At 38.4% G+C, this 72089-nt stretch overlaps 4 protein-coding genes across 6 annotated transcripts; 3 read left to right on the top strand and 1 right to left on the bottom strand.

Moving 5' to 3' along the window:
* Positions 1–26338: 26338 nt before the first annotated feature.
* Positions 26339–28900, top strand: LOC131953063 (uncharacterized). The gene is made up of 4 exons (XM_059316077.1): positions 26339–26489; positions 26875–27028; positions 27807–27952; positions 28150–28900. The coding sequence occupies exons 1-4, from the start codon at positions 26432–26434 to the stop codon at positions 28224–28226; spliced, it is 435 nt and encodes a 144-aa protein (XP_059172060.1). The 5' UTR covers positions 26339–26431; the 3' UTR covers positions 28227–28900.
* A 1797-nt stretch (positions 28901–30697) lies between these two features.
* On the top strand, positions 30698–34376 carry LOC131953091 (peritrophin-48). Of its 2 annotated transcripts, none has more exons than XM_059316126.1 (4): positions 30698–31239; positions 32424–32583; positions 33474–33619; positions 34134–34376. In XM_059316126.1, the coding sequence occupies exons 1-4, from the start codon at positions 31179–31181 to the stop codon at positions 34208–34210; spliced, it is 444 nt and encodes a 147-aa protein (XP_059172109.1). In that variant the 5' UTR covers positions 30698–31178; the 3' UTR covers positions 34211–34376. The 2 variants fall into 2 exon arrangements, with proteins under 2 accessions (XP_059172109.1, XP_059172110.1); XM_059316127.1 differs by lacking the exon at positions 30698–31239 and adding an exon at positions 31261–31312.
* Positions 34377–40452: 6076 nt separating this feature from the next.
* LOC131953062 (uncharacterized) lies at positions 40453–43498 on the top strand. The gene is made up of 4 exons (XM_059316076.1): positions 40453–40610; positions 42147–42300; positions 42813–42952; positions 43295–43498. Exons 1-4 carry the CDS (start codon positions 40553–40555, stop codon positions 43375–43377), a joined length of 435 nt encoding a protein of 144 aa, XP_059172059.1. The 5' UTR covers positions 40453–40552; the 3' UTR covers positions 43378–43498.
* Positions 43499–43814: 316 nt separating this feature from the next.
* Positions 43815–66425, bottom strand: LOC131953088 (histone-lysine N-methyltransferase SETDB1-B). Of its 2 annotated transcripts, none has more exons than XM_059316120.1 (32): positions 66284–66425; positions 65279–65315; positions 64782–65081; positions 64047–64245; positions 63714–63813; positions 63082–63192; positions 62009–62183; positions 61201–61283; positions 59944–60046; positions 59455–59566; positions 58799–58880; positions 58608–58681; positions 58185–58258; positions 58015–58073; positions 56425–56545; positions 55593–55737; positions 54873–55085; positions 54469–54633; positions 52229–52331; positions 51777–51960; positions 51398–51583; positions 50853–50968; positions 50284–50388; positions 49841–49934; positions 48222–48364; positions 47970–48014; positions 47772–47834; positions 47302–47438; positions 47068–47169; positions 46548–46663; positions 44632–44720; positions 43815–44216 (listed from the first exon to the last, which is right to left on the bottom strand). In XM_059316120.1, exons 3-32 carry the CDS (start codon positions 65037–65039, stop codon positions 44099–44101), a joined length of 3675 nt encoding a protein of 1224 aa, XP_059172103.1. In that variant the 5' UTR covers positions 65040–65081; positions 65279–65315; positions 66284–66425; the 3' UTR covers positions 43815–44098. The 2 variants fall into 2 exon arrangements, with proteins under 2 accessions (XP_059172103.1, XP_059172104.1); XM_059316121.1 differs by having other exon boundaries at positions 43816–44216; positions 54469–54630; positions 66284–66424.
* Positions 66426–72089: the final 5664 nt, after the last annotated feature.

The raw sequence follows: 72089 nt of genomic DNA, 5'->3' as shown, positions 1-72089 counted from the left end.
TCCAGCAAAACGTCTGTATGCAACTTTTCAAAATTTCATAATTCGCAAAAATGTTTGAAACAAAAAAAAATTCTTTATTCCAAAACCCCACAACCACAGACGGATCTAAGATGTAATACAAAGTGTCTTAAATAAAACAAGCTATGTAATATCAAACCTAAGCTGTAGACTAACTTTAGAGCTGGTAGACGATGGTCAAGATAATTAAATGTCAAACTTTGCATTCACGTTTATTCATAGCCAAATGACAGATTCTTCCTGTGATTGGTAGGTATGGCAACAACCGTAATTTGAAACACCCATAAGTGATAGTACTTCTGAATACAAAGAAAATTTTGACGACACTATTATGTAATCACGAGATACGCCATAACGACACTGGTATGTAATCACGAGACACGCCTTGACGACACAGTGATGTAAGCACGAAACACGTCTTGACAACACTGGTATGTAAGCACTAGACACGGCTTGAAGACACTGTGATGTAAGCACGAGACACGTCTTGACGACACAGTGATGTAATCACTAGACACGTCTTGACAACACTGGTATGTAAGCACTAGACACGGCTTGAAGACACTGTGATGTAAGCACGAGACACGTCTTGACGACACAGTGATGTAAGCACGAAACACGTCTTGACAACACTGGTATGTAAGCACTAGACACGGCTTGAAGACACTGTGATGTAAGCACGAGACACGTCTTGACGACACAGTGATGTAAGCACGAGACACGTCTTGACGACACAGTGATGTAAGCACGAAACACGTCTTGGCAACACTGGTATGTAAGCACTAGACACGGCTTGAAGACACTGTGATGTAATCACGAGACACATCTTGACGACACAGTGATGTAATCACGAGACACATCTTGACGACACAGTGATGTAATCACGAGACACATCTTGACGACACAGTGATATAATCACGAGACACGTCTTGACGACACAGTGATGTAAGCACGAAACACGTCTTGACAACACTGGTATGTAAGCACTAGACACGGCTTGACGTCACAGTGATGTAATCACGAGACACTCCTTAACGACACAGTGATGTAATCACGAGACACGCCTTAACGACACAGTGATGTAATCACGAGACACGCCTTAACGACACAGTGATGTAATCACGAGACACGCCTTAACGACACAGTGATGTAATCACGAGACACATCTTGACGACACAGTGATGTAATCACTAGACCCGTCATGACGACACAGTGATGTAATCACGAGACACATCTTGACGACACAGTGATGTAATCACGAGACACGCCATAATGACACAGTGATGTAATCACGAGACACGTCTTGACGACACAGTGATGTAATCACGAGACACGTGTTGACGACACTGGTATGTAAGCACTAGACACGGCTTGACGACACTGTGATGTAATCACGAGTCACGCCTTAACGACACAGTGATGTAAGCACGAGATACGCCATAACGACACAGTGATGTAATCACGAGACACGTCTTGACGACACAGTGATGTAATCACGAGACACGTGTTGACGACACTGGTATGTAAGCACTAGACACGGCTTGACGACACTGTGATGTAATCACGAGACACGCCTTAACGACACAGTGATGTAAGCACGAGATACGCCATAACGACACAGTGATATAATCACGAGACACGTCTTGACGACACAGTGATGTTATCACGAGACACGTGTTGACGACACTGGTATGTAAGCACTAGACACGGCTTGACGACACTGTGATGTAAGCACGAGACACGTCTTGACGACACTGTGATGTAATCACGAGACACGCCGAGTGTTGGGGTAAAATTAGAGGGAAAACTCACAGAGTTGGCATAGAAAAAAAGTCACCGAAAAAAGTCAGATGGTGATATAGAAATAGAAAATATTTATATCATGATTTACTTAAATAAACACTTAAATATATATATATATATATATATATATATATATATATATATATATATATATATATATGTATGGTTAAATTTATACTTTAAAATCATAGATACGTTTAATGAAAGTGCAAGAAAAACTTGTCATAATTAGATTATAGTTTAAAATTAGTTTTGATGTTATTTTAATTTTAAAAAATGTTATCAACAAAAGAAATTTAAAATATTGGCTTAAGGTAACGTTGGTGAGTGTGGCTATAGAAATGGTTAAAACTTCATGGAAACATTTGAGACAGAAACAGTGTATGCTTTATACCGTCTGTCTGCTCTATGTACGATCATCATTTTAGTACATCGGCCTTTTGTATATCGGTCTTTTGTATAGCGGTCTTTTGTACATCGGTCTTTTGTATATCGGTCTTTTGCATATCGGTCTTTTGATATCGGTCTTTTGGATATCGGTCCTTTGTATATCGGTCTTTTGTACATCGGTCTTTTGTACATCGGTCTTCTGTATATCGGTCTTATGCCTGCTCTCTTAATTCCATGATCTGTGAAGTAATACAAACTGTGACAAATTCTTATGTTTGACAATTTCCCAAGGAAAGTAAAACAAAATGCCGTTTCAAAAGACACCACCATAAGCCCAGCAAGACGCCAAAATGTAATGGCTGTTGCAAACAATTAATCGTAGCGACCAGCGGTTTAAAATACGCAACCAAGGGCGGCGCATTCAACAAATGTAAGTCACTCGACTATGGAGATTTTATGGAGATGTCAGCCATTAAAGCTGCCATTTCTGGCGAGAAATACTTCTCTAGTCACCAAAGGGGACCCCAGGGGACTCTTCGCTATTGGCAGAGAATTAGGAACTTATGATTATATTTTGTTTGCGGCAAATTAGTCTGACTATGTATATATATATATATATATATATATATATATATATATATATATATATATATATATATATATGTATATATAATATATATATATATATATATATATATATATATATATATATATATATATATATATATGTATATGTATATGTGTATATATATATATATATATATATATATATATATATATATATATATATATATATATATAAATATAAATATATAAATATATATATATACATATACATATATATATATATATATATATATATATATATATATATATATATATATAATATTCAATATATAATATTGAATCCCGTCCTATACATTACATGAATATTCACAAAAGCATTGTTATCGTTTCGAGTATAAAATATTCCACCACTTAGCCCATCCTTACCTATCTAAATTTTTCTCTTTTATCACATAAGTGAATCGTCAATTTAGATAAAGCATCACAATTACACAGTTTTGGAAAGCGCTTCGCCGATTAGGCGCCAATTTATGGAATAATCTTACTAATCCAATCAAATAATCCATATCAGAAACCACATCCCACACCGAACTAGATCTTTACAAAATGTATTGTTTTAGCAGCAAGTGAACAAAAATCATAGCAGTCAACATTGCATTCTGCTATTTCTCTAAGTAGATCTACTAATTGTGTAAATAATCTAACTAATATATAAAGTTCAATTCTGTATGTATGTATGTTTGTAAAATGTTTGTCGTGGATTACAAAGGAATATAAGAAAAAACGAAAAAAAACGATACTTCCATGGATTCAAGTGTTAGATTATCAAAGTGCTCATGTTCTAAATTTATGAGTTACAAAATTAATATTGAAAGAATTTTAAAACAATTTTCATTTTAAATACTTAGAATAATAATTTTCAATTATGAACATTACATAAAATTATTTTAAAAAGTGTATCAACGTTTATAAAATTTCTAAAATAGTGTCTGAAATGTATTTGCATTTTGTCCTTTAGTTCTCATAACGTCCCTTGATTTGGAAAACTCAGTTACTTCCCTTTAAAAAAACACAGCAGGGTACGATTTGGCGTCCTGGGCTAACCTGTGAGCGCTATGGTGCATAATTTCGCTTTAAACAGTGCGATAGACTATGGATAAGAAAGGCTATTATAGTCTTTAAGTGAATCAAATCCGTGCGTCCTCTGGCGCCCAGACAGGGTGCTATTTGGGGTCCCGGGCCTCCCGTGTTCGGTTTGGCGCCTATGTTCAAGTGAGTGCAAAAGACAGAATAAGTTTGGGTACTATAGTCGTTTATTAAGCTGAAACAGGCGATTCCACCGGCGCCCCAGCTAGGGTGCGATTTGGCGCCCCGGGCTAGACTGTGAGCACTTTGCGTTTATGTTCGCGTTAGTGTTTTCTTTGTGTTTAGGTTGGGTTTGCGTTAGTGGTTGCGTTTGCGTTTTGATTAGGTTCGTTTTGGTTCTTTCTTTGTCCCTTTTCGTTTGTAGAACTAAGCTCCTGATTTGACTACATTGTTACTGACCAAAAAAAGATACTTGAAAGTTTTATTGTCAGTTTCCGGTCATTACGTGGTAGCGAAACGGATGACCTCTTGTATTAGAGGGTCGCAGGACTGAATGGGAACCAGCGTCAGCATGATGGTTCCTGCTGTCCATCAGTTCTTCCATAGCTCGAGATTTTATTTTCACTTGATGACTTTGTCTACTCCATCAGTTCTTCCATAGCTCGAGATTTTATTTTCACTTGATGACTTTGTCTACTCCATCAGTTCTTCCATAGCTCGAGATTCTATTTTCACTTGATGACTTTGTCTACTCCAGTAGAATATTTAAGTTTTAGACTATTCCCTTACCTACCTCATCAGCCAGAATCTTAAAAAATCTGATCAGGAAATCACCAGAAATGCTTTAATTTTAAATGACTTTGTCAAAGTTAAACAAAAATTATGTAACATAATACTTTGTTTATAAAAAAGTTGAATTGAAATATTTTCATACTGTCTGGTGCATTTTTGTATGTTCTTGCACAGTAGTTATTATACACGAAATGTTACGATCCATATATTATTCATAATTCTAATTAAAATGTATCATAGTACATAAATAGTTTAAAATGTGAATCTAGTTAACTTCACAATGAAATATTTCAGACAATGGCAAGTAACTGATAAATAGAAGGGTATATCCAGAGTATACTTGACTTGATAGTACTTGACCATATACTTGACCATTGACTGATAGTACTGGACCATAAGCCAAAGAATACTTGATTTGATGGTACTTGACCATAAGCCAAAGTATACTTGACCATTGACTTTATAGTACTGGACTATTACCCAGAGTATACTTGACTTGATAGTACTTGACCGTTGACTTTATAGTACTGGACTATTACCAAGAGTATACTTGACTTGATAGTACTTGACCATTAGCCAGAGTATACTTGACCATTGACTTGATAGTACTGGACCATAAGCCAGAGTATACTTGACCATTGACTGATAGTATTGGACCATAAGCCAGAGTATACTTGACCACTGTGCACAAAATAGCTTACCAACGTGTAAGTGACCACCAAAGTTTAACCAAAGTTTAACCAAAGTGTAAGTGACCACCGAGTTTAACCAAAGTGTAAGTGACCACCGAGTTTAACCAAAGTGTAAGTGACCACAAAGTTTAACCAAAGTGTAAGTTGCCACCAAAGTTTAACCAAAGTGTAAGTGACCACAAAGTTTAACCAAAGTGTAAATTGACCACAAAGTTTAACCAAAGTATAAAGTGACCACAAAGTTTAAACAAGTTAAACCAAAGTGTAACTGACCACAAAGTTTAACCAAAGTTTAACCAAAGATTAAGTGACTACCAAGTTTAACCAAAGTGTAAGTGACCACCAAAGTTTAACCAAAGTATAAAGTGACCACAAAGTTTAAACCAAAGTTAAACCAAAATGTAATTGACCACCAAGTTTAACCAAAGTGTAAGTGACCACCAAATTTAACCAAAGTGTAAGTGACCGCCAAGTTTAACCAAAGTGTAAGTGACCGCCAAGTTTAACCAAAGTTAAACCAAAATGTAAGTGATCACCAAGTGTAACCAAAATGTAACTACCAAATCAAGCGGCATAACCCATCCACCGCCTACGCCCCACTCGTGTTATATTTACCCCCCTTTGTAGCAGCGCCCCTAGTGATTGCACTAACCCAATTACCTCCCTGTGCGCTAGATCAACCACGAGTCCTCTTGTTATTCCAACATTTCTCGCACGGACCGTCCACTTTTTTCATCACACATTGATGTTGCCAACTTGTACAGAAACAAAGACTAGTCTAGACGGCATTGTAGATTCAAATATCCAGCCTTTGAATAGCACGACGAAAAGGCCAGTTTTTTGTGAATTGTAGGCCAGATTTATTTGTGCCTGGCCAAAGATTGGTTTGCCAGCTTGTATAGAGCATTTAATTGTGAGTAAAAGCTAATATCGTAATCAACAGACCATGTGACATTTTTCTTTTACGTAGGAAGCGCGAGTAATCAAGTGCTATTTTTAGAAACTGTTGATGGTCAAGCTGACTGCTGGCTGGACTTGTATCCCAATAGCTACAGGTTCAAAACGTTTTGTAAATGACTTTTTTAAAAGTTGTTGTGATGTTTAATTTTGCCAACATGATAAGTCTAATCACGGAAAAAGTATGTTTAAAATAAAAACACAATACCCTTAATTAAAGTTAAAATATTTTATCTGGTATAATCATTGCATCGGATGGAGTGGTCTGGCCGAAGAGTGCTTGACTGCTATCCCGTATGTCTCGAGATCGAATGCTCAAGTCAGTAGACCATCCCTGAGTCCACCCAACTCTGATGGGTACCTAACTCACGTTAGGGAAAGTAAAGGCGGCTGGGCATAGTGCTGACCACACTATCTCTTCATATGTCGAGGTCACAGAAACAAGTGAACTCTACTTCACATTCCACATAGGCCGTCAGGTTTGAAAGGGAAACTTTTTACCCTGCAAACAATGCATTTAAAACAACAAAAATATAATTACACGAATCCAAATAATTAAATCGTATAGTGTCAAGATTTTAAAAATTCATCTAACTTAAGACTAAAACTGAACTATACATTATTTCTTTCTGAAATGTGCAGTAGATTTGGTTTTATAGATCTCTTAGAAATGTGCAGACAGCTATGCAATAAAATAATATGTCTTTATGTGCAGACAAAAATTGTGCAGCTATACACACTTTTAAACTCCCTTTAAAAAAAAAAAAAAAAAAAAAAAAGCTTTACTTATTTTTTTTTCTTGAAATAATTGAACGCGATAAACCCGGTAATTTCCGAAAGAGGTTTCACACCATGGGGCGCACTGATGATGTTGGGCACGCGAGCGCGTCTTCAGTTTGGCTGTGTGGGCCCATCTCTCGTGGGCCGAGCAGGGCTGTTTAACAAAGCTGTGACGCTCCTCTATGTGCGTGTCTTCTCTAATGAATCCCCTCTATGTATCTGTGACGTGGTGTTCGAAGGTGGAGACAAAATTCGTAACTTGGTGCAACACCAGCGTCGCATTAGCAAGTGTTAGCGCTCTAATTTACATATGGTCCAGATTTGCAACATGTTTGTTCTACACAGTCTTAGGAAAATTTAAAAATTCTAGACTTTAAAAAAACAACGAAGTATTGGTTTACATTCTTAGGACCCGTGCATTTTACCTCTAAAATGTTATCAAAAGTGCTCTTCAGCAAACTGACACGAACTCCTACACCAGAAGCATTTTATCAACCATTATAAACGCTTTTTTCTGAAGCTTTATTTAATACAACCATCATAATCACTTTTTATTAACACGTTTTTCTTAACTCAGCTTCGCGTTTGTTTGTTTGGATGTTTGTTGTTAAAATTGACATCGAAAATTAGCCCACTTCTGATTGCTCAACAGATCTGAAATTTGGCATGCAGGCTACTTTCGCCTAACAATTTCAGATGCAATCATAAAAACTAGCAATTAGAGACCGTAATTAGCTTAATTTAATTACGCCCCAAGGACCATAAAATTGAGGACATGATTTCTAAAGATACCGACAAGACTGGAGGCCTATTGACACAGTTACTTCGGCCGCAATCGATGTGAGCGCGCTGGCCGTGATCGTATAGTGGTTAGTACTTCGCGTTGTGGCCGCGACAACCCAGGTTCGAATCCTGATCGCTCAAGATTTTTAGTCCGTGTATTTATAAACACTTAGTCAAGTCTTACTTAATTAAGTCATTAGATAAAGTAGAAAATAAACTATATAAAACACTTTTTTAAAAACCACGTTTTTCATGTGTAGCAACGGACTAAAAAGGAGAAAATAAAATACTTAAAAAAAACTTTTTAAAAAACCACGTTTTTCTTGTGGACTAAAAAGTAGAAAATAAATTTTTCTTTTGTGCTTCCTCGAGCTGTGCAGATTCTTGTGATGACTGACAAAAAACGTGGGTCGGGCAGATGGGTCGGGAAATTTGATGGTGAACGTACCCACGTTTTTTGTCAGTCATCACAAGAATCTGCACAGCTCGAGGAAGCACAAAAGAAAAATTTATTTTCTACTTTTTAGTCCACAAGAAAAACGTGGTTTTTTAAAAAGTTTTTTTAAGTATTTTATTGTACCTTTCTTTAATACCTTCATAATGCTATTTTAAACTGAATATATATATATATATATATATATATATATATATATATATATATATATATATATATATATATATACAAGTAGATGTTAGATGTCTATTTATTTAAACTCTTTGAAACAAATGATTAGGTACTAGAAAATGTCAAGTCCTTTGTGATTGCATCAGTTGTATGTATATCGGATACAACCCCTATCAGATACAATCCCATCAAACACCATCAAATACAACACCAACTGATACAACCAACACCAACTGATACAACCCCATCAGATACAAGACCATCAGATACAACAACATCAGATACAACAACATCAGATACAACACCATCAGATACAACACCATCAGATACAACCCCATCAGATACAACCCCATCAGATACAAGACCATCAGATACAACCAACCCCATCAGATACAACCAACCCCATCAGATACAACCCCATCAGATACAACCCCATCAGATACAAGACCATCAGATACAACCAACCCCATCAGATACAACCAACCCCATCAGATACAACCCCATCAGATACAACCAAACCCAACAGATACAACAACATCAGATACAACCCCATCAGATACAACCCCATCAGATACAACCAACCCCATCAGATACAACCAACCCCATCAGATACAACCCCATCAGATACAACCCCATCAGATACAACAACATCAGATACAACCCCATCAGATACAACCCCATCAGATACAACCAACCCCATCAGATACAACCAACCCCATCAGATACAACCCCATCAGATACAACCCCATCAGATACAACAACATCAGATACAACCAACCCCATCAGATACAACCCCATCAGATACAACCCCATCAGATACAACCCCAACAGATACAACCCCATCAGATACAACCCCATCAGATACAACCAACCCCATCAGATACAACAACATCAGATACAACCCCATCAGATACAACCCCATCAGATACAACCAACCCCATCAGATACAACCCCATCAGATACAACCAACCCCATCAGATACAACCCCATCAGATACAACAACATCAGATACAACACCATCAGATACAACCAACCCCATCAGATACAACCCCATCAGATACAACCCCATCAGATACAACAACATCAGATACAACACCATCAGATACAACCAACCCCATCAGATACAACAACATCAGATACAACACCATCAGATACAACCCCATCAGATACAACCCCATCAGATACAACACCATCAGATACAACACCATCAGATACAAGACCATCAGATACAACAACATCAGATACAACACCATCAGATACAACCAACCCCATCAGATACAACACCATCAGATACAACACCATCAGATACAACACCATCAGATACAACCAACCCCATCAGATACAACCCCATCAGATACAACCAACCCCATCAGATACAACCCCATCAGATACAACCAACCCCATCAGATACAACCAACCCCATCAGATACAACCCCATCAGATACAACACCATCAGATACAACCCTATCAGATACAACCCCATCAGATACAACACCATCAGATACAACCCCATCAGATACAACCCCATCAGATACAACCCCATCAGATACAACCCCATCAGATACAACACCATCAGATACAACACCATCAGATACAACCCCATCAGATACAACCCCATCAGATACAACACAATCAGATACAACCCCATCAGATACAACACCATCAGATACAACACCATCAGATACAACCAACCCCATCAGATACAACCAACCCCATCAGATACAACACCATCAGATACAACACCATCAGATACAACCAACCCCATCAGATACAACCAACCCCATCAGATACAACACCATCAGATACAACTCCAACAGATACAACACCATCAGATACAACCAACCCTATCAGATACAACACCATCAGATACAACCAACCCTATCAGATACAACCCCATCAGATACAACACCATCAGATACAACCCCATCAGATACAACACCATCAGATATAACCCCAACAGATACAACACCATAGGATACAAACCCATTTTAAACATCCAACATTAACACCGCTGAATATACAACCAACTATAAATCACAATTTTAGCTCGTTGGAATTTTTTTTTTTCGCAAACCTAAAAATTAGACCCTTTTGTGGAAATTTGCCCTGGCAACCAGATCTCCTTAAACTGAGGTCAGCCCCCACATCATCCGGCATTTAGAACCGCTAAGCACATAAGCCACTTTTATATGGGAAGACATTTCCCACAAATCTACAAATATAAATTCTATACAAATTCTGCCCTAGGGTATTTTGTTTTCTTTCTCTTTGACTTATTTTTTAAATGAAATATTTTTTAGCTCTATATCATGACGCGGTCAAAACTCTTTTTCTTTTCTGTTGGATATTTTATGTCTCGACAAAAGTAGACTGTCGGTGTCTTATCTCATCAAAAAACATAAACAGTAACAGCAACAACATCAATAATAATAGCGTCAACAATATCAACAGCACTAGAAAAATCTGCATCAATACCAACATTATCAACATCGTTATCATCAATAATATCAGCAGCTTTAACAACATTAACACTAACATGAACAACAGCATCAACAACATCAACAACAACATCATCATCATTACCAAAATCATCAGCAACATCATCAACATTAACACCATCAAAAACATCAACAACAACATCAACAACATCGACATCATTAGCAGCATTAACAGCATCACCAATATCATCATCAACAACTTCAACAATATTGAAAAAAAATCGACAACATCAGCAGATTCAGCAACATCAACTATTCATCAACATTAGCAGCATCAACAACATCAATGACAACATCACCAAAGGCTTATTGGCATAAAGCAAACAACCCACTAGTGGAAATAAAGTTTAACTTTTTATTGTAGCAGTTACGTCATTGAATGACATCATAAAAATTAAAAAGCTTGACTTCATCAGGTTAGCTACACAATAGCTTGTATTAACTTTGATCACAGTAAATGTTTCATTCTCTAGAGCTCAATTTGTGTAGTTTTATAATAAAACAGGAATAAAATTAAAAATGAAATAAAGTTAATTAAACATGGAACCTTATAAAATTCTATATTATCTAACGCGTTTTTTTTTCAAAGAAAAATCTGTGAAATAATTTCTAGTTTTATGAACTCCATTCCACCGGAAGTACTAAGCTCGAGCTAACAAGACTCTGAGTATTCCGACAATTTGATTGGCTTTTAGCTTATTTTATCACCGCCATTTGGTACCCTCTTGTGTTTCATCACTGAAGAGCACCAAACACAACAATGGATTTTTGGGATAGTTTGTTAGCGCTGGTGACGTAGTATATTACATGGGAAAGTAGCTTAAGTACCGCTCACAATGACAACATTGAACGACTTGAAGCTGAAATGATCAGCGGCTAAAGTGATACGGCGTCCATCTCTCCTCGACGCTTGATGTTAATGTTTGACTTGCTATTTGCACGGACGTGAAGAAATGTTTTTTCTACGAAAAGCCAAACACGACAACCCCCTTCCCTCACAAACCCCCACCCTCTCACCCACCCACACATACAATCGTCTAGAACTCGAAGGGAAAAACAAAACGACAACGCAATAAAAATTTTCGGCTAATATCGTCTGAATAAAAAAAAAATGTGTCAATCTTAATTTAGGAAAACGTCACTGACGAGGAAGAGGGGGGAGGGGGGGGGGGGGAGTGAAGTGTTGAGATGTTGAGGGGTGGGGTGGGGGTGAAATGTTGAAATGTTGAACTTGTGATGAGATGTTTAGAAAACTAAATTTTCCCACGAACAGGATGAGGGGATGGTTTTAAATGTTTAGCTTTATTTCAGTTTCCTGATCGGCCCGCGCCTAAGCTATTTTTAACCGTTAATTGAGTGCTATTTTTAGATTAACGCGCAATCAGATTAGCCCAAAGAGGAGACATTTCGTCATATTAATTACCCCATCTTTTGATCAGCAAATCCACATAATAGTTTCATAGTTATTATTTACATTATTTACTTTATTTTTATTTGGGTCGTCTTACATTGAGTTGAATTTATGTTTTTTACCGTCTGCTGTTTTTATTTCTTCTTTTGTCTGGTGAAGATCTTACTTCGAAACTTTTTAAAATTCTATATTTGTAAATATGTGTTAAAACCTTCTAATTTCAGATGTGTTTTATACGCTTGTTTTCATTTATCAGAATAGTAAAATCATCAACGTATTTCACTGTGAGGATGCGTTGGCGTGATGGCAACAATTATGAGAATGTGTTCGGGTGTAGGCAAAAATTTTGAGAATGTGTTCGGGTGATGGCAAAAATTATGAGAATGTTGTCGGGTGATGGCAAAAATTTTGAGAATGTGTTCGGGTGATGGCAACAATTATGAGAATGTTGTCGGGTGATGGCAAAAATTTTGAGAATGTGTTCGGGTGTAGGCAAAAATTTTGAGAATGTGTTCGGGTGATGGCAACAATTATGAGAATGTTGTCGGGTGATGGCAAAAATTTTGAGAATGTGTTCGGGTGATGGCAAAAATTATGAGAATGTTGTCGGGTGATGGCAACAATTATGTTAATGTGTTCGGGTGATGGCAACAATTATGTTAATGTGTTCGGGTGATGGCAACAATTATGTTAATGTGTTCGGGTGATGGCAACAATTATGTTAATGTGTTCGGGTGATGGCAACAATTATGTTAATGTGTTCGGGTGATGGCAACAATTATGTTAATGTGTTCGGGTGATGGCAACAATTATGAGAATATGTTCGGGTGATGGCAACAATTATGTTAATGTGTTCGGGTGATGGCAACAATTATGTTAATGTGTTCGGGTGATGGCAACAATTATGTTAATGTGTTCGGGTGTAGGCAAAAATTTTGAGAATGTGTTCGGGTGAATGCAACAAACATGAAAAAAAGGCAGCAATTAATCGCGATAGTTTAATAAATTCTCCATCGTACCGTATCTTGTTAAAGCCTTCAGTATCTCAACACACATGTCAACATTCTGCTTTATATCGTACACCCCACACATCTACGCATACTTCTAGCCGACCCCAAAGTATACAGCCCGCATTACGCCATCCCTTTCTATCTTGCTGACTCGGTAATACATCACATACACACAGGCGTCACACAGTCTCACAATACACTAGTCACAGCACACGCAACATCACACACGTACAGGCGACACACAATCTCACAATACATATGTCACAGCACACGCAACATCACACATACAGGCGTCACACAGTCTCACAATACCCTAGTCACAGCACACGCAACATCACACATACAGGCGTCACACAGTCTCACAATACCCTAGTCACCGCACACGCAACATCACACACGTAGACGCCACACAGTCGAACAACACACTACAGCACACACTTGTGGCAAAGGGTAGTGTCACATACACACGATCCACATCATCACACACGCCTCCAACACTCCACCAATCTACTCTAACCCGCTAACCAATATGTGATTAGACCCACACATAACCCACCCACCATCTACCCACACACCTAACCTCACCATCCCCCACCATCTACCCACACACCTAACCTCACCAGCCCCCACCATCTACCCACACACCTAACCTCACCAGCCCCCACCATCTACCCACACACCTAACCTCACCAACCCCCACATCTACCCACACACCTAACCTCACCAGCCCCCACCATCTACCCACACACCTAACCTCACCAACCCCCACCATCTACCCACACACCTAACCTCACCAGCCCCCACCATCTACCCACACACCTAACCTCACCAGCCCCCACCATCTACCCACACACCTAACCTCACCAACCCCCACCATCTACCCACACACCTAACCTCACCAGCCCCCACCATCTACCCACACACCTAACCTCACCAGCCCCCACCATCTACCCACACACCTAACCTCACCAACCCCCACATCTACCCACACACCTAACCTCACCAGCCCCCACATCTACCCACACACCTAACCTCACCAGCCCCCACCATCTACCCACACACCTAACCTCACCATCCCCCACCATCTACCCACACACCTAACCTCACCAGCCCCCACATCTACCCACACACCTAACCTCACCAGCCCCCACCATCTACCCACACACCTAACCTCACCATCCCCCACATCTACCCACACACCTAACCTCACCAGCCCCCACCATCTACCCACACACCTAACCTCACCATCCCCCACCATCTACCCACACACCTAACCTCACCAGCCCCCACCATCTACCCACACACCTAACCTCACCAGCCCCCACATCTACCCACACACCTAACCTCACCAGCCCCCACCATCTACCCACACACCTAACCTCACCAGCCCCCACATCTACCCACACACCTAACCTCACCAGCCCCCACCATCTACCCACACACCTAACCTCACCATCCCCCACATCTACCCACACACCTAACCTCACCAGCCCCCACATCTACCCACACACCTAACCTCACCAGCCCCCACAACCTACCCACACACCTAACCTCACCAGCCCCCACAACCTACCCACACACCTAACCTCACCAGCCCCCACAACCTACCCACACACCTAACCTCACCAGCCCCCACAACCTACCCACACACCTAACCTCACCAGCCCCCACAACCTACCCACACACCTAACCTCACCAGCCCCCACCATCTACCCACACACCTAACCTCACCAGCCCCCACCATCTACCCACACAATCAATTAACATGTCCACACAACCACTACTTCACGTCTGGCAACCATTTATCAACCCACTCATACACGCACACACCTACACACACACTTATACACACCTACAAACACCTACACACACCTACACATATCTACACCAACATACAATACACCACTCATACATACACACATCTACACACACCCACACACACAGACACCCCTTCCCACCCACAAGCAACACAACCAATGCTAAAACCACACCTCTTCAAATATATTTTTTATTCCAATGCCGGCTGGGTGTGGCGCCGTGCCGGTCACTCTGCCGGCTTCACCGCAAAGTGACCAAAAGAGGCCGAACAAATTCCGGTTAAAACTGCCTCTCATCCTTTGCTTACCGGTGGCTTTACCATAGCGTGAGACCGGCTGTTCTGGCTCTAATCCCAGAGGCATTTCCGGTTTTCTACCAGCCAATCAGCGCGTCGAGAAGCGCCCTCTTCGTTGCGCAGTTTGTAATGAAAGTCAAATGGCCTGGGAGGGACTCAAGGGGGGGGGGGGGGTCAAGAGAGGGACCCGGGACAAGTCGCGACACCAAAGCGGAGTGACGTAGGGGGGGGGGAGAAAAAAAAGAAAATTAAAAAAATGTCTAAGGACTGCCAGTTCTCTAATCACGCGAGCCATCTGCATGCACGTCACTTCCGCTTTAGTCAAAGCTCGGTTTTCAGCCTCTCCCTTGTCTGGCTCGGTTAGTGATCTGCGCCATCTTGCCGGCTGGAGAATGGCAGGAAGTGATACCCCGGCGCATGCGCGGCTCGGCTGATGTAAGGGAGATAACGCACGCTGATCTGCGGGAAGGAATCAGATTTGTCTCCTCTTGCTCGGCCCGTGAGACGACCCAGCCCCTGACTTTAAGATCAACTTCGTCCCGCGCTGAGCGAAAATAAACATTTCCATTCTTCAAGTCAGAAGTCACACGCGCCATCACAATATGAAGTCAATATTTTGACTTCCGTAATTGCTGTTTTAAGGTACTATTCTTTTAACATAAAAAAAAAATCATATCCGAGTTTAAATTTTCTTTGAACCAACACATCCTCAACCATACCCAACCATCAAAACATCGATTAAACAAACATCCCATCACCATCATAAAATCGCCACACCTCACACAAACACGCCCCTCACACACACACACACTCACACACACACTCATACACTCACACACACACACACACACACACACACAAACACACACATGAGAGCGTACAACGAAGCTCTACGCTTTAGCTTGAAAACCCTCATTCTACTCCAGCCTTTAACAAAAACAACCATATCGACCATTTTCCTAAGCCCTATCTTCCTATCGACATTTTCCTTCACTATCGACCATCTTCCTAACCCTATCGACCATTTTTCTTACCCTATAGACTATAGACCATCCTCCTAACCCTATCGACCATCCTCCTAACCCTATCGACCATCCTCCTTACCCTATCGACCATCCTCCTAACCCTATCGACCATCCTCCTAACCCTATCGACCATCTTCCTAACCCTATCGACCATCCTCCTAACACTATCGACCATCTGCCTAACCCTATCGACCATCTTCCTATCGACCATCCTCCTAACTTTATCGACCATCCTCCTAACCCTATCGACCATCCTCCTAACCCTATCGACCATCCTCCTAACCCTATCGACCATCCTCCTAACCCTATCGACCATCTTCCTAACCCTATCGACCATTTTCCTAACCCTATCGACCATCTTCCTAACCCTATCGACCATCTTCCTAACACTATCGACCATCTTCCTAACCCTATCGACCATCTTCCTAACACTATCGACCATCTTCCTAACCCTATCGACCATCTTCCTAACACTATCGACCATCTTCCTAACACTATCGACCATCTTCCTAACACTATCGACCATCTTCCTAACCCTATCGACCATCTTCCTAACACTATCGACCATCTTCCTAACACTATCGACCATCTTTCTATCGACCATCTTCCTAACACTATTGACCATCTTCCTAACCCTATCGACCATCTTCCTAACACTATCGACCATCTTCCTAACCCTATCGACCATCTTCCTAACCCTATCGACCATCTTCCTAACACTATCGACCATCTTCCTAACCCTATCGACCATCTTCCTAACACTATCGACCATCTTTCTATCGACCATCTTCCTAACCCTATCGACCATCTTCCTAAGCCTATCGACCATCTTCCTAACCCTATCGACCATCTTCCTAATCCTATCGACCATCTTCCTAACACTATCGACCATCTTCCTAAGCCCTGCGACCATCTTTCTATCGACCATCTTCCTAACACTATCGACCATCTTCCTAACACTATCGACCATCTTCCTACCCCTATCGACCATCTTCCTACCCCTATCGACCATCTTCCTAACCATATCGACCATCTTCCTAACACTTTCGACCATCTTTCTATCGACCATCTTCCTAACACTATCGACCATCTTCCTAAGCCCTATCGACCATCTTTCTATCGACCATCTTCCTAAGCCCTATCGACCATCTTTCTATCGATCATCTTCCTAACACTATCGACCATCTTCCTAACACTATCGACCATCTTCCTAACCCTATCGACCATCTTCCTACCCCTATCGACCATCTTCCTATCGACCATCTTCCTATCGACCATCTTCCTACCCCTATCGACCATCTTCCTAAGCCCTATCGACCATCTTTCTATCGACCATCTTTCTAACCCTATCGACCATCTTCCTAAGCCCTATCGACCATCTTTCTATCGACCATCTTCCTAAGCCCTGCGACCATCTTTCTATCGACCATCTTTCTAACCCTATCGACCATCTTCCTAACCCTATCAACCATCTTTCTATCGACCATCTTTCTATCGACCATCTTTCTATCGACCATCTTTCTATCGACCATCTTCCTAACCCTATCGACCATCTTTCTATCGACCATCTTCCTAACCCTATCGACCATCTTCCTAACCCTATCGACCATCTTTCTAACACTATTGACCATCTTCCTAACCCTATCGACCATCTTCCTAACACTATCGACCATCTTTCTATCGACCATCTCCCTATCGACCATTTTCCTTACCCTATCGACCATCCTCCTAACCCTATCGACCATCTTCCTAACCCTATCGACCATCTTTCTATCGACCATCTGCCTAACCCTATCGACCATCTTCCTAACCCTATCGACCATCTTCCTATCGACCATCTTCCTAACACTATCGACCATCTTCCTAACCCTATTGACCATCTTCCTAACCCTATCGACCATCCTCCTAACTCTATCGACCATCCTCCTAACCCTATCGACCATTTTCCTAGTTGTATGAACCGCCACCCACTATAATAAATCCCTACCCAGAAAAAAAATATAAAAAGTTAGTGACTGTTATGAGCGTTACTGCGTGTAAATAATGTAACCGCTAGTTTAATTTTAATTTAAATCATACCCATATTATATGATTTATTTAATTTCACCTAACACTCACAGACACATAATAAATATTTGCAAATAAGACATTTCAAAATTTAAAAAACCAAAAATTTCGACGGAGTTGGTTTTTTTTTATTCTTGCTACCAGTACTCTAGTTACAAAGGGAAACTACTTTGTTAAAACATAAAATATACATGAGTTGTTTCCCTTACCTTTAAACAAATAGGTACTAATATTTTTGTAGCAATGTAAACAGAAAGTGATATTTCAACGCCATGGGTAGACAACGGTACAGAATATAGGAGTCTGTACCTTAGTCTACCCTTGGCGTTGAAATTTTACTTTCTGTTTATATTGCTATTTCAGTAACAACGCCTGCTTCCATCCCCTCTACAATTTTAATATTTTTGTAAGCGACATCTATACCTTTATTAAACATTGATGATGCGTTCAGACTTAACTTTTTTTTTAACTTTTTATTTATTTTCAATGCTTAATTCAAATGTTACGGAAGATTTTTTTTTTTTAATTTTATTCACACTAAAAAAACGGAATGTACATTAATGAAGGAAAGAAACCATGTGATAATGTATGTTAGAAAACAGACACTATAATTAGGAAGTAGCAGCTATCTACAGGGGCGGAACTACAGTGCCGCCAGACCCCGCAATGCGGGGGGACCCACGCCATTTAGGGCCCCACGACCGACCCTAATAATTTTTATTATAGTTAAAAAATCTAATTTTCTTGCAATTTTTTACTTAATGATTGTTTTGTAAAACAATTACCATAGCTGCGGTTTGATTATCTTTATTCTATACACACTCTTGTATATTCTTTTTCCCTTTGTTTTTAAACCACTATGAAAGCCCGCTCTCTCTCCTACAATTAAACTTAACGAACATAAGCAAAACGTTCAAACCACTTCCATGACTTATTTCCCTTTTTTAAATAGTTAAATTGGGGTGCTCATAAGCTTCTTTTAATAGATTTGTACGAAACAAATAAAAAAGCAATTACATCTCTTACTAAATATTTGTTCATAAAGTAGTTACTAAAGAATGACATTGTATAACAAGGAAATGTATTTAAAATTAATAATATAAATAAAAAATAAATAAAAATAATCATAACACGAGACACCATTACTTCTACAAAGATTTCATGTTTTATATTCTTTTGGCAAGATAAACTTTTAGAGAACCCGTAGTAGATAACAAAAAACCGATTTTCTCAAAACAAACTAATGCACTTACACACATGACAGTATGTAGTAATTTGTTTTCATTGAAAAAAGAAACCATTTAGTTTCAAAACCCCAACAGGCCAGCAATGAGTATCCTATAATCTGTCCGTATTTTGTGTTTGAATATATATATATATATATATATATATATATATATATATATATATATATATATATATATATATATATGGGGGGGGGCTAAAAAAAAATTTTGCGGGGTGGCCCTTTTTTTCTAGTTCCGCCACTGGCTATCTATATATATATAATTCTCTTCTGGGATCAGTTAGAAAATAAAATACTTAAAAAAAACTTTTTAAAAAACCACGTTTTTCTTGTGGACTAAAAAGTAGAAAATAACTATTTACATACATTTGATGACAAAAAACGTGGGTACGTTCACCATCAAATTTCTCGACCCATCTGCCCGACCCACGTTTTTTGTCATCAAATGTATGTAAATAGTTATTTTCTACTTTTTAGTCCACAAGAAAAACGTGGTTTTTAAAAAAGTTTTTTATATAGTTTATTTTCTACTTTATCTAATGACTTGATTAAGTATGACTTGACTAAGTGTTTATAAATACACGGACTAAAAATCTTGAGCGGCCACAACGCGAAGTACTAACCACTATACGATCACGGCCAGCGCGCTCACATCGATTGGGGTCGAAGTAACTGTGTCAATAGGCCTCCAGTCTTGTCGGTATCTTTAGAAATCATGTCCTCAATTTTATGGTCCTTAGGGCGTAATTAAATTAAGCTAATTACGGTCTCTAATTGCTAGTTTTTATGATTGCATCTGAAATTGTTAGGCGAAAGTAGCCTGCATGCCAAATTTCAGATCTATAGAGCAATCAGAAGTGGGCTAATTTTCGATGTCAATTTTAACAACAAACAAACACACGCGAAGCTGAGTTAATAATAAAATACTTAAAAAACTTTTTAAAAAACCACGTTTTTCTTGTGGACTAAAAAGTAGAAAATAACTATTTACATACATTTGATGACAAAAAAACGTGGGTACGTTCACCATCAAATTTCCCGACCCATCTGCCCGACCCACGTTTTTTGTCATCAAATGTATGAAAATTTATTTTCTACTTTTTAGTCCACAAGAAAAACGTGGTTTTTTAAAAAGTTTTTTTTAAGTATTTTATTTTCTACTTCTTAGTCTACAAGAAAAACGTGTTTTTTTTTAAAAGTCTTTTTTAAGTATTTTATTTTCTCCTTTTTAGTCCGTTGCTACACATGAAAAACGTGTTTTTTAAAAAAGTTTTTTATATAGTTTATTTTCTACTTTATCTAATGACTTGATTAAGTATGAATTGACTAAGTGTTTATAAATACACGGACTAAAAAAATCTTGAGCGACCAGGATTCGAACCTGGGTTGTCGCGGCCACAACGCGAAGTACTAACCACTATACGATCACGGCCAGCGCGCTCACATCGATTGGGGCCGAAGTAACTGTGTCAACAAGCCTCCAGTCTTGTCGGTATCTTTAGAAATCATGTCCTCAATTTTATGGTCCTTTGGGCGTAATTAAATTAAGCTAATTACGGTCTCTAATTGCTAGTTTTTATGATTGCATCTGAAATTGTTAGGCGAAAGTAACCTGCATGCCAAATTTCAGATCTATAGAGCAATCAGAAGTGGGCTAATTTTCGATGTCAATTTTAACAACAAACACATCCACGCGAAGCTGAGTTAATAAAAACGTGTTAAAAACGTGTTAAAAACGTGTTAACAAGCTGCAAGCGCGCCTTTGCAGACCCCTCTCTTCCTCTCTATCAATATCACTACCACCCCCACCCCACCCCCACATGATCTGGTGAGCGGTGTTCACTCTGTTTACATTTTACAATCACAGAGACGGGTTTGGTGACGGCTATTAGGGGCAGATAATTTAGTTTGAAACGATTTTAAACTTAGAGGAGGTAACTAAGAGGAGGCTGCTTTCACGTGGGGGGGGGGGGGGAAGGGGGGTTTAGTGTTTTTAAGCAAATATTTTCAGTGGCAGCATTGGTACTGTCGAATTCACAAATTATAAATTACTGAAAAGTAGAAAAAAAAAAAACTAAATAGCGGCGTATGATACGCAGCGGGTCGGCTCGTGGGATTTAATTCTATGGATGTTAATGAAACAAGCATAAGTGCACAGAACACAGTGCCTCGGTTAATAAACACTCCAGGTACACATCCTGAGAACGAAAAAATTAATCATTTCTATTAAATTTCGTTGAAAGAAATTGAAATTAAGTTGACTAAAGTGTTAAGTTAATTTCTCATGTTTATGTCAGTATTTGCACCTCTTTTTTTCATATTGGGACTGTCTACTTGAACCCGGATTCGAACTCAAGACTTACGGGTTAGAAGTCCAGCTCTCTACCGCTAGACCCCTCCGTCTTTTAAAGCTTGTTAACATTTAAAACAGCCTTCCTCGGTGTACAAACTTAACAATCGACGAACTGTAAAAAAACAATATCAACAGTTAAATGTGGTGCTATGACCCTTGTGTTTAAAAAATCACAATGACAAAATTTGACAAAAGGACAATGTCAAAATGACATTAAATGTCACCGTGACCGACTGAGTTTGTGAAAAACTTGACCGGATTAAAGTCTTGTATTTAGCAGATAGAACATAATCTCCTGGCTAAAACCGCTGGGAGATTAAGTGTTTGGTTAAAGGCTCTCATGTACTCAGTTAATTTTTTTTGTCAGGTAATTCGCGGTGATATGATATCAGAGGCTTAGGGGCTTAGGGGCTTATGTAGATAATAAAGGGCTTGTGTCACAGAGGGAGAACAAAGGGGCTTTTGTGACAACGAAGGGGCTTGTGTGACAATGAAGGTGCTTGTGTGATAATGAAGGGGCTTATGTGACAATGAAGGGGCTTATGTGACGATGAAAGGGCTTGTGTGATAATGAAGGGGCTTATGTGACAATGAAGGGGCTTATGTGACGATGAAAGGGCTTGTGTGACAACATGAGTGTGTGAGAGTGTGAGTGTGTATGATCAGTGGCGTCGCTAAGTCGGGTGTCACCCGGTGCGGCACTTCGTGGTGTCACCCCCCCCCCCAAGAAACAAAGTATATATATATATATATATATATATATATATATATATATATATATATATATATATATATATATATATATATATATACTTTGTTTCTTGGGGGGGGGTATATATGTATGTGTGTGTGTGTTTGTATGTCGGCCTACACGCTTAACAGAAACGATTTTTATCTAAAGTATGTTAATACTACAGTTGTATGTAGCATTGCTTTCTTTATATTTAGTACATGTACGTCATGGTGTCGCCTCAACCTTGTTGTAATAATTGTCGATTTGGACTTAAAAGACTATTTAGCTTTAAATAATCATTAATGGGAATGACAAAAAGGCATTTTTCTTCTGTACATTTTGCAATTTTTTGCCTTGGTGTCACCCCCCAAAAAGGTGTCACCCGGTGCGGTCCGCACCCCCCGCCCCGCCCTCGCTACGCGTTCTGTGTATGATACTGGTATAACTGTATGGTTGTAGGACATTTGTTAGGCCTTGTAAGTTCAGGCCAGGTACTCTTAAAATTGGGATATCTCGCAAATAAGATTCCCTCAACCACTTGAATTAAAGACTAAGACTGCTAGATTTAAGGGGATTAACACAGTACCCTTGTGCCGAGGTAAGATTTGAATTTGAGTTGACTTAGATTAAGCCAATATAACAAAGCAATATTTTGCCGATAGGTTTTTTTTTCTTTGCTATATGAATAATTCAAACTTAGAATTTCTGAAAAAATGCAGGTAGATTCATTGGCATAGGGGGTGGGATAAGGGTTGTCTTTATACTCACTGTATGAAATTATAGAAATGGCTGCCAGACCTGCTCGAACTGCCACTTTCTATTTGTCTCATATTACAAAAACAACTGCGCCCACTACAATAGTGCATCGTGTGTTGGTAGGTGGGCCACGAACATCAACAATGTATCCTGGACATTGTGATATGTCACGAACAACCATATATACCCCTAGCAACCCGATACCTCACGAACAACCATATATGTCCCTAGCAACCCGATATGACACAAACAACCAGATATCTCACAAACAACCCGATATGTCCCAAGCAACCCGATACCTCACGAACAACCCGATGTGACGCAAACAACCCTATTAACCACTGACGTGTCCACTAGAATCCGGATTTTGTCCGACAAACCGGACAGTACAGATGCACGATAACCGGTCCTGTGCCGGAAATCCGGTTAGCTAACCCAGGTGACCTACATCAGGCTAGGATGTTAAACAAGCCCCATATTTTCCAGGTAAGTATATCAGAGGTCACACCTGCACTTTACGTTTTTTTTTTTTATTTAACTTATTTTAACATTCCCCCTCCCCCCTGCCATCGACACTGTCACAAAAATAAAGACCCCACCCCACGTCAGGGCGTGGACTTATAGTTCTAAACCCCCACCCCCTTTCTGTCAACTGTTGTCACCCCCCACCCCCTTTCTCCTTAAGAAATAGGTAATGAAACAAACGCAAATATAATTTTTGACCTATATAATGCATTTCTATCCCTTATACACCCCCCCCCTCTCCACATTAGTAAATCTTCTGACCCCCCCCCCCCCCGCGCGCCCCACCCATATCTCCTGTCCTCAAACGTACAAGGTGATTTATTCATGCACAACAAGCCTAATGTGTGCCTGGACTTAGAGCTGTTCGCGAACAGGAAATAATTATTAAACACCTTCAAACTTTGGCCGCTCCATGCTCACCCTTTATATCAAAGTACACGTACGAAGTCTCCGTCCCTACCCCCTTAGGTCATAGGCCCTAGGCTCACACGGTTAAACCACACCCTAAAGTCTCCGTCCCTACCCCCCTAGGTCATAGGCCCTAGGCTCACACGGCTAAACCACACCCTAAAGTCTCCGTCCCTACCCCCCTAGGTCATAGGCCCTAGGCTCACACGGTTAAACCACACCCTAAAGTCTCCGTCCCTACCCCCCTAGCGCATAGGTCCTAGTCTCACACAGTTAAACCACACCCTAAAGTCTCCGTCCCTACCCCCCTAGGTCATAGGTCCTAGTCTCACACGGTTAAACCACACCCTAAAGTCTCCGTCCCTACCCCCCTAGGTCATAGGTCCTAGTCTCACACAGTTAAACCACACCCTAAAGTCTCCGTCCCTACCCCCCTAGGTCATAGGTCCTAGTCTCACACAGTTAAACCACACCCTAAAGTCTCCGTCCCTACCCCCCTAGCGCATAGGTCCTAGTCTCACACGGTTAAACCACACCCTAAAGTCTCCGTCCCTACCCCCCTAGCGCATAGGTCCTAGTCTCACACAGTTAAACCACACCCTAAAGTCTCCGTACCTACCCCCTAGGTCATAGGTTTAATCACACCACAGTCTCCGATGTTTCCTGAGCTACAACATCAGTAGATGGGATCCATACGTTAGCTTGGCGTCTCTGTGGTCAGACCCCCCCCCCACACACACACACCATCCATCGCAGCGAGCGACAACATCAGCAAATGGAGCTCAATGAGCTGCCGTTCCCACATGTGTGGTGGCGACTGGTCAAGAGTTGGTCCGTATGCTAGTGCAAGGTTCGGATCTCTGCAGAAATGAGAATGCTACTCACTGTCTCCCCACCGCCACCCCCACCCTCCCCTACCCACCACTTTTCCCGAAGACGTTTTAATTGTGACGTTAGGTGACTCCCTGTCTAGTTAAGCTAATAATTTACACTCCCCCCCCCCCCCCAAGCCCCCACCCCTACACACACACAAATTCATAACATATCAAAGTTGGGTATTTTGTTTAGTTTATTTTATCAGACGGATGCATGATATTTGATACATTTTTGTGAGACGATTATTTCTTATATGAAAACTTTACTTTTGTCAAGCAAGAAATTGACACGATGAAACTTTATTGTTTGTCAAGCAAACATTTAATACAATGAAACTTTACTTTTGTCAGTCTAAGATTTAATACTTAGAAACTTTACTTTTGTCAATCTAACATCTTAGAAACTTTACTTTTGTCTAACATCTTAAAAACTTTACTTTTGTCAATCTAACATCTTAGAAACTTTACTTTTGTCTAACATCTTAAAAACTTTACTTTTGTCAATCTAACATTTAATACTTAGAAACTTTACTTTTGTCAGTCTAACATTTAATACAATGAAACTTTACTTTTGTGAAGCAAACATTTACTTTTATTGGCCAAATATTTGATACGAAACCCACTTACACAGACAAGCCTATTGTAGAGAAAACTTTGGCTTTACCTGGAAAACAAAATTTTTTGGAGCAATTAGAATTTTAAATAAAAGGATATTAGCTCCAACATGTTCTGTTACCTGACTAGTTACCTACGTACACCTGAAATTTGAAACCATCAATCATTGTTTTATATGCTACCTCTAAGATCCGTGTTAGACCTGGTAATTCTTGGTTATATAAGTCGTGAAATTACAATCACTCGGAGTTCTCTACCAAGTTTTCAACCTCGTTTTCACTCTTTAGTTGCCGCAGAAAGAAAATGTTGAGCTCTAACCTCTATATGAGTTTATTTGTTGTCGTCATATTTGCCGCTACAGGTACGCAATTTATTAATTTAAGTTTTGATACATTTTTATTGAATGTTGCAAAATTTATTTAAAAATGGAATAATACCTTTATATATATATATATATATATATATATATATATATATATATATATATATATATATATATATATATATATATATATATATATATATATATATATATATATATATATATATATATATATACATACATATTTAATTAAACCAAATAAGCTTCTAAATTCTTGGCACAGGGTCTGTCGATAGTTAAGTGCAAATGTTTGTTGTTTATAAAAGATATCTCACAAAAGACATTTAAACTTGAAATAATGAGACTATGGGTTGATTCCGACTGATTGTTATCTCAAAGTTGTCTTGTCACGTGATTGTTTCAGCCCACTGTGACTGGAACCCGTGCCAGGGCCGTCGGGACGGGGACATTGTCCAGATCGGCTGCAGGTCCTACAGCGTGTGTGTCAGGGGCACGCCCACCGTCTACAACTGCACGGGGGAGTTTGTCTACGACAGGGACCTCAAGCGTTGTGTCAGGTGCGTTGTTGTTATTTTTTTGTTTGGGGGGTGGTGTTTGGATTTTGATTTTTAGCGAGCTTTTGGTGGTCATTTGGTGGGCTTTTTTGTCATTTGGTGGGATTTTTGGAGATTTTGGTGGGCATTTGGTGATTATATGGTGGGCTTTTGTTGTTTTTTTGTGGTCATTTGGTGGGCTTTTGGATTTATCCCGAGCTTGTGGTGGTCGTTCGGTGGACTTTTGGTGGGCTTGCTTTTGGGGGAATAATATATTTTTTTCAAATTTAGATTTCTGTGGGGATTGTTGTGCATTTTCTGCGTGCCTTCTGTGGTGGAGTTCTGCTGGCGTTCGTGGGCTTTTTGAGGGGCTTTTAGTTGGGCTTTTTGTGGGGCTTTTAGTTGGGCTTTTTGTGGGGCTTTTAGTTGGGCTTTTTGTGGGGCTTTTAGTTGGGCTTTTTTGTGGGGCTTTTAGTTGGTCTTTTTGTGGGGCTTTTAGTTGGTCTTTTTGTGGGGCTTTTAGTTGGGCTTTTTTGTGAGCTTACTCACCCCATCCCGTACCAACATTTATCTCCTAACTAGAGACCGGTAACTGGCATAGTCATTGATTATTTTTAAACCAGTAACAGAACGATTAACTTTCTGTTGTCTTATACACTACATACTACGATAGAACCTACTCCATTGGTGATGTAAATCTTCAGTGTAAGAAAGCGCAGTTCGTAGTTTTTTGAACAGGTCTGTTTTTCCTGTGATGTCTGTCACATGACTGACTGATCACGTGATTGCTTCTCGCCTGCAGAATCTCAGAGAACAGGAACGCCTGCGGACAGCCTGCTGACTGTTCCGGCAAGCTGGACGGCTACTATCCTGACGTGCTGTACGGCTGTTCTACCTTCTACGGCTGTACGTCACAGCAGTTTGTTGGTCGACTCTACTGCGACGCTAGTGAGTACCCCGCTGTGTGCGATATGTTGAATGCATTTTATTTGTACTCGGCTTTTTTCAAGTTATGTTTCGTCTTTTCAAATGTTGAATTTATGTCCAACGTGTCTATGTGTTTAGTGTTTTGAACATTGTAGTCCGATAGTTTAAATGTTTGTTGTTTCATTTTCTAGTCCAAAATTTGCTAATGTTTCTTGCAGATTTGGTGTACAACCAACAGGCTAACGCCTGCGGCTATGCGTACCAAGTACCCCCACCCTGTGGCACCAAGATCTAATCCAACTGGCACCCAGATCTAATCCTGATAGCCACTTGTTGAAGCTTTATGTTCAATTTATTTCATTGATTAGTCTAGTTATTGTCAATGTAATGTAGACTAGCTTTTGTCAAAGTAATGTAGTCTATCTGTTGTCAATGTAATGTAGACAAGCTGTTATCAATGTAATGTAGACAAGCTGTTATCAATGTAGTCTAGTTATTGTCAATGTAACATAGACTAGATGTTATCAATGTAATGTAGACTAGCTGTTATCAATGTAATGTAGACAAGCTGTTATCAATGTAATGTAGACAAGCTGTTATCAATGTAGTCTAGTTATTGTCAATGTAGGATAGACTAGATGTTATCAATGTAATGTAGACTAGCTGTTGTCAAAGTAATGTAGTCTAGCTGTTGTCAATGTAGTCTAGTTATTGTCAATGTAACATAGACTAGATGTTATCAATGTAACAAAGACTAGATGTTATCAATGTAACATAGACTTTCTGTTATCAATGTAATATAATTTGTTCACTCAGTGGTTTATTTTAATTAATGAAAATCCAATTCTATTTAAAACTATTTCGGTAATGTTGAGTCTATTTTTAGATATTTGTTTTGCAAGTTTACAGGAAACTGTTAAAATATATTATTATTTGTGGGATTTTAATCCAAATAAATATTTGACAGACATTTAAAATTTTGTTGTTTTTTTTTTAAGTTCAGTAACATTATAGGCCTACCATTTTGTTGTCGACTTAAGTGTTATAAGTTTTTAAAGCTAGAGAACTTTTGTAAATACGGGCCAACAACTGTGTGGGATCAACATAACAATAGAGCTCTCACATACCCTACATACAACAATTATTACAACCAACAACTATCGCATCAAAAAACTATCACACCCAACAAGTATCACATCAAACAACTATCACCCCAACAACTATCACATCCAACAACTATCACCCCAACAACTATCACACCCAACAACTATCACACCCAATAACCGTCACACCCAACAATTATCACCCCAACAACTATCACACCCAACAACTATCACACCCAACAACTATCACCCCAACAACTATCACCCCAACAACTATCACCCCAACAACTATCACATCCAACAACTATCACCCCAACAACTATCACATCCAACAACTATCACCCCAACAACTATCACCCCAACAACTATCACCCCAATAACTATCACCCCAACAACTATCATCCCAACAACTATCACCCCAACAACTATCACAACCAACAACTATCACATCCAACAACTATCACCCCAACAACTATCACATCCAACAACTATCACCCCAACAACTATCATCCCAACAACTATCACCCCAACAACTATCACAACCAACAACTATCACATCCAACAACTATCACCCCAACAACTATCACCCCAACAACTATCACCCCAATAACTATCACCCCAACAACTATCATCCCAACAACTATCACCCCAACAACTATCACAACCAACAACTATCACATCCAACAACTATCACCCCAACAACTATCACAACCAACAACTATCACCCCAATAACTATCACCCCAACAACTATCACATCCAACAACTATCACCCCAACAACTATCACATCCAACAACTATCACCCCAACAACTATCACATCAAACAATTATCACCCCAACAACTATCACCCCAATAACTATCACCCCAATAACTATCACCCCAACAACTATCACATCCAACAACTATCACCCCAACAACTATCACATCCAACAACTATCACCCCAACAACTATCACATCCAACAACTATCACCCCAACAACTATCACATCAAACAACTATCACCCCAACAACTATCACCCCAATAACTATCACCCCAACAACTATCACCCCAACAACTATCACCCCAACAACCATCACCCCAACAACTATCACATCCAACAACTATCACCCCAACAACTATCACAACCAACAACTATCACCCCAACAACTATCACAACCAACAACTATCGCATCAAACAACTATCACCCCAACAACTATCACACCCATCAACTATCACACCCAACAATTATAAGACACCCAACAACTATCACAACCAACAACTATCACCCCAACAACAATCACCCCAACAACAATCACACCCAACAACTATCACACCCAATAACCGTCACACCCAACAACTATCACCCCAACAACTATCACCCCAACAACTATCACCCCAACAACCACACAATAACCGTCCACACCCAACAACTACCACACCCAACAACTATCACCCCAACAACTATTAACCCAACAACTATCACAACCAACAAATATCACCCCAACAACCATCACACCCAATAACCGTCCACACCCAAATATTATCAGACACCCAACCATACGAAGGAGTTATCAGACAGCCATTGGCTGATCTTGAGGGTCAAGATTCTACCAACTTCCTGAATGCGAGAGATATTTATTTAGTCCATGGTTTAAATCACTTCTGTATTTATTTAGTCCATGGTATACATCACTTCTGCTGACCGTATTTAAGACCCGAGCAGCGAGCTAAATCATCACGCAGTTTGACCGAGTGAACGTCAGACCATTAAAAACAAATCACTTACGTCAAAAGCCTTGGGTGACCTACTGAAGCCTTGAGACGCTGAGTGACCTACTAAAGCCTTGAGACGCTGTGTGACCTACTAAAGCCTTGAGACGCTGAGTGACCTACTAAAGCCTTGAGACGCTGAGTGACCTACTAAAGCCTTGAGACGCTGAGTGACCTACTAAAGCCTTGAGACGCTGAGTGACCTACTAAAGCCTTGAGACGCTGAGTGACCTACTAAAGCCTTGAGACGCTGAGTGACCTACTAAAGCCTTGAGACGCTGAGTGACCTACTAAAGCCTTGAGACGCTGAGTGACCTACTAAAGGCTTGAGACGCTGAGTGACCTACTAAAACCTTGAGACGCTGGGTGAGCTAGCAGTGACGTCAGCTAACGATGATCCACAAGGTGTGCTTGCTGTTAACGGTCCTGTTTGGCGGCGCCATATGTATCCCAGGTAGGGTTGTTTGGTTGTGTGACGTCGTATAAAGGTGTAGGGTCACGTGCCTGTTATGCCATGTGTATCCCAGGTAGGGTTGTTTGGTTGTGTGACGTCGTATAAAGGTGTACGGTCACGTGCCTGTTATAAGAGATGTGGTCACGTGTCTAATTAAGCTGTCACGTGATTATCTATTAAACTACATCGCCCAGTCCGAGGTCTTGCAAGTGTGATACACAAAAAGAGGCGTTGCCGGAAAAAACTCTGTATTTCTGTCTACGTTGCAAATAATTATTTACAAAGCAGAATATTGTTTTGTGTGCGTGTTTACAAAAACCTCATTTGTTAAGTGTACGTGTACGAAACTCCTTTGTGCTCTGTACACATGTACACATTCATTCAGATAGTGTTTATTTACACTAATTTAAGTGAAACTAATTACCCTTTGTGGGACCGTGAGGTAGAAAAGTAAAGCAAACGACAGCTAGTTCGAAAGTCTCGAGTTCGAATCCGGGTTTCAATACGTAGATAGTGCCTGAGTCCACCAAGCTGTGATGAGTACCTGGCTCACGTTAGGGAAAGTAAAGGCGGCTGGGCATAGTGCTGACCACACTATTACTTCATATGCTGAGGTTACAAAAACAGGTGAACTCTACTTCACTTGCACCCTAGGAACCTCATCTTCGAAGTGTAGTTTAATTAATTACCCTCTAAAACCGTGGTGTGCGCTATATAGTTTGAAAATTACAAATATCCAAATTAGTTACCTACCTAACTATGTGAAATAATTTAATTAAACTCAATAACCCAAAGTAGTTAGGTACCCAACTTTGTGAAATAATTGAATGTGCTTCTAACTAATGTGTTTATCTTCAATAGCTTTCTATGGCATGGTAAAATGTGTTTGTTTAGTATGTGTTCAATTCGTCGATAATCATAAGCTATGTAATGTTTAATATGTGTTCAATTCGTAATGTTTAGTGTGTGTTTAATTCATTGATCATAATAAGATATGTATACCATGCTGTTGTGTTTGTGTTTCATTCATTGACCTTCATAAGGTATGTAATGTTTTGTGTTTTGGTGGTATACTTGTGTTTAATTCATTGATCATCATAATCTATGTATACCATGGTGTTGTTTGTGTTTAATTCATTGATCATCATAAGCTATGTATACCATGGTGTTATGTTTGTGTTCAGCCTCACGTGCTGGTGAGTACAACCCTTGCGAGGGTCGGGCAGACGGCTGGGTGGCCGAGGTCTATTGCTGGGGCTACAGGTACTGCCAGTCCAATCAGCTGGTCAATCATACCTGCGCAGCTGGCGAAGTGTGGGACCGTGACACCAAGCAGTGTGTGCAGTAAGTGTGGGCATGGTACTTAGTGTGGGCGTGGTACTTAGTGTGGGCGTGGTACTTAGTGTGGGTGTGGTACTTAGTGTGGGCATGGTACTTAGTGTGGGCATGGTACTTAGTGTGGGCGTGGTACTTAGTGTGGGCGTGGTACTTAGTGTGGGCGTGGTACTTAGTGTGGGCGTGGTACTTAGTGTGGGCGTGGTACTTAGTGTGGGCGTGGTACTTAGTGTGGGCGTGGTACTTAGTGTGGGCATGGTACTTAGTGTGGGCGTGGTACTTAGTGTGGGCATGGTACTTAGTGTGGGCGTGGTACTTAGTGTGGGTGTGGTACTTAGTGTGGGCATGGTACTTAGTGTGGGCATGGTACTTAGTGTGGGCGTGGTACTTAGTGTGGGCGTGGTACTTAGTGTGGGCGTGGTACTTAGTGTGGGCGTGGTACTTAGTGTGGGCGTGGTACTTAGTGTGGGCGTGGTACTTAGTGTGGGCGTGGTACTTAGTGTGGGCATGGTACTTAGTGTGGGCGTGGTACTTAGTGTGGGCATGGTACTTAGTGTGGGCGTGGTACTTAGTGTGGGCGTGGTACTTAGTGTGGGCGTGGTACTTAGTGTGGGCGTGGTACTTAGTGTGGGCGTGGTACTTAGTGTGGGCGTGGTACTTAGTGTGGGCATGGTACTTAGTGTGGGCGTGGTACTTAGTGTGGGCGTGGTACTTAGTGTGGGCGTGGTACTTAGTGTGGGCGTGGTACTTAGTGTGGGCGTGGTACTTAGTGTGGGCGTGGTACTTAGTGTGGGTGTGGTACTTAGTGTGGGCGTGGTACTTAGTGTGGGCGTGACAACTACATGAACCAACACCAGCTTGTCATTAATTAACAAACCTATACCAACTTCACATGCCAGGCCAGGTGCAGGTACCACGGACTGTGGTCTACAATCGCCATGTCTGGGTAAAGCTGACGGGTTTTATCCGGATTTAACTGACCACTGCATCTCATACTTCGTCTGCGCGGGAGAAAAATTGCTGGGACGTCAGTACTGCCCATCTAGTAGGAACTCATCTTAGTTCTTTAAAATCATTTTTTTTCAAAACTAATATAAGTATTAGCATCTTGTCTCTTGTGATATATATATATATATATATATATATATATATATATATATATATATATATATATATATATATATATATATATATATATATATATATATATATATATATATATATATATATATATATATATATATATATATATATATATATATATATATACATATATATATATATATACATATATATATATATATATATATATATATATATATATATATATATATATACATATATATATATATATATACATATATATATATATATATATATATATATATATATATATATATATATATATATATATATATATATATGTATATATATATACACATATATATATATATATATATATATATATATATATATATATATATATATATATATATATATATATATATATATATATATATATATATGTATATATATACATATATACATATACCACTTAGATCTTGTGTTCGACGCTTCCATTGACGCCTGTGACTGGAAAAGTAACGTGGCGTCACCTTGCGGAACCAAAGTCTGACGTCATCCTACGTAATATGACGTCACCATGCAGGATCTGACGTCATCATTCAGCATCTGAAGCCATCATTCATGACTTTTCTGTCATTTCCCCAACCTGAACATTCATCCGATAATTATTTTTTTACGTTGTCTCATTCAAACACAATAAAATATTTCGTTGTTGTGGCAAAGTTGTTGTTTTGTTTCTAACTGAATCATACCTTAGGGTAAGTGAAATGATAAATCTAGGGAGTAGATGAGGGTGATAATGTGATAAGATGTTTTAAATGATAAAATGAAAAAAAAAATGATTTTAAAGGATGTTGGGTTGACCAAACTTTCAGGATACCGATGACAAGCATATAGAGATTGACACTTGTCTGGAATTATCTGGACAAAAAAAAAGAGGCAGTGAAGAAAAATGGGGTACTACTGAAAAAAAACGCATATTTTTTAATTTGACCCTACGGGAATGCAGGCCAATGTTCTATTATAGTGGAACGGTAGGACAATGCCTAGTAGGACTGTTGGACTATGTCCTAGTGGGACGGCAGGACTATGTCCTAGTGGGACGGCAGGACTATGTCATACGGGACGACAGGACTATGTCTTAGTGGGACGGTAGGACTATGTCCTAGTGGGACAACAGGATTATGTCCTAGTGGGACGGTAGGACTATTTCTTAGTGGGACGGTAGGACTATGTCATAGTGGGGTGCAGGACTATGTCCTAGTGGGACAGTAGGACTATGTCCTAGTCTAGTGGGACGGCAGGACTATGTCTTAGTGGGACGGTAGGACTATGTCCTAGCCTAGTGGGACAGTAGGACTATGTCCTAGTCTAGTGGGACGGCAGGACTATGTCTTAGTGGGACGGTAGGACTATGTCCTAGCCTAGTGGGACAGTAGGACTATGTCCTACTCTAGTGGGACGGTAGGACTATGTCCTACTCTAGTGGGACGGTAGGACTATGTCCTAGTCAAGTGGGACGGTAGGACTATGTCCTAGTCTAGTGGGACTGTGGGACTATGTACTAGTGGGACGGTAGGGCTGTCCTAGTGGGGAGACAGGACTATGTCCTATTGAGTGGGGAGGCTAAGATGAGATAAAGATAAAAACGTGCATTGTTTGAGAATGGCGTCATGATAAGGAAGGTAATAGTCGATTACTTGTGTGATGTAATAAGGAGCATAAAGAATCGATTACTTGTGTGTGATGTAATGAGGAGCATATAGAATCGATTACTTGTGTGTGTTGTGAGATGATATTGAAGTGTGTTTTATATACAACAAAAACGTTGGCCAATTCAATTACTAAAATGGTTGTAAACACAAAACATTTTTTCATAACACCAGAACAGAAGTTGTAGCTGAATTATGAGAAGTCGTGAAACTTTTAATTGGGTCGTGACATACACGTCATGTTAAGGACACGTCACTTTAAGGCTACTACACGTCACATTAAGGCTACTACACGTCACTTTAAGGCTACTACACGTCTACTACACGTTACATCAAGGCTACTACACGTCACGTTAAGGCTACTACACGTCAAGTTAAGGCTACTACACGTCAAACTAAGGCTACTACACGTCACATTAAGGCTACTACACGTCACGTTAAGGCTACTACACGTCACGTTAAGGCTACTACACGTCACGTTAAGGCTACTACACGTCACATTAAGGCCACTACATGTCACGTTAAGGCTACTACACGTCACGTTAAGGCTACTACACATCACGTCAAGGCTACTACTCGTCACGTTAAGGCTACTACACGTCACATTAAGGCCACTACATGTCACGTTAAGGCTACTACACGTTACATTAAGGCCACTACACGTCACGTTAATGCTACTACACGTCATGTTAAGGCTACTACACGTCAAGTTAAGTCTACTATACGTCCCATAAAACATAGCGCCACGTCAGCAGACGACAGCTGAAGACAATAACCATCAATCCAACCCTGTCATGTAAAAATGTGTATTTCTGTCCACACAATTACTTAAAATAAATTAATTTCAATAATTTCACCCCCTTCAACTGATTATCTTGTCAACATATCCGTACCTCCAACGCCCTACGCTATAATTTCCCCATCCATTCTTACATAGTAAGTCATTCTGACGTCAAACATAACCCTAATCATATACACCAGCCATACACCCCCCCCCCCTTCCAGTGTTGGGTGAACTGAAATAACGACGATCTGATTGGCTGGCGGCAATGCACACTTGAAAAGAAAGCTATGACGTCATTTAACGGTGTAAGATATGAGATCAGGTGGGATTTCCAACGCCCAAAAGGTGAGTGTGAGGTGGGATCAAACATTTGTGGGACGAGGTCATCTGTTTTTGTTTTGATCTTTGTCGACAAGGTTTGCATGCATTACTTACCTTCAACACTACCTGATGAACTTCCGAATACCTTCAACACTACCTGATGGCTCTTACTTAAGTTCGACACTACCAAATAACCCTCACTTACCTTTAACACTAACCATGGACCCCTCCCTTAACTGGGGTGGTTGTAGAGTAATGACTAGGACAAGGGGGTGTCAAATGACGTAAGATGGTGGGGGGTGTGAATCGGAGATGCGTGGAGTAAGAGTGGGGGCGCGGCACGTTAGAGTGGGATGACACCTGATGTTTATTTACGAACAACTTCAAAGTGACGCGTGCTAAGTTTCACTGAATCCTTGGGCCAGTGCCCACACAATAAAATTAGATCCCTCCATCTACCCTCACAATTCTTTACTTAAAAACTATTCCCAGAAACTTCATTTCCTGTTTATTTATCATCTGTTTATCCCCTAATCTGTTTGTTTTTAAAGTTGTTGCCACGATATCTTGCACTTGCTTTGATCGTGTTTGTGTTCACAACATCCTGGTGTTTTTTATGTAACAAAAGACGAGTGGAATTATCCAGGTGTCGGTGATACAGTATAGTGACGATTTGCTTCAGTTCATTTAGATCCTTGTGTACACCAAAGGGAGATTAATACGGGTGAAATAAATATAGAAGCCAGGGATTATGTACTCTTTACTGTCAAAACGGGGATGTTAAAATTTCGAAATAGCCCGTTCTATCAAAATTGTGTATCAAAAATTAAAAGTTCCCGTTTCAGACTCGGCGACCCATAGGGCATATGAAGCAGCGTTGATGATTTTTTGGCCAATGTATGTGAAAGAGTGCCCAGACACCTTTACATTCCTCAATGTATCAGGTACCCAAAAAAGCTGAGTGGACTCAGAGACGTTCCAAACTCGAGACATTCGGTTGGAAAGCACTACCAACCATCTACTGCGTACCATATTATTAATTAATAAGTAAAACATACAAAAAGATTTTTTTTATTATTTTCATGATTTCTATTATTTATAGAGGTACGTATTCAATTGCCATACAGCTATTTCTAACAAGGGAGACAAATGATAATAGAAGTAAGCTTGTAGTTCGACTGACAGAGTTATCTTCTACAGCTTTTGGAAAAATTATTTTCTAAGAATTGTTCGCTTTTCTTTTTCGCCTGAAACAAACATATCTAGCTAAAGTCTTGAAACTTTTCCGACAGCTCGCCTGACTACTCCGACTAGGCCAGGCTTTCGTTTTTAGTTTTAAGAATGAAAACAAAACGCAATGTTGTCTGGGATAGAAAAAAAATGAGGGCCGGCCCGGTTGTTCACGCCCAACTACGTAGGGATATCCGTCTGCTGACTCGTTGTTGGCCTTCACCTTGTTCACATGTAACAACGACTTCTCGGCTGCCTACGCCATTACGTCACTAGCTTTTTAAATTATACGTAGGCTTTTTTTTTTACCTCAGCAAAACGTATATTAATGTATTTTTTTAAATTCAGTTATCTAGACAAGTTTTACCGCGCGAAACTTCATTTATGAACGTCAAATAAACTCAGAACATTAGCATACATGAGGCTTACATAAAAACTGGAAACGGAAACATTTGCTGAAAGAAAAAAATTAAAACCGAGACAATCCTGTAGGACATTTTAGTGGGCTGTAAACCTCAATTATCCGGTACATTTCCGTTTGCTGCTGTCCCCCAAAGTCAATTAGGTGAATCGGCGTGTCACAAGGCCTCGGTCAGATTTTACTTTCATTGATTTATGTATACAGGACTTTTAAATTAGAACTCTTCAATTGAGAGTTTAGTTTTGATGATACAACAGATGAAGTAGAGTCTGGCTGTTCGCTAAAACACGGAGTACTATAGTTATTTAAGGTTGGGTACTAATTAAAACTCTGTTGGCTCATGACTTGAAATGTATGTCCAAATTCTGGCTCAACCAGATTTCGAACCTGAAACCTTCCATTGTGTAGTCCATCATTCTACTACTTGACTACAACAGGACAAATGTTAATAATTTATACTAAGATTATCCGACAAAGTTTGTATACAAAAGCTCTGTCTATTTTAAGCTGTATTTTTTCCCAACCGATAGGCCTACACTATAAACCGTATGTCTGTTAACAAATGTAAATTTAATTTCCTTAATGCTTGCCCCTAGGGGACAGCCCAACACCAAAACTGGACGGGTTTGAAATCTTTGAGTGGCGGAGTTCACATTTTTTTCATAGTTGGGCAGACCAAAAATGTACGTGGGACAGCTTGTATCAGTTGAACTGATCAGAAAAACCAAAAGAAAATTAATTCTGATTTATTCTTTTTTTTTAATCGCATGGTTAATCTCCATTAGCCGAAGTCCTTGGTGGCTATGAAGGATTAACCAGATGTTAATATGAATGTTTTAATACCATTCTAATGAAACTGCATTAAGATGAACCGGTCTGATTAGTGTGTGCAGTTTGGTGCGAACGACACGAAACGAAATTTTGACGCCATTTTTTCATGTCAATATTCTTCACTAGCAAAGCTGCAAGTTTTATTTTAAGATCTCGAGGCAAACTTTTATTTGAATTTAAATTAAATTAAGGATTTTTTTTTTAACCTGCATTTCTAAAATTAGTTTTGGCTGACCTCTACTAGCGCGCACTGTTGCTAATGGTGATAACGGTTCTTATAAAAACATGGACAGGACAAAAAGAAATCCAGATTTTTTTTTATACCTGTACTGTTGTTAAGGGAATGATTCACATTAAGGATAGCAATTGCGACAGTCTCATGGTTAGTATCTGAACTTAGATTAGCAAAAGGCTTGCAAAAGTTAGCCAAAACACATGTATGTATATATGTGTACAGAGTGTTTAGTGGGCAGACGTTACGGGCAGTCGGGGGAGCAGATGAGAGGGCAGAAATGGGGGGGGGGGGGGGGTGGAGCATCTTTACCATAAATTTTAGATCTGGTTCTTAAAATTAGAAATAATCAAAGACTCACACACAGACAGACAGACAGACAGACACAGACACACACACACACACACACATATATATATATATATATATATATATATATATATATATATATATATATATATATATATATATATATATATATATATATATATATATATATATATATATATCTCTGCCCCAAAATTATTGTTTTAACGACTTTATAAATTATTTCGATTTAAACCCTACATGGCATTATATGATAAAACATTCATGGTCATATCACGTATCATTAGCACACAACAGTTTCATTTCATTAAGTGCTTACTATAAGAGTTTCAACGACCACAAAATGCAATGCATTGTTGTGCACATTTATATACACCAAAACTACCCTGAAGCTGATTGAACCCCACCCCCTCTAATGACGGAGTGATTGCGTGAACCCTATGACGTAGTGATTGAGTGATCCCTATGACATTGTAATTGAGTGAACCCTAAGACGTTGTGATTGAATGAACCCAATGACTTAGTGATTAAGTGAACCCGATGAATAGTGATTGGGTTTACCCTATGACGTAGCGATTGGGTGAACTCAATAACGTAGTGATTGAGTGAACCCAAAACATAGTAATTAAGTGAATCCTATGACGTTGTGATTGAGTGAACCTAATGGCTTTGTGATTGGATCACCCCATGACGTCAACAATTCAACCAATGCCGTCAATCACCACCTGCTAAAGACGTCAATAACTCATGCGTGAAGTAAGCGACACCACAAGACGTCAAATCATTGGCCAGCCTTGCCCATCCTAGCCGTATCCTGTACGTTGTCGGACTATATTTCATACAATCTATCTTACGTACGCTCAACAGATATAAAGTTCTATTAAAAGTTGTGTTACCTGGATTATTTCGGCTAACAGATTAGGCTGGGCTCACATATATTTAAAGGGACTGAACAGAGCAGACGACAGTTACCTGTGAACTGCTACAAGTAAAACATTAAAACATTACCTTTGTTAGGCTTAGTGAAATCAAACATGCAGAAATTTTCCGGATGTCTCGTTACAGTTTTACTGTTTGGATTTACTTTTTACGGTTAGTTACGGTGTTGTTGTTTTTTTTTGTTGTTGTTGTTTTTATCAGATTTAAGTTTCTGCTAACGTATTGCCAGAAGTGTAGTTTGTGTTTTTGTTGTTAGGCTGGTACTTGTTTATGAGAGGGCAGGGCTAATTTCGTGCTAGCCAACATATTCGTGGCCGTGTAATTTTGTGTGTTTGTCTAGTTGTGTAGGGCGTACATAGATTTAAGTGCTAGTTGATATAGCATCTATCAGTGACAATGCTAGTTTTAGTGAACTTGAAGTTTGAGTTGAAGTCTGTGCTGTTGTGCATATTCTGTTTGGCTTTAAAGTGTTAGGCATCCTGTACGTGTATGCTGTTCGATATAAAAGCTGTTGAACATCAGATGTTTAACGTGTATGCTGTTCGAGACTTTATGCTTCTGGGTATAAATCTACAGCTGTTGTGCTCTATTCGCATGCTGAATGATAGTCATAACTCCTAGCGTGTTTTGAATACACGGCCTTTATCATGTGTAGGCTGTGGTCAGATGATTTGGTAGTTGGTGTGGTAGCTGGTGAGGTTGTTGGTGTGATAGTTGGTGTGGTCAGATGATGTGGTAGTTGGTGTGGTAGTTGATGTGGTAGTTGGTGTGGTCAGCTGATGTGGTAGTTGGTGTGGTAGTTGGTGTGGTAGTTGGTGTGGTAGTTGGTGTGGTAGTTGGTGTGGTGGCTGGTGTGGTAGTTGGTGTGGCTGGTGTGTGGTAGTTGGTGTGGTGGCTGGTGTGGTGGCTGGTGTGGTAGTTGGTGTGGTAGCTGGTGTAGTAGTTGGTGTCGTAGTTAGTGTGGTAGTTGGTGTGGTAGTTGGTGTGATAGTTGGTGTGGTAGTTGGTGTGGTAGTTGGTGTGGTAGCTGGTGTGGTAGTTGGTGTGGTAGTTGGTGTTTTAGTTGGTGTGGTAGCTGGTGTGGTAGTTGGTGTGGTAGTTGGTGTGGTAGTTGGTGTGGTAGCTGGTGTGGTAGTTGGTGTGGTAGTTGGTGTTTTAGTTGGTGTGGTAGCTGGTGTGGTAGTTGGTGTGGTAGTTGGTGTGGTGGTTGGTGTGGTAGTTGGTGTGGTAGCTGGTGTGGTAGTTGGTGTGGTAGTTGGTGTGGTAGTTGGTGTGGTAGTTGGTGTTTTAGTTGGTGTGGTAGCTGGTGTGGTAGTTGGTGTTTTAGTTGGTGTGGTAGCTGGTGTGGTAGTTGGTGTGGTAGTTGGTGTGGTAGTTGGTGTGATAGCTGGTGCGGTAGTTGGTGTGGTAGTTGGTGTGGTAGTTGGTGTGGTAGTTGGTATGGTTGATTTGTGATGTCGGTTGTTGTTGCAGAATGACGGCCAGCTTGTTTTATTTACATATTTCTGTTTGTGAAGATGCTGAATGTAAGAAGCAACTTAAACTCGTAAGATCACGGAGATATATTTCTATAGCACAGGCTCGATATAAGACCAAAATAAAAAATATGGGTGTATGATGGCAATAAATGAGATCTTTCAGGTGTATCTTCGTAACACAACTAAAATTAATGAATACTTTTGTCCCCAGGGAATGCTGAGGATGCCGTCTGCAGAAACAGACAGGAGGGCTGGGTGGCAGAGATCGGCTGCTGGGGCTACTACGCCTGCTCTAACGGAACTTTGGTCAAACACACGTGCCCGGGGGCTGAGGTCTTGGACCGTGAGAACATGACATGTGTTGAGTAAGTTGATACCATCTACATCTACAAGGCGGGTAACTTGCTTAACCACACTGCTGATAGTTATTGATTTATAGCCTCCCCTCTCATTATAAAAAATTGTTTAAAACTAGGTATAAAAAGTGTTCGAATCCTGATATAAAGTTGATTTAACTACTAAAAATAGATTATTACTCCTATTATGAAATTGTTAACACTTGATATAAAATTATCAAACCAGATTCCTGATATGACATAGTCTAACCAGATTTTGTGTTTAAATTGTTTATCTCTTCACCCTCTATAATTGTTGAACCCCCTACAATTGTTGAACCCCTGACATAAAATTGATGAACCCCCTACAATAGTTGAACCCCCAACATACAATTGTTGAACCTCCTACAATTGTTGAACCCCCCCCCCTACAATTGTTGAACCTCCTACAAATGTTGAACCCCTTACAATTGTTGAACCCCTACAATTGTTGAACCCCTTACAATCGTTGAACCCCTACAATATTCCTGTTATGTTCTCAGTCCTGTAACAACCACCACGTACTGTGGTAAAGAGGCCGTCTGCTTAGGCCGTAAGGATGGGACATACGGTGACGCCACCTGTGAGTCATACATTACTTGCCTCAACGGACAGTTCATGGGCAGACAGTACTGCGGTAAACGTAAGTTACATTTTGCTACATTCTTATACCTGTTTGCAAGTAACTTTAGTAAGACGGTAGAAAAATAACTCTAGTTTGATTCCAATTTAGGTCTTTAGCAAAACGAGAAAATTCAACGCTTTCTGTATGGAATAATAATAAAGAATAGGCCTTCAAATATATATTATACTATGATGCAATTACAAAACTACAGTGAAGTTTGTTGTATTCGTAGCATAATCAGGGGTCCATTTTACTACTAATTAATTTTGCAATCCAAAATTGAGTGAAATCAAATGAGACAGCTCACAATGCCAGCAGTCTACAAGATAATAAATACACTATTTTGTTTCCTCTATCCAGCATTGTTGTTCAATGAGAAACAAGGCTACTGTGACTGGAAATACAACATTGACGCCCCTTGTACCAAAGATTCTCAACCTTGAATCTCAACAAGAATTTATTTATTAACACCACAAATCTTATGAAAATCCAAGTTTTGTATTTTGTATTGTTTTTTTTTTAAACTGAGCTTTTATTTGAATAAAATCTGATGTCAGCACATTATCAATTGGTTATTACAGTTATATTTCCCTGCCCCTGTTAACATTGTCAGCACATTATCAATTGGTTATTAGTTATATTGCCCTGCTTGTGTTAACATTGTCAGCACATTATCAATTGGTTATTAGTTATATTGCCCTGCTTGTGTTAACATTTTGTGATTCAATGTGTTACTGTCTCAGGATCTGAGATGTTAATGAAATATTTGACAAGTTCCTGTTTGAAATCAGTTCATTTATAGTTAAAAAATTTGAATTTTCCCACTTCAGGACAAATAGAAAATATTTTAAGCTCAATTTGATTTAATATAAAACATACAAAGTTACAAATTTTATTTACAAGACATATTTTTGTACAACTACATGAGCAAAACAAATCTTTTAGAGAACATAGTTAACTAGAACCACTATCAAACATTTAAAAAATATGATCTGGTCAATGCTGATAAAGAAACAAAATTGTTACATCAATAGCTTTAAAATATATTTTTTTAAAGAATTTCTAGCAGAATTCAGCCAGTAAGAAAGACAATTCTTTGGGCTTGATTCTCCAGAATAGAAGCGAACTTTTATACAAACCAAACAACATTTTGTAAACATAAACCTAGAGTAGTCTCCCTCTACATGTGGCTGAACCACAGTAACAGTAGAGCACCTTGTCAGGTACACTGCCAACTTCGTAGTTGTAGTCCCAGGTGAGTTCTGTACCTGCCCTGATGTACCTGTACACAGACAAGACTATAAGTACACACAGACAGTACACACACACAAGACTATCAGTACACACACAAAAGCAGGTCAACACCTTAGTACACATGACAAGTACACAGTTCAAAATCTAAATGCTGTCAGAAAATAAACCAATAAAATTGACACTAGTGCAACTCTGAGCTATGTTGCATAAAAAATAGTTCTAAAAACCCCACTTTTAAACAACTGAAATTTTTTTTTAAATTAACTTTTCTTAGCCAGTGGGTGATATACAAAAAGACAAAAATTTACAGTAATATTAATGATAAAATGACAAACTGACTAGAAAACAAAACTAACTTACTATAGCCTACAGCTAGATAGAGAACAAAATTGAAACTTACTGCTACCAAATAGATGATACTTATAGAAAAAGATGAAACTTACTGTCCAGCAAAAAATGCCACCCATGGAAACCTGAGGTCATGTGTGTCAACAAAAATGTTTTGGACAAAAACATTTGGACTGCAGCTATGCTGTAATGATAGAGGGTTGGTCAGTTGGGTTAGGTCATGTGAGAAGTGGTCGGTTGGGTTAGGTCATGTGACATGTGGTCAGCTGGGTTAGGTCATGTGAGAGGTGGTCAGGTGGGTTAGTTGGGTTAGGTCATGTGGGAGGTGGTCAGTTGGGTTAGGTCATGTCAGAGGTGGTCAGTTGGGTTAGGTCATGTGAGAAGTGGTCGGTTGGGTTAGGTCATGTGACATGTGGTCAGCTGGGTTAGGTCATGTAAGAGGTGGTCAGTTGGGTTAGGTCATGTGAGAGGTGGTCAGTTGGGTTAGGTCATGTGAGGGTTGGTCAGTTGGGTTAGGTCATGTGGGAGGTGGTCAGTTGGGTTAGGTCATGTAAGAGGTGGTCAGTTGGGTTAGGTCATGTGAGAGGTGGTCAGTTGGGTTAGATCATGTGAGAGGTGGTCAGTTGGGTTAGGTCATGTAAGAGGTGGTCAGTTGGGTTAGGTCATGTGAGAGGTGGTCAGTTGGGTTAGGTCATGTGAGAGGTGGTCAGTTGGGTTAGGTCATGTGAGAGGTGGTCAGTTGGGTTAGGTCATGTGAGAGGTGGTCAGTTAGGTTAGGTCATGTGAGAGGCGGTCAGTTGGGTTAGGTCATGTGAGAGGTGGTCAGTTGGGTTAGGTCATGTGAGAGGTGGTCAGTTGGGTTAGGTCATGTGAGAGGGGGTCAGCTGGGTTAGGTCATGTGAGAGGTGGTCAGTTGGGTTAGGTCATCTGTGAGGTAGTCAGGTCAGTTAGGTCATGTGAGAGGTGGTCAGTTGGGTTAGGTCATGTGAGAGGTGGTCAGTCGGGTTAGGTCATGTGAGAGGCGGTCAGTTGGGTTAGGTTATGTGAGAGGTGGTCAGTTGGGTTAGGTCATGTGAGAGGCGGTCAGTTGGGTTAGGTCATGTGAGAGGTGGTCAGTTGGGTTAGGTCATGTGAGAGGTGGTCAGCTGGGTTAGGTCATGTGAGAGGTGGTCAGTTGGGTTAGGTCATCTGTGAGGTAGTCAGGTCAGCTAGGTCATGTGAGAGGTGGTCAGTTGGGTTAGGTCATGTGAGAGGTGGTCAGTTGGGTTAGGTCATGTGAGAGGTGGTCAGTTGGGTTAGGTCATGTGAGAGGTGGTCAGCTGGGTTAGGTCATGTGAGAGGTGGTCAGTTGGGTTAGGTCATCTGTGAGGTAGTCAGGTCAGTTAGGTCATGTGAGAGGTGGTCAGTTGGGTTAGGTCATGTGAGAGGTGGTCAGTTGGGTTAGGTCATGTGAGAGGTGGTCAGCTGGGTTAGGTCATGTGAGAGGTGGTCAGTTGGGTTAGGTCATCTGTGAGGTAGTCAGGTCAGTTAGGTCATGTGAGAGGTGGTCAGTTGGGTTAGGTCATGTGAGAGGTGGTCAGTTGGGTTAGGTCATGTGAGAGGCGGTCAGTTGGGTTAGGTTATGTGAGAGGTGGTCAGTTGGGTTAGGTCATATGAGAGGTGGTCAGTTGGGTTAGGTCATGTGAGAGGTGGTCAGTTGGGTTAGGTCATGTGAGAGGTGGTCAGCTGGGTTAGGTCATGTGAGAGGTGGTCAGTTGGGTTAGGTCATCTGTGAGGTAGTCAGGTTAGTTAGGTCATGTGAGAGGTGGTCAGTTGGGTTAGGTCATGTGAGAGGTGGTCAGTTGGGTTAGGTCATGTGAGAGATGGTCAGTTGAGTTAGGTCATGTGAGAGGTGGTCAGTTGGGTTAGGTCATGAGAGAGGTGGTCAGTTGGGTTAGGTCATGAGACAGTTATAACAGTAGTCAGTTCGACTAACCTGTTTAAGTAACTATGGATGTAATGAGAAACTTACATTGAGATATCGCCCAAGATTGCCCATAGATTTGGCATCCATGATGTAGCACTCAGTGTCGTCCCTGAAGTACATCCTGGTGGGTATCCTTTCTTTTTTCTCTGGTGCTGCCCCTGCTGGTAGCACAGAACAGGGATAGAATGTGAGTCAAGGGGGATAATTGGAGCCAAGGGGGATAATTGGGGCCAAGGGGGAATAACTAAAGTCAAGGGGGATAATTGGAGCCAAGGGGGAATAACTAGAGTCAAGGGGGATAATTGGAGCCAAGGGGGAATAACTACAGGAAAGGGAGATAACTTGGGTAAATGGTGATAACTTGAGCTGGGAGGGGGAAATAATGAGAGTCTAGCAGAGTCACCAGTGATAAAGAGGATAAATTGTCATCAAAGTCAATTAAGTCAAGGGAAAGAAATATAAAATAAAAGTAAGACAAAAATTAAGACAAAAGTGTCAAGCAAAGTGTCAAGCTAAGCTGTACTAAACATGAAAAAAAAACATGAGATAATATTCAGTTATCTACCTTTTTCTGGCACAGGTTCCTGCCCCTGGTGATATGTTGTAGACAAATTAAATCTAGAGCCACCTGTACTCTTCTTTGCTCGACTTCTCAGTTTTTTGGTAACTGGGAAAAATTATTTGATACAAAATCAAGTTAACAAAAAATATAAATTTCATCTGCAATACATGCATAACACTTTTACTGCAGATAGAAGAAGTGAAGGCTGAAATACAAACATCTCAAATGGTTTCTTACTATCTATGGTATCAGTTTCAGGCTTCTCTTCTTTCTTTTCCTTTTTAGATTCACTTTCATCCTCCTCTTCATCATCCTCATCATCAGAGATGTTGATGGGTTGACTGACTGTTGTATCCTCTTTTGCTGACTCAGCGCTAAACCATTAACAGCAGATGGGAGTTAGTCCGATCAACAACACAAGGTTTCAATAGTACTAATCTCCCTTTTCAAAGTTCTGACTCACTTATAAAACATTATTCTTGTTATAAATTTTTGTTAGTTGGTAGCATGGGTTAGTTATATAATGTAGTCTACATAAAGAATGAACTAACACATCATGAATTTCAAACCCATAGTTTTCATTTAGTTTGTAATTAATTTTTAAAAATATGTCTGACTACTCATTAGATGAGATCAATGGTTTGGCTGGAGTAACTGTGAGGGTGTACAGATCTGGATTGTGTGGGTTTAGCTCAAAACTGACTTACATCTTTGTTTCTTCTTCAGATTTTTTAGCTTTTTCTTGGGCAGCTTTTCTCTTCCTCAGCTTCCTACAACAGAAAGACAATTTTCTTCACCTTTACAGCTGTCAGCCATTTTTAGCTCATTACATAGGGGTAATAATCAAAGGCATAAAGTAACTTCCAATACATAAATAATTAAGCAAATAGATCAAATAAAATTACCTATGACTGTTGGGGTCAGGTGGACTGCCAGTTTGCATGTAATCACTACAACAAATAACAATGGGATATATTTAGACTATTATTATATTTATGATCATGGAGCATATTAAAATTATAATACTTTTGCAAATTGATGATATTAAAATTATAAGTATATATTCACATATGGCATATTAAAATAAATATATTTGTACAAATATGGTCTAGTGTATTTTTTTAAAGTGAACATGTACCAGCCAGGTGAGAACTTACCTGTCATCATCAGATTCTTTAGCGTTGTTATCCTCATCTGAGAAGTCTATTTCCACATCACTCTCATAGCCTTCCTTCTGTCTCTCCACCACTTCAATAAAGTCCAGTTCAGCCAGGTACTCGTCTCCATATGTCTTACCATCCTGTACAATAGGGGCAATTAATTTTTACATCATCCCCATAAGTCTTACCATCCTGTACAATATGGGCAATTAATTTTTACATCATCATAGAGGCAACTAATTTTTACATCATCCCCATGTGTTAACATCCTGTACAATAGAGGCAACTAATTTTTACATCATCATAGAGGCAACTAATTTTTACATCATCCCCATGTGTTAACATCCTGGACAATAGAGGCAACTAATTTTTACATCATCATAGAGGCAACTAATTTTTACATCATCCCCATGTGTTAACATCCTGTACAATAGGGGCAACTAATTTTTACATCATCATAGAGGCAACTAATTTTTACATCATCCCCATGTGTTAACATCCTGTACAATAGGGGCAACTAATTTTTACATCATCATAGAGGCAACTAATTTTTACATCATCATAGAGGCAACTAATTTTTACATCATCCCCATGTGTTAACATCCTGTACAATAGGGGCAACTAATTTTTACATCATCATAGAGGCAACTAATTTTTACATCATCCCCATGTGTTAACATCCTGTACAATAGGGGCAACTAATTTTTACATCATCATAGAGGCAACTAATTTTTACATCATCCCCATGTGTTAACATCCTGTACAGTAGGGGCAATTAATTTTTACACTTTTTTACTTTCTCGTATATATACGAAGTATAGAGAAAGTCTTGTAATCGTGCAAAAAAAACAATTTTTTACAGCTCCCTGAGTCGGAAAAATATAGTTTTGCAATCTTGTCCGTATGTCTGTGTGTGTGTATGTGTGTCTGTGTGTAAACACGATAACTTGAGTACCGTTAAAGCTAGGTGTATGAAATTTCATATATAAGTATTATATCAAAATCGAAGATTCTCTAATTCTCTGCCTTCTGTCAAATTTTGAGTAATTTCCGTTGACCAGAAGAAGTAATTTTCGCTGTTTCAGATTCCTCAAAAAAACTCATGTGAATTTATAAAGTACTAATAATATTCCGCACTATTATGCACATTTTATTTGGCGTTCACTATGTGCAATTCTTTTTTCTAAGAGATTTTATTCTATTTTAAAAAGTTTAAGTATTTAAAATGGATTAAAAATCATGTCTATATCCCGAGTTGCCATCCCGTTGTTTCATATAAGAATATTCGCGAAAGTTTAGGGGAGATTACTCCCGGTTTATTCCATAAGTCTTACCATCCCATTTAAGATGGTCAATTAATTTCTACATTAGCCCCATAAGATTTAGCATCCTGATAATCAACCAAATTAGTTTTAACAATGTAGGATTTCAACTCATATTTCTATATCTAACAAACAAACAGGAAGTTTTTGTGGAGTGATTAATTTTTTTACTGAGAATTGTTCTTGACCACTAAGATTTAAAGGTTCTAAAATAAACTCTCCCAGCACTGGAGATTACAAAACATGGTAAGCAGAACAAAAATACATTAGACACAAATATTTTTTAGAATGTACCTCGTTAGCTCCCTTGTCTGTTAACAGCTGACCAGCATATATACATATGAAGCTGCCCTTAGCTATGTCGTCTAAGCATCTTAGTCCCCAGCCTCTGGTAGATAGTTTGAGACATGTTAGAGCTTGTTTATATCAAATACTAGTTACTTTTTAGAATAAACATTTCAGCTCAATTTTTCAATGAACAATAAGGTGCCTATCTTGTATGAGAAGTGACAACTTAGAAGACACACACACACTATTTTGTACTTGCATTACTTCCTTTTACTTCTAGGCTTAAGTGGGTTTTTGTTAACCCATAAGTTCCAATTCTTAATGGAAATTTGGCTTTGGTCTTTAAGTCTTACATAACAAACAATCTGACCGTTGTACTATGTAGTAACCCCACAATCTACTTTATAACCTACAAAGATCACCAAGTGTTAAAGGTAGAAAATACTAACTTTTTTTCTGTTTTAAAAACTTGTAGCCTGGTAGTCAACCCATGTTGAGCCACTCTGTTGGCACACCGTCTGTCACACTGACACCTTGAGTTACACTCTACAATCCTGGGGATTCAAACATTTTAGGGGAGGGTTAATGTGTGGCGTGGAGACAGTCTAGGTAAAGATCTATATTAGACAGATCCACTAGGAAAATTGTCATTGTCGACAGTTTTAATGTGTATATATTACTTTTTTTTTTGAAGCATGAAAAATTTGTTACAACTATACCAAAAACTTCCATGAGTGATAGCATACAACTATTAAATTGCTAGAACTGTGGCAACTGATTTTTTAGTTCTCCAGTTTTAAAAAAATTAAAAAACATTAAGGTATTAAAAATTATTTTTCTTATAGTTAATTCTGAAGAAAAAAAAAATCACTTGTATTCATTGCTAATAAACAGTAACAAAAATTAATTAGGTAAATTTTCTTCTTTGTCAAAATATCAGTTGCTTTGATTCTCCAAGGTGAAAGAAAAATTGAATTAGAGTAAATAAAATGATGTAGGCTGGATAAGTGTGACTTACCCTGTAAAGAGTGGTTCAGGTAATCTCTTAAACAGATAGCCAGCATCAGGATCTACTTCCCCTATACATGAAGTGTTTTGAATAGTCATCTGCTGGCATGCACATTTGCTGCGATCCTAAAATATACATGTTTGATAAAGTTATTACAAAATTTGCTGTGATCCTAAAATAAACATGTTTGATATAGTTATTACAAAATTTGCTGCAATCCTGAGAAATAAAAGAGTAATATAAATATTAACAAAAAAGTATGATATTACTTAAAAAAGAATGCAAGTCTGTAGTTTTTTAACTAAATTAATTTATACGCTGATGTTTTAAAACAGCTGTTAATTTTAAACCTTTATGGGATTAAAATTTAAAAAATTAAAAAAAAAAACAGCATTTAAAATACGAGTAGGTCAAAACAAAGCTATTAATTTTGCAAGTATCAATTTCTTTACATATTTTTCCCAATCCTGACCTTAACCCTACAAGCAAAAAAGCACTCACAAAACCAATATATTTTCCAAAGCTACAGCTTTAGGGGATGAATGTTTTCTTACCCGACAGTTATCAGTGCAGTCACAACAAACAAGAAAGTCAGGGTCAAGGTTGAGGTTGACCCCTGTGGACGGGGTGCGTTGAACTGAGTACTCCAGGTAGTCTGGGTAGTGGCGGTCCACTCCGTTCACACATGATATCGGCACATTTTCTTTACCATAGGACATGTCCTTGATATCACAGAAGGTCTGTACAAAATTTAAACCAGTGAATAACGGAAAAATCTTAGCAAAAGTTCTATCAATTCTACTATTTCTTTAAACAAGTTAGTAAATAAACAGTAAGCAAAAGTTAAACTTCTTTGCTGAAACAATTTTTATAAAATACCAGCAATATGATAGTGGAAATCTTTTTACACAGAAAGCATTAAAAAAATTTTACCTTGACAGGAACAAACTCTGTGTTAACGTGCAGCTGCTGGTCAAAACAAAACAAGTCAATGGTCAGCTGGGAGTCGGTCAGGTACAGGTAGTTGTCCACTTCTGCAAGGTTACGCAGTCTGCGTCCACACGGAGATCGGTAGATCACGTACCGTTTGCTGGTTGGCCTCATCTTACAGACTTGTCTAAAACAAGGTTTAACGTAAAATAGTCACAACTAGGTTTAAAAGAAATTATTAACTAAAAAAAAAGGAATGAAAAAAAAGCTAAAAATATCCAGAACATACAAACAAGATGAACACATTTTGTAGTCAGATGTCTTAACACTACAACATTTACAATTTAAAAAAAAATAAAAATTGTAAACTATAAATTTCATTTTTAAAACATAATTTTAAAATCATGACTAAAGACAAGAAAAACAATCTATTGGTGGGTATTTAAAGCTGTCACCTTTCCCAGCCACACAGCAGTGGTTTAAGATGTGAACTTCGACCTTTGAACTTGTCTAAATCATTATATTCCTCCACACATTTTGGACCACACTCGTGCAATGCTGAAATAACGACAAAGTCTAAAAACTAGGATGGCGACTACACTGTGTTATTTAACAGACAAGACAGTCAATGTGGAAGATGAAGGAGATTTCATGTTTCTGTGACCTTAGTATATGAAGGGATTGTGTGGTCAGCTAGTTCCTTTCCCAGGCTAAAGGCAGGTACATATCAGAGCAGGATGGCCTCAAACCCATGTTATAAACTCAACCTTTGGGTTAGTAACAGGAGGCTCTATCACTTCACCACACTGTCTATTCTCTGTGCATGTGTACAACATTTAATACCATGAATAAAATTGCTAACATTTGCGATGGTTGTTATGCTTGCAATGACCAACATTAATGATGAAGCAATCCAAATAGATATTAAAATTAATACATGCATATACATTTATATCTTCTTCTTTGTTCTTAATTAAATAGTGTTGAAGGGGATCGAGATTTATCTGCCAGTGGGTTTGAACTCGAGACTTTGTTCGAATTTATCAACCATGAGCTTTTTGCCGACTCGACCACGCCTCCAACACAATTAAGCGGTACGTGTCAACTGGTTATGCGCCTTTGAGGCCATTGACTCCGATTTCAGCCTGCTTTTCTTTTTGGATTTGCTTCCATAGCCTTTGTCCAACCAAGAACAAACTACAAGGCATCAGTTGTTTAATTTTGGAGTTGTCTCTCCTAGAAGAGTGGCTGTCCCCAGCTAACGAGCCTCATCTGCCCGAGGGTTCAAACTCGAGACTTTTCGGTTTAGCAACCATGAGCTTTTACCAACTCGACCACGCCGACCCCCCAACTACACTGTGTTATTCAACAGACAATGGATAGGATGAAGGAGATTTCATCTGTTGCTGTGACCTCAGTATATGGGTCCTAGGACCTTTGACCACAGGTGCTTTGACCATAGGGGGTTTGACCATAGGGGGTTTGACCACAGCGGAGCTTTGACCATAGGGGCTTTGACCATAGGGGGTTTGACCGCAGCGGGGCTTTGACCATAGCGGTGCTTTGACCATAGGGGGTTTGATCATAGGGGGTTTGACCACATGTGTTTTCTCAGCAGAGGGTCTTTGATCACAGGTGGTCTATCAACTGGTGTTTGATCACAAGCGCTGCGTCCGGCTTTGATCATAGGTGTTTTGTCCACATAGGGTCTTTGATCTCAGGTAGTTTGTTATCATGTATAAATACAAGTCATCTAAACTACTCTATGTCAAAACCATGGAGAATCTTGGAGAGTATAGCACGTCGAAAAAAGGTAAAAGAACTTTGTTGTATCGTGGCCACGAGTTTTGGCTACACAGAGAACGCTAGGACGGGTCACGCGTTTGGCGGTGTACGAAGAATTGCACTTGTAAGTGCAAAGCTTTAATAGTTGCACAAGATCTTGTTATTATAGGAGAGCTTAATCCTTTATATATGCTATGTATTTTCAAGTACATCTACGTTATTTATTTGTGAAACTTGTTATATGTCGCATTATTTGTGTTTCATTTATATTTAAAATAAATCTATGAGGCCTAGCACCAGCCTTTATGTGGAGACTAAAATATAGTTCTTGGCTTTTTAAATACATGTTAATTTCTATTAACGTACTCTCAGGAAACATGTATAAAATCGTGTTAATTGTATCACACCTATGATCAAAGCCGGACACAGCGCTTGTGATCAAACACCAGTTGATAGACCACCTGTGATCAAAGACCCTCTGCTTAGAAAACACATGTGGTCAAACCCCCTATGGTCAAACCCCCTATGATCAAACCCCCTATGGTCAAAGCACCGCTATGGTCAAAGCCCCGCTGTGGTCAAACCCCCTATGGTCAAAGCCCCTATGGTCAAAGCTCCGCTGTGGTCAAACCCCCTATGGTCAAACCCCCTATGGTCAAAGCACCTGTGGTCAAAGGTCCGCGCACCAGTATATGAGGTCTATTCTCTGTGCATGTATACAACATTTAATACCATGAATAAATATGCTAAAATTTACTATGGTTGTTATGCTTGCAATACATTAATGATGAAGCATTCAAAGTAGATAATAAAATTAATACATGCATATACATTATTAAAACTGTATGAATTTATTTAATTAAATCAACCATGAAGAAAAAAAAGTCATAAAATGAATAGGGCTACTGACTGTAAGGGACACGAACTCTGTCCTTTGTGTCCAGCATAATCTCCCTTCTCTCCCCAGTAGCCTGCTCCTCATCATATTCCACCTGGGCTAGCCTCTCTTGTAAAACACTGGCAATGTCTTTACTGCTTTTATTGTTTCCTTCTTTATGGGACTGACGCTTTTCTGCTGACATAATACACTACATCAGTACAAAAATATTAAATATCTAGAAAAAATGTATAAATAAAGAGAGGCGTGGATTCTTGTCAGTTTTTTCTGTCTGTGTCACAGGTAGGTTCAGGGTTAGGATCAGGGTCATGACTTGGGGCAAGTTTAGGGAACGGATTTAGCAGTGAATAAGCAAAACAAAAGCCTAAAATACATAACGTCTTTCTAAAAAAACAATGCTGCTTAAAAAAAAATACCTCTGTTGTTTGTTTTATCCGAGTCCTGTGATGCGGAGTCTGTACTCAGTGACCTCTGGCTGCCAGGGGTAGCTTTCCTTTGATATTTGATCCATGGTGCCTCCCACTGGCCAGATTTTGATGCATCGCTGGTGTCAACAGAACCACCTGTACTCTTCTTTGCCACATTGGATTTTTTCTTAGTTGCTTCAGAAGTACGACCAGATGATTTAGCTGATAGACAAATAATTTTTTCACGATTAAACTAATTTTTAAAAGAACGTTACAAATTATTAAACAGAAACTAAAAGCCAGTGTTATAAAATTAGCTAGTTTGATCAAAATTAGTAAAAGCTAAATTTTGACTCAATAAAACAGGGGTCGGACATTTTTTTTGACTAGGTATAGGAAATATTTTTAAAATTTTGACCAACAAAATTATCCTTCTTATTTCCAACTTATTGAGCTCAATGAAGACTATCTCAAAACAAAACAAATTTTTCAAGTTGAATACATTCCCATAAAGCTGTTTAAAAACAAAATGTGTAAGTACAGTGAATAAACAAACAACTGCTGAACTGTCCCTAGCCTGAGCCAAAATTATGAATGCATATGGATCCTATTCAATTATCTGCCCAAATATTTTCACAGGCCGTTTTTGCAATGACAAATCATAAGCCTTAATCAGACTTTGATATTACCAACCAACCTTCCCCAGCCAGAGAGTAAAAACTAACATACCTTTAGAAGAGGAACTGCTGTCTTCATCCACTGCCCCCCGTGTGTACTCTACAGAGGGTTTCTGGAGGTCATCAGATGGCCTCATGTTCAGGTTGTGTCTACGTCCTTTGGCACTGCCCGCTGTTTTAATGGCATCAGCATTGGCCTACAGGGAGAGAAATAACCAGACATGCAAGTCTAAACATTTTTTAAGTAGCTGGTGAGTCAGCTAACGAATTTAAGCTGTGACGCTGCATGGTTGAGTGGTAGAGAATATGGGTACTAGCCCACAGTACTGGAGTTCAATGCCAGAGCTAAAGATCATATGATGTGACGGTGAGCTTTGTGCTGGCCACATCTGTTTCTATGCTAAGTTCACAGAAGCAGATGAACTCTACTTCATCAGTCTCAAGAACCAGCAGGTCTCAAATGATATTTTACTAACATTTAAAACAGATACATTCGTGTAGAGCTAGACATGAAGCCTACCAGATATTTCACTAACATTTAAAACAGATACATTAGTGTTGAGCTAAACCTAAAGCCTACCAAAGCTCTAAACAGAGGCTCCAGCCTAGTAGAGCCCCTATACAGCCAGTTCTCTAGCTAAACCTAAAGCCTACCAAAGCTCTAACCAGAGGCTCCAGCCTAGTAGAGCCCCTATACAGCCACTCTGTTCTCTAGCTAAACCTAAAGCCTACCAAAGCTCTAAACAGAGGCTCTAGCCTAGTAGAGCCCCTATACAGCCACTCTGTTCTCTTGCTAAACCTAAAGCCTACCAAAGCTCTAAACAGAGGCTCCAGCCTAGTAGAGCCCCTATACAGCCAGTTCTCTTGCTAAACCTAAAGCCTACCAAAGCTCTAAACAGAGGCTCTAGCCTAGTAGAGCCCCTATACAGCCACTCTGTTCTCTTGTCTGCCTGGAAGTACATCTTCACAAGACTGGCATCTGTCTCTTGAACTTTGGCAGTCCACCTGCGGTCAAACAAAGGTAAACAACAGCTTCAATCAAAGATAAACAACAGCTTCAAACAAAGATAAACAACAGCTTCAAGCAAAGATAAACAACAGCTTCAAACAAGGTAAACAACAGCTTCAAACAAAGATCAACAGCTTCAAACAAAGATAAACAACAGCTTCAAACAAAGATAAACAACAGCTTCAAACAAGGATAAACAACAGCTTCAAACAAAGATAAACAACAGTTTCAAACAAAGGTAAACAACAGCTTCAAACAAAGATAAACAACAGCTTCAAAACAAAGATAAACAACAGCTTCAAACAAAGATAAACAGCTTCAAACAAAGGTAAACAACAGCTTCAAACAAAGATAAACAACAGCTTCAAACAAAGGTAAACAACAGCTGCAAACAAAGATAAACAACAGCTTCAAACGAAGGTAAACAACAGCTTCAAACAAAGATAAACAACAGCTTCAAACAAAGGTAAACAACAGCTTCAAACAAAGATAAACAACAGCTTCAAAGATAAACAACAGCTTAAACAAAGATAAACAACAGCTTCAAACAAAGATAAACAACAGCTTCAAACAAAGATAAACAGCAGCTTCAAACAAAGATAAACAACAGCTTCAAACAAAGATAAACAACAGCTTCAAACAAAGATAAACAACAGCTTCAAACAAAGATAAACAACAGCTTCAAGCAAATGTAAACAACAGCTTCAAACAAAGGTAAACAACAGCTTCAAACAAAGATAAACAACAGCTTCAAACAAAGGTAAACAACAGCTTCAAACAAAGATAAACAACAGCTTCAAGCAAATGTAAACAACAGCTTCAAGCAAAGATAAACAACAGCTTCAAGCAAAGATAAACAACAGCTTCAAACAAAGATAAACAATAGCTTCAAACAAAGATAAACAACAGCTTCAAACAAAGGTAAACAACAGCTTCAAACAAAGATAAACAACAGCTTCAAACAAAGGTAAACAACAGCTTCAAACAAAGATAAACAACAGCTTCAAGCAAATGTAAACAACAGCTTCAAACAAAGGTAAACAACAGCTTCAAACAAAGATAATCAACAGCTTCAAACAAAGGTAAACAACAGCTTCAAACAAAGATAAACAACAGCTTCAATCAAAGATAAACAACAGCTTCAAACAAAGATAAACAACAGCTTCAAACAAAGGTAAACAACAGCTTCAAACAAAGATAAACAACAGCTTTAAGCAAAGATAAAAAAACAGCTTCAAGCAAAGATAAACAACAGCTTCAAGCAAAAATAAACAACAGCTTCATACAAAGATAAACAACAGCTTCAAACAAAGATTAACAACAGCTTCAAACAAAGATTAACAACAGCTTCAAATGATTCTATCACATTTTTAAACATTTTTATCATAGTTTTTCTTTATATGAACAGAACAATGACTGTACAAAGAAAACCTAAACCAAGCAAGCTGTAAAGGTGAAACATTACCATTTTCCATTCCACTCTGTTCTCACCACCTGTCCTTTAGATAGCCTCACCATTGGTCTCTAACAGATGGGATAAAGAAAAATTTAAGACTTCACTGGCTAGTTTTAAGTAAGTGTTAAACATTGAGTAATAAAAACAATTGATAACAATAGTTCAATGTTTTGGATTACCTCTGGATAAATGCGCAAATATTCTTTAATAAAGGCACTTGTATCAGGGTTGATATCCTCCCATACATTTTCACCTGCAAATCAAACAAGTAGCAGCCATTAAAGGGAAAAATATTACAGCTATCATCACTAAATGATGCCATATGTTTACATTACAACACAGTGGTTGTTCAAAGGGGCGGGGTAGGGGTCATCTGTAGGAGATCTTATCAACTGAAAAAAATTTGTAAAAACATAAGCTTATAATGCTAGTTATCTAAATAAATAAAAATTGGTTTCCTTTCAATCCCAATAGACTATTCAGGTTAATGGTCTAAATATCTACATTCACCTACTCCTTATCAGACAATTTTTAATTAGGTTCACTATCGTCCACATTACAGCTAACATTTTAAAATGGTTGCAGTATCAAATGTTACTCACTCTGCATGTACACTTTGTGAAGTTCTTTAGCATCGCAATACTGGGCATAACCATCATCAAAAAACACCAGGAATCTGATTTCAAACACACAACACAATGTCATCAGATACACACAAAAATAGCTAAAACATTAAAACAATTTTATGATTTCTCACACTGATCTACTAATGTATTAAAATTGTAAACCATACCTTCTGTTGTTCTTTATACTTGGAGCCTCAGCAATGACCCCAGCATAGAAAGAGCTGGGTGCATCATCTTCCCTGTATAAAGCTGGTAAAAAAACAAAATCAGTGGCAATTCATTTTCTTTGTGTCTACAATATACCTTACACAGTTTAATTTGAGTGTTGGAAAACAGAAAAACAAGTAGCAATCTTTCTCGATTTTTTTTAACCGTATTTTAGTGTTTTAAAAGAAAATTAAATTAATGTGATTGCGCACCATCTGCCCCTTTAACCCACTGAAATAAATGCTCCACACTTAGTTAACATGGTGGCTGTTAAACCAAGTGATTTAATTATTTAAATACAACAATAACTCATCTGTGTAACCTTTATAAACTCTTAATGATGCCATATTCTGAACTAAGTGGTATTAAGTTATACATAATGTGTTTATCTTCTCTGTGGTTTTAAAAGTAATATCAAAGCCTGGTAGTAACATTAGGAAATTTAGTTACATTTTGCTTCTATACAACTATCAAAATGGCACATAAGATAAATGGAATAGCAAGACCATAATGTAGATTTTTTTTAAAACAAAATATTTTAAATAATATGGTAACATTGTTTATTTACTTGCAAAAGTTTAGAACTTAGACATCGCAGCAAACAGAAATAACTCACCCACTACACGTGTTCCAACTCTTATAAAAAATGTGATTGGCTCCCTGTACGCGACATGTTTACCAGGCAAAACTTTCTGACCTTTACCATCAAACTTGACCTTACACCTCCACTGTTGAACAGATCTCAAAGTTACTACACACAAATCTCATCCATTGCATCATAGCTCACAGAAGTATCATACAGAAGTTACTACACACAAATCTCACCCATTTCACCATAGCTTACAGAAGTATCATGCAGAAGTTACTACACACAAATCTCATCCATTGCATCATAGCTCACAGAAGTATCATACAGAAGTTACTGCACAGAAAGCTCATTCATTGCATCATAGCTTACAGAAGTATCATACAGAAGTTACTACACAGAAATCTCATCCATTTCATTATAGCTTACTAAAGTATCATACAGAGGAGATGACTGCTAGTACTTTTAAATGACATTTTTAAAATAATAGTTTGTTTATGAAGCCACAGGAAGACTTACTTCTATGCCTTCAGAAGGTGGGTATATGTCCAGAATGGTTCCACTGTACCAGACATCATTGAATTTTTTTCCCAGAACTTTATCAGAAACTTTGAGCTCTGGCCTGTAAAGAGAGAGAGAGAGAGCAACCCTATCAATTGTAGCTATTGTAAATACTTCAATCATCTCTGTATAGATATCATGTTTTATATACATCACTTAGACAAATACTTTAGATTTATCAGAAACTTTGAGCTCTGGCCTGTAAAGAGAGAGAGAGAGAGCAACCCTATCAATTGTAGCTATTGTAAATACTTCAATCATCTCTGTATAGATATCATGTTTTATATACATCACTTAGACAAATACTTTAGATTTATCAGAAACTTTGAGCTCTGGCCTGTAAAGAGAGAGAGAGAGAGCAACCCTATCAATTGTAGCTATTGTAAATACTTCAATCATCTCTGTATAGATATCATGTTTTATATACATCACTTAGACAAATACTTTAGATTTATCAGAAACTTTGAGCTCTGGCCTGTAAAGAGAGAGAGAGAGAGAGCAACCCTATCAATTGTAGCTATTGTAAATACTTCAATCATCTCTGTATAGATATCATGTTTTATATACATCACTTAGACAAATACTTTAGATTTATCAGAAACTTTGAGCTCTGGCCTGTAAAGAGAGAGAGAGAGAGCAACCCTATCAATTGTAGCTATTGTAAATACTTCAATCATCTCTGTATAGATATCATGTTTTATATACATCACTTAGACAAATACTTTAGATTTATCAGAAACTTTGAGCTCTGGCCTGTAAAGAGAGAGAGAGCAACCCTATCAATTGTAGCTATTGTAAATACTTCAATCATCTCTGTATAGATATCATGTTTTATATACATCACTTAGACAAATACTTTAGATTTATCAGAAACTTTGAGCTCTGGCCTGTAAAGAGAGAGAGAGCAACCCTATCAATTGTAGCTATTGTAAATACTTCAATCATCTCTGTATAGATATCATGTTTTATATACATCACTTAGACAAATACTTTAGATTTATCAGAAACTTTGAGCTCTGGCCTGTAAAGAGAGAGAGAGCAACCCTATCAATTGTAGCTATTGTAAATACTTCAATCATCTCTGTATAGATATCATGTTTTATATACATCACTTAAACAAATACATTAGATTTTTTATAAACTACTTAAGAAACTATAGATAAAACAAGAAATAAATTATACAAGTCCACTGGTACACTGTGTGCTAGTACTTACCACTTGGCCGTTTGCAGGGTGGTTGACCTCGCAGTTTGACTGTCCTGGGATGTTTGTGTCTGGGCCTGGGGTTCTGCGTAACTCTAATTAATGGAGAAAACATGCTAATTGAACATTACACAGACATTCTATGGTATTGCATGACAATAATTTATGAATTTAATAACTCTAATTAATGGAGAAAACATGCTAATTGAACATTACACAGACATTCTATGGTATTGCATGACAATAATTTATGAATTTAATAACTCTAATTAATGGAGAAAACATGCTAATTAAACATTACACAGACATTCTATGGTATTGCATGACAATAATTTATGAATTTAATAACTCTAATTAATGGAGAAAACATGCTAATTAAACATTAAACAGACATTTTATGGTATTGCATGACAATAATTTATGAATTTAAAGGATTTCTTATAATAACTAGCCCAAAACTCTGAATCAGTGTCCCAGCTTTGGATCAAATCATTGAAGTGTAACTAACAAATCAGCTGAGCATTGCCCAGGTCAAATAAGAACTACTTTATCTGTGCAATTAACGGCCCAGGCTGAATTTTACTAAGTCAGCAACAATAATTACCTGTTGATTTTGTAGACTAGATATGAGATCAGGCATTGATTTGTGCATAATTACCTGTTGATTTTGTAGACTAGATATGAGATTAGGCATTGATTTGTGCATAATTACCTGTTGATTTTGTAGACTAGATATGAGATTAGGCATTGATTTGTGCATAATTACCTGTTGATTTTGTAGACTAGATATGAGATTAGGCATTGATTTGTGCATAATTACCTGTTGATTTTGTAGACTAGATATAAGATTAGGCATTGATTTGTGTACAGCACTGACAAAATTAGATCGCAACTGTTCTAGGGAGGGAGATTCTAAAGCACTCTGTAGCTGAGGATGTAGAGGTGATACGGCTGATGGAGCTGTTGTCTTCCCACTCCGTGTGTTCTGTTCCTGGCTGCTTGGGAGATAAGTTTATCATTAAAAATGTATCAATTCATTCTTTGTGAGCTATTTTTCTTATAATTTAGAAAATAAGTTTATCACAAAATGTGAATCAACTCATTCTTGATACGAAAAAAAATATTGGATGGTGTGATCAGTTGATAACTTAAAAGTTACAAGTTGGGCTTGAGTCAGTTAGTTAGAAGTCCCTGAATCCACCCAGCTATGGTCGGTACCTGACTCACGCTAGTGAAAGTAAATGTGACAACACCATCCCTTCATAAGCCATGGTCCCAGAAACAGGTGAAATTTACTTCACTTGCCTCATGGACAGTCAGGCTCAAAAAGGAACTTTACTTAACTAGCTTATCTGGTATAATGGACCAACAGGCTCAAAGAATAACTTTTTAAAACTTTCTATAATTAGAGAATAAGTTTAAAAATATAGCATGTACATTTTCATGTTACAACTTGTTTAAAAGATTGACAAACAGTAGACAAAAACTAGACCATCACTGCCCTGGAGCAAGTGACACTACTGAATAAAAGTTGGGTATAAAAACCTGACGCAAGTGACCACTACTGAATAAAAGTTGGGTATAAAAACCAGACGCAAGTGACCACTACTGAATAAAAGTTAGGTATAAAAACCAGACGCAAGTGACCACTACTGAATAAAAGTTAGGTATAAAAACCTGATGCAAGTGACACTACTGAATAAATGTTGTGTATAAAAACCTGACGCAAGTGACACTATTAAATAAAAGTTGGGTATAAAAACCTGACGCAAGTGACCACTACTGAATAAAAGTTAGGTATAAAAACCTGACGCAAGTGGCACTACTGAATAAAAGTTGGGTATAAAAACCTGACGCAACTGAATAAAAGTTGGGTATAAAAAGATGACGTACCTCTGTGGCACAGCTTTGGATGATTTGATGATGGAGACAGCGCTAGCATCTTCATCATCACTGTCAATCAGCAGGGTGGTTTCTGACATGGTTTTTTCAAACTTGCCAATGCTAGAGACACATAAAGACATACACATAAGCATATTGAATACAAGTTCACACAACACATGTATCATGGTGTTTTCCAAACTTGCCAATGCTAGAGACACATAAAGACATACACATAAACATATTGAAAACAAGTTCACACAACACATATATCATAGGGTTTTCCAAACTTGCCAATGCTAAGACAAATAAAACTGTACACATAATCCATTTTTTTACAAACATTCATCTATTTTTCATATGTGTTTTTTGTTCAAACTTACCAATGCAATCATATTGTTGTATAAAACATATTTTACATATCTATTTACCTTTCCTAATGATAACTATATAATGATTAACTAAGTTTTAAAATGAAAATTACTAAACAATAAATTAAGTTTTACAAAATGACTAAATAACATTCTAAGAACGTTTAACACTTTTTCTAAGCAAAATGACAGAAAGAATGTAAAAATTAGTAAAACATGTTTCTAAGGTTTAGGATAGAAAGAGTTCTCAGAGTAGCTTGAAATAAAACATACTTTGATTCCACCTCTGCTGTTTCAGCCAAAAGACCTTGTTTAAATTGTTTGAGTTTTGCATGGCAGTCAAGGAAAAGCTTTGAAACTGATTGATTAGCCCCTAGAACAATGATATATGATATTCAATCAAATTACTTTAAATTTTAATCTAGAAATAATAATTTTAAAAGATAGGTTAGTATTTTATACTTTTACTATACAAAGCTACACAATATGAAAACAAATATTTACTCTAAAAAGGTATTCATCAAAAAAAAATTTTAAAAAAAAAACTAAAACTACTAAATCAAAATTGTTTACACATAAAGTTAACAAATAGAAAGCTTGGATTACTTTCAAGAAGGGTCAGCTTGTCATTGATCCTGTGATACTCATTCTCAGTGAGATCCCCACAGTCCTCTGGCTGCAAGCTCTCCAACACACTGTTGATCATCTTGTCCAAAGTTGGCTCATCTATTGGAATATTGATCTGGCACTTTGGGTTATTAACCAAAAACTGCAGGCTTTTGTATACGGTGTCACTCAAATTGCACTGAAATTAAATTTTCAAACAAGAATAAACTGAACACATTGACTGTATGCCAGGATATCATTTTTTGACTCTATCTACATACTTAAGTGGAACTGCTGTCATAAATAAATTACTCATGACAAAGGTTTATATTCAGAGTTTTTAAAGCAAGCTGCTATAGAATGTAAAGACTGGGATATATTCATGTATCAATTATAATTTATGTTGTTTATCTAAAATAAAAAAACAAAGGCCCTAAGTAAGACAAGTAAATCAAAATTATACAAACCTAATTTTTACAATAAAATTAGCAGTCATGGGAACTCCAAGAAAAAAAAATAAAGTACAACGCCCATGCTTATTACAAAAATTACTTCAAATTAATAATTGGTCTATACCCCACCATCTCCAAGTTTAACCTTATTATTTTCCACATAAAGTGCTAACAGATTTAGCAATTTTTTTTTCCACTTTCACTCTGAAGCATGTCTGTTAATTAAAAATAAAAACTTGTTTGAATTTAGTTTCTTAAAAAAGAATGGTTGAGTTGAGTGTACCTGCATGTTCTCCAGCTCTCTACTCATATACTCGATCTCCTTCTCCGTCTGTTTTGCTATTTCTTTAGCCTCTTCTATTGCTTTTGATATTTCACTCAAAGTTAAATGTGTTGCTGCCTTTTCTGCCTCTTCCACCTCCTTCTCATCCATGATAACAACGTCATTATCATCTTCATCATCATCAGTTATCTGTATCTTATCAACATCCTGTTCTCTATTTCCATTATCCTGTAGGCTCTGAACTTGTGGTGTATCCATTGTATAATTATTTATCAGTATAATTCTTTAATTTGTTTATAACTGCAGATGAAATAAAGAAATAATAATTTAATAATTCTTTTTAAAATTTAAGTGCCCTTCCAAACATTAAGGCCCATGGGGCAGGTATAGGCATAAATCATAATAGAATTCAGTAGGTGGTGAAGTGAGTGGGTAGTGACTGACTTCAGCTCTAATTAGAAGCTAGATCTTATTCTATTCATATAGAGTCTACTAACCTGCCTTCTCTGTGCCTTAGGTCCTTTAGACCCAGATCTGTAAAGAAAAATATTTAAAAAAACAGATCTAAATAAATCATGAGCAATTTTTTTAAAAAAAATCTGTTTGGTTAGTAGCGTCACAAGGTCGGGTGTTATCCTACGTGTTAACTAAAGGTGTCACACCATCGTCCCCAACAATTTTGCATTTTCCGAGGGGTGTTAACCCTCTCTCGCTAATCTTTATTATTTTATCTGGATACAACTTAGTTTTGACAGTAAATTTTACAATGTCTTGTCATGCATGAATGCTGTAATCCGATGTGGACCGCAATTCTGCCCCCGCCTTGTGACGCTACTGTGTTTGTTTACTTAAAAAAACAAATTAGCCTATTTAAGCCTGCAATATTTTTACAAAACTGCATACTAATATAGTATAAACACAATCCGGACACAACATATAAAATATAAAATGTAGCCTACAGAATATTTATTAGGCCCCTATAGGCCTATTATTTTTTAAATTCTCCATCATAAGTAACAGTTGAATTCTTCGTTTAACTCCATTGTAGCCTAAAGGCTGACGAAGGGGGCCCACTGATAATTTTTGCAAAGGGGCCCGAAAATCCTAGCTATGCCACTGACACACAGACTGGGGCCTTTTTGGAACTTTTAATTATTTCTACTTTCTACAATTACAAATTACAATAATTAGTAACAATAGATCTAGATCTAGAAGAGAAACAGAATTTTCATTTTATTTTTAAAATTGTTTAGGCCTATATGAAAGAAATTTTAAAATTCCAACGTAAAAAGTTTTAATTTTTTTAAGAGGGAAAAGGGTCCCTAAATCATGGCTAAATGCCTCGGGCCCCTATGGCTTGCTTACGCTAGATTACAGAGTAGCCTCGCCACTGACCAACTTTTGGGCTCTGTGAGAAGCCGTGAAGCGGTACAAAACTAGACTAAAAAAAAAGATAGGCCTATTTATTTTTTATGGTGATAAGCATAGTCTGACACTGTTACCTTAAATGGCTGGTATATAGATCTACATAATATCAAGTATTACTATTAGAATTTTGGATAGATAAGTAAATATTATCTCTAAACGTTTAGGACGTCAAATTCAATGTTTTAAAAAAAACGTTGCTGGCCTTTTCTGAAGATAATATCATTATTATTTCCCTTGTATGACATTTAAACTTCAAAGCCAGGAGATTTTCTACGCAATCTAGATCTAGATTCTAGATCTAGACAAAAACTTGACCTAGGCCCTAGGCCCTACACTTTAGCATTCAGATTTGTCCATAGAGGACGCTACGCTATTTTTGGCGATTATTTGACCCATGTTCCCCTTTTCTTCGTCACTAATTCGTCACGAAATGTTAGACCCCTAAATAACGTCACATTTATTTCACCTACCACCCCAATTTTATCAACCTTTTATAGAAATTTTCAAAGATATCTTTAACAAACGCGAAATATTTAACTTCAGTTCTTAAATTTTTAATTTTAAAATGCAAAGGTGTAACATACTTTCTGAAACAATGCACTACTCGTCACCTGTTCAAAACTACCCACCATCCTTATCTACAATCCTTATCCACCATCCTTATCCAGCATCCGTATCCAACATCCTTATCCAACACAGAGGTGTAGCGAGGGCGGGGCGGGCGGGGGGGGGGGGGGGGTGCGGGCCGCACCGGGTGACACCATTTAGGGGGGTGACACCAAGGCAAAAAAAAATGCAAAATTTACAGAAGAAAAATGCGTTTTTTGCCAATTCAATTAATAATTAATTAAAGTTAAATAGTCTTTTAAGTACAAAATTAAATAGACAATTATATTAATTATAACAATTAATGGGGTTGGTGTGACACCATGACGTAAACGTTCTAACTTAAGAGAAAACAATGCTACATCCAACTATTTTAATAACAGACTATAGAAATACTATAGATAAACATCGTTACTATTAAGTCTGCAGTAAACATACATGTACGCGTATGTGGCATATATTTAAATTATAGGCCTATTATAGGCCTATGTAGGCCGACACACACATACATACACTCACACACTCACACTCACACACCTACACATGTGTATATATATATATATATATATATATATATATATATATATATATATATATATATATATATATATATATATATATATATATATATACATATATATATATATATATATATATATATATATATATATATATATATATATATATATATATATATATATATATATATATATAATTTGTTTTTTCGGAGGGGGGTTGACACCACGAAGTGCCGCACTGGGTGACACCCGACCTAGCAACGCCGCTGATCCAACATCCTATTCCACTATCCTTATCCACCATCCTTATTCACCATATGTATCCACCATCCTTATCCACCTTTTCCCACTACCTTACCTAACATCATTATCCAATAGTCTGAACTATATACACAACTAAAACACTATAAAAATAAAATCATCAGACTTTTTGTCTGAACTATTCACACAACTAAAACGCACTATAATATCATCAGGCTGTTGGTTACAATAGCTTAAAAACCCGAATATATTTTTCTTAAACTTTTGTTGTCTATATATCCTGCCTATCGCTGGGATGTGAGAAATTAATTAGTGAGAGCTGATTAGAAAAGTTGGGGGGCTAATCTAGCGTCCCAGTACAAAGGTCAACTCGCATAAATTAAATTGGACCAATTTTTTAAAAACATTACTAGGCAATTTAAATGGTTAATTTTACCTAAGACAAATCCGGTTGAAATTACTCGTAAGCTTTTGAGATAACGTCCAGCGTTTGGTTAAGGATCAACAAAAATATCACTCCACTCTGCAGTTCATCCAAACACGATGGTCGTTATAAAAGTGGGAACGGGGGGGGGGGGTATCCATTAGTGCTGGTGGACTCAGGGACGATCCACTGACTTGAACTCGGATTCGAACTCGAGACTACGTCACAACAAAATGTAGGCCACGTCACAACAAAATGTAGGCCACGTCACAAAAAAAATGTCAACGCCGTCCCATTAAATGACGTTTGACATCTGCAAGGAATTCCTGCCTTTGTGACGATTCGCTACGTGGGGAATATGGTTATAACAAATCTGACGTAGCCTACACCTTGCTGTGATGTCGTTTATACTTTTTTTTGCTATGGCGTCGTTAGCCTTTTAATGTGACGGTGTTACATTTTGTTGTGACGTAGTTTACGTTTTCTTGTGACGAAGTTTACATTTTCTTGTGACGTAGTTTACATTTTCTTGTGACGTAGTTTACATTTTCTTGTGATGTAGCCCTCATTTTGTATTTCTTAAAAATTAAAAGCTCTTTGAAGTTTTGTGTTAGAAGTAGATTTCTTGCTATGTAAGAAGTGTGTGGATCTATGTGAAGCCATTTTAGCGGGTCTGTTTTTTTGCGTGATATGCGTGAGCTTAAAGAGGGGGGGGGGGGGATAGGGTGGTTAAAAGCCGTCTAAAATTACCTGGCGTTACTTTTGCTCTCGACTTGGCAATCACAGGAGCATCTTGTTAACTCTGTGAAATCTAAGCCCGTTTTAACTAAATCCATAAATATAAAATATCAGCAATAACTTCATTTTAAACACGTGATCCAACCTAAACACTTCGGCTGTCATTCAGTGTCAGTACAGCGTTTTAACATTATTTCTGATATAAAAAAAAAAGAAAAAAGATATTCGGTGTAGCGATGAAAGTAGATACAGTAAAACTATAGCGCATTTTTATGTTTTTCAAAAAGAATACCTTTTGTTTATTCAAGATAGCGAAACTAAGACAATTATCACAATACTTAGTTAATCGTGAATCTATTTTTCAAATAGCTAGAGTACCTTTCGTTTATTCAAGGTAGGGAAACTAAGATAATTATCACAAGACTTAAGTATTCGTGAATCTCTTTTTCAACGATGCTGGTTACATATTTGTTTAAATTCTACTCAGGGAGTGGGGGGGGGGTGGCATCATGCGATCCTTCTTGATTTGTAATGCAGGCGCCAAAGATTAGCCGATATTTTATGTTCTTTTGTTTGTAGAAAGTCTTTAATCTCACGAAAAGAGGAACATTTAATCATCAAAAGATAACTTCAGACAAGAAAAGTTAACTCTTCCTGTGAAGGCGCTGGTTGTGGCTTAGTTTAAAAATAACATGTTAAGGGAAGGCTTCTGGCATATGCGAGGGGGGGGGGGCTAAAAGGTTTACATACATATATAAATAATTTAGTGTATGCCTTTTATCGTTCGCAAGCACTTACTTTGGCATACACTGGCCTTATACCATTTCAAAGATAGACTATTATGAGAGATGGAAACGGAAGCAGTTTGTGAAATAATCGAAAAAAAAAAGATGGCTATGGATGGGGCACGTCGTAAGAATGAATCCAGATGGCATCGCAGGAACAGCGCTAAATTTGACACCTCAGTCAAGGGAGAAAATGCAGGAAATGCCAAGTAAGACGTGGGGGAGCATGGTGTGGAAGCAGCTGGCAGAGGCAGGACTGTTATGGGGGACTGCCAGGAAAATTGCCGGTTACCGACAAAACTGAAGGGAGCTTTCTGTGGCGGACCCATATGTCTTGGACACAAAAAGGAAAAGATCATACATATTTTAGAATGTGTTTGTGTTGTATTGATTGTCCCATTTTTGGACGCATATATAATGGATGTGTTTTTGAAACTGTTCGACCATTGAAGGTTTGAACCACAATGGGTGTCAGGATAGTTTTTTTTTTTTTAATTTCAGGGAAGGTGTCAAGTCAGCAAGTTTGGATTCCGATAGTTTGGGGTTATAGCACCCAAGTGCTTGCTCACTGTAGCTAAAATATTTTTGTTTTGTTGGGTGTCCACTCGCTATGGTATAAAAGCCAAATATAATTTCTACGAATATGTGGGTAAATCAAAATTATCACTTAAAAACAAAACAAAAACGAATCTAATAAACATTTTAATACACAACAAAATCTGCAGGTTTTTTATGTCGAAATAGACGGACTGCTGACAACCGAGGATAAACGATTTAGACTTCTTCTTCCTTAATTGTTTTGTTGGAGGGGATTTCCATTTTTTTTAATATACTGTCATAATTACAAGGCATCAGTAACCCATCTAAGAGAGAAAACTCTAGTTCTCTCTCCTAGATGGGTTACCATCACTAACTATGGAGCCTCGTCTGCGCGAAGGTTCGAACTCGGAACTTTTCAGTTTAGCAATCATGAGCTTTAACGGCCCGACCACGCCGACCTATCATATAACACTGCTATCACTTGTGTCATCAGTCAACAACAGATTCAAGTATGTCATGATGGTTGTTTAAATGATGTTAACAACAGATTCTAATATGTCATTAGCAGTGGCGTAGCGAGGTCGGGTGTCACCCGGTGCGGCACTTAATGGTGTCACCCCCCCAGAGGCATAGAGACCCTTCCCAGGGATAAACTTTCAAATTTTCGATTTGCACCCCCCCCCTCAAACTTTCGATTTGCACCCCCCCCCTCGAGTTTTCGATTTGCACCCACCCCCCCTCAAACTTTCGATTTGCACCCCCCCCTCGAGTTTTTCTCTATATATTTTGCTATTTTTTGCCTTGGTGTCACCCCCCTAAATGGTGTCACCCGGTGCGGTCCGCACCCCCCGCCCCCCCCCTCGCTACGCCCCTGGTCATTAGAGCTGTTTAAATGTCAACAACATAGATCTATGTCATCTAACTTTTTATGATCCAATTACACCCTGCCATATAATATGTCAACCGTAGTGTGTCATTTATCGACTTATAAATAGAAGTGAAGATAGTAAAAATACCAGACGGTTTTGTTGATGTCGTGCTAGATTCAAAAGTCTGATAACGATAACAATCTCATTGAATGATTACAGCAACCAAATAGGTGCGGGGCTAGATTACACACACACCAATTAACCAGATGATAATTAATCTAGTTTAGCAGTTTAAAAACACGGTTGCTTTAAGGAGCGATGGAGTGAAGTTTCCAATGGAGCCTTTCTAGTTGTCAACAGAAGCCGAACTTAGCCTCTAAGACACAAACATCAGTGTCGTGAACAATGGATTATTTTCCCATCCTGATTATTCTAACCTAGTTTGATTTGTTCTCTAACTATGGTGACCTATTTGCCGTCGATTGTTTTTAGACGACTTTGGTTGTCTCAACTGGCCGTTTTCATTTCAATTTGTAAGTTTAACGATTTGGTTTGATTTTATTTCGTTCAGATTTATAAGACTCCGGCTTTTGAAATATAAAGATCGCTTTTGAATATGATATTGTTCTGTATGTTTTATGTCAAGAGGGGTAGGCCAAGTATGAGCTTCAGAGTTAAACCATTTTAAAAGATATGTTTCTTTGTATAAAAGCTCATATTAGTTTGGTGTTTCCTCATTAATTATTTCAAAAGTATATTCTGTTTTCATTTTGTATGATTGTATTTAACCATAAATGGCGTCCAAAAACTGGTTACACATCACCCCCCCCCCACTCCGCATAATGTCACGTTTTTTTTTTTAAACTTTTATATCAAAAATGATATGTCAGATATTTTTAACACCCCCCCCCCCCGCCCCCAGTTGTGAAATGTCCGACCTTAAGGGTAATTTATGAAAGACCCTTGTATTTTCTACAATCTTTACAGATATATGCCATCATTTACAAAATGTAGACTACATTAATACGTAATGTATAACAGCCGAATTTAAGTTTATAACACAAAGGATAATCTCGAGGCTAGAGTGTTTGCGAGTGTAATATTCTCCAGAGTTCAAAACATTCACAGAAAAAGTTTGA

The sequence above is a fragment of the Physella acuta genome, unplaced genomic scaffold (genome assembly GCF_028476545.2).
Source record: "Physella acuta isolate Inbredline_101_S28 unplaced genomic scaffold, ASM2847654v3 ptg000904l, whole genome shotgun sequence".
Lineage (NCBI taxonomy): Eukaryota > Metazoa > Mollusca > Gastropoda > Physidae > Physella > Physella acuta.
The sequence above is the reverse complement of the archived record's forward strand: the minus strand, read 5'-3'. Positions and strand labels throughout refer to the sequence as shown.

Excerpts from the sequence above, each read along its gene's own strand:
- LOC131953062 (XM_059316076.1), top strand. The coding sequence starts at position 40,553 with ATGCAGAAATTTTCCGGATGTCTCGTTACAGTTTTACTGTTTGGATTT. Across the intron at positions 42,301-42,812 it reads GAGAACATGACATGTGTTGA|TCCTGTAACAACCACCACGT; the intron begins GTAAGTTGATAC and ends TTATGTTCTCAG. Across the intron at positions 42,953-43,294 it reads CAGACAGTACTGCGGTAAAC|CATTGTTGTTCAATGAGAAA; the intron begins GTAAGTTACATT and ends TCCTCTATCCAG.
- LOC131953088 (XM_059316120.1), bottom strand. The coding sequence starts at position 65,039 with ATGGATACACCACAAGTTCAGAGCCTACAGGATAATGGAAATAGAGAA. Across the intron at positions 50,969-51,397 it reads ACTGCACTGATAACTGTCGG|GATCGCAGCAAATGTGCATG; the intron begins GTAAGAAAACAT and ends TGTATATTTTAG. Across the intron at positions 49,935-50,283 it reads GTTTTTAAAACAGAAAAAAA|AGGCTGGGGACTAAGATGCT; the intron begins GTTAGTATTTTC and ends ACTATCTACCAG.
- LOC131953063 (XM_059316077.1), top strand. The coding sequence starts at position 26,432 with ATGTTGAGCTCTAACCTCTATATGAGTTTATTTGTTGTCGTCATATTT. Across the intron at positions 26,490-26,874 it reads CGTCATATTTGCCGCTACAG|CCCACTGTGACTGGAACCCG; the intron begins GTACGCAATTTA and ends TGATTGTTTCAG. Across the intron at positions 27,029-27,806 it reads GACCTCAAGCGTTGTGTCAG|AATCTCAGAGAACAGGAACG; the intron begins GTGCGTTGTTGT and ends TCTCGCCTGCAG.
- LOC131953091 (XM_059316126.1), top strand. The coding sequence starts at position 31,179 with ATGATCCACAAGGTGTGCTTGCTGTTAACGGTCCTGTTTGGCGGCGCC. Across the intron at positions 31,240-32,423 it reads CGGCGCCATATGTATCCCAG|CCTCACGTGCTGGTGAGTAC; the intron begins GTAGGGTTGTTT and ends GTTTGTGTTCAG. Across the intron at positions 33,620-34,133 it reads ACGTCAGTACTGCCCATCTA|ATCTTGTGTTCGACGCTTCC; the intron begins GTAGGAACTCAT and ends TATACCACTTAG.